Source organism: Phyllobates terribilis, unplaced genomic scaffold (genome assembly GCF_046119375.1).
Source record: "Phyllobates terribilis strain yellow unplaced genomic scaffold, ASM4611937v1 Scaffold_13__5_contigs__length_258822181, whole genome shotgun sequence".
NCBI classification, from domain to species: Eukaryota; Metazoa; Chordata; class Amphibia; order Anura; family Dendrobatidae; genus Phyllobates; species Phyllobates terribilis.
The window spans coordinates 44,142,559-44,214,647 of NW_027362773.1; positions in this window are offsets into that span (position 1 = coordinate 44,142,559).

Consider the following 72,089-nt stretch of genomic DNA (forward strand, 5'->3'; position numbering starts at 1 on the left):
TCACATTAGTAGACCAGTCCAATAAAGGATTGTGCAGTTTTAACCAAGGCAATCCTAGAACAACTGGAGAGGGTAAATTATCCAAAACAACCAAGTCCAAAATTTCTTGATGAACTCCATTGATAGTGAGGAGAAATGCAGCAGTCTTGTGAGTAATACATTTCAAAGGAGTGTTATCAATTGCTACCACAGAAATAAGTGATGACAAAGGTTTGGATTTCAATTTAAGGTTTTCCAAAAACCCTTTATCAATCACATTAAGTGTTGAACCACAATCCACAAATACCTGAAATTCAATCAAATCTCCCTGCAGAGTAGTACTCCCAGAAAGAAATACTCCTGCAGAGCGTAAACAAGCTATACAGGCGTAACTGACCTTTCTTTTTTCTTTACTTAAACGACGTTCACAATACTTAATCAAATGGTCAGCTTTACCACAATAAAGACACAATCCCTCGGCGAACCTCCGGTCTCTTTCCTGAGAGCAGAGTGACATCGTCCCAACCTCCATCGGTTCCCCGTCGTCAGAGCAGATTTTCTGGGGACTAGGAACTGACATTACTGGAGTCTTTACCTCATTGAGCCTGCACCTCAGTCTCCTGTCTATGTGAACAGCTAACTGCGTAGCTTCCTGCAGAGTCTCAGGTGCAGGGAATGCAATTAGCAAATCCTTAACCCTTTCACTCAGACCAGCAAGAAATAAACATCTCAGCGCAGGATCATTCCACTTAACTTCTGAAACCCATCTCCTGAAGTGTGTGCAATAATTTTCAACCTCATCTGACCCCTGATTCAAACGTCTAAGTTCTGATTCAGCAGATAAGATTCGATCATGATCATCATATAATAGCCCCATAGCAGAAAAAAATTCTTCAACAGACCTTAAACACGGATCATTAGGCTGGAGAGAAAAGGCCCACCCCTGTGGTTCATTGTGCAAAAGTGACATAATAAACCAATGCGCTGTGATTCATTCCCAGAGGATCTTGGTCTCAAATGAAAATATAACGAACAAGTATTTTTAAAGGAAAAAAACATCTTGCTGTTTACCATAAAAAACATCAGGCAGTCCTACCTTGGGTTCGACAAAATGCGCTCCAGAACAGCTACTCACGTGTTGCTGAAGTTCGGCCACCTCCAGAGACAATCCCTGCAGGCGTTGAGCCAAATCTTGGACGGAAACCATACTGATCCCCGAATTTCTTTCCTTTTAGTTTTTTTTGGGCTGGACTTACTGTTATGATCTGTAACATGTACTAAGGAAAGATAGGGGAAAGCTGTCACTACAGTAAGACTAAGCTGAATCCCTATGATGTAGCGGGCTGCCTGTTCCTAGTGAAAAGACCCGCCTTAGTCCTCGGCTAGTCTGAACGAAGACCTATAGAATTAAGAGAGGGGTCCCTAAAAGAACTAAGGACTGGGACAAAAATGGGACACCTCCTAAACAGAAGTTGTTGCAGAACACAAAAAGACAAACTGACAAAATGTACTAGAGGTCCCAGAGGACCAAGCGAATTTGACAGAGAAAGGCACCGAAGCACCAGGCTAGAGAAACAGTCAAACACTGAAGTCCAGCACAGCCAGAAGGGCGGAGCTGGAATATAAAGGCAGATGGTCAAGTGACCGGAAAACACAAGATAGAAAAAACAAACAGGAGGGTTCTAACACTCGGTCCCGCAGTTGTGGTCACGTAAAAGATTGTTTCATCCTATGCATGACAAAGCTAAGATGTTGAACTCCACCATCTCCAATCTGTAGGCCATGGAAATGCTGCTTTTCCGCCTGGTAGATACAGACGATTTCCGAAAACTGATGGCCGTCGCAGTCCCCCAGTACCAGTTGCCAAGTCGCCATTACTTCTCTAAGAAAGCTGTGCCTGCTCTACACCAGCATGTTGCAGACAACATTACCCGTTCCTTGTCTAAATCTACGTGTGCCAGGGTGCATTTCACCCCAGACACATGGACGAGTAATCATGGCCAAGGGCGTTACATCTCACTGACTGGGCACTGGGTGACTCTGGTGGCTGTGGGGGCAGACGGGGAAGAAGCTGCTCCACAGATCTTGTAATCCCCAAGGCTCGCAGAAGAAACCTCTGTATTTCACACTTCCTCCCCTGCTACTGCGTCCTCCACCTCCTGTAGGGCCTCCACCTGCGCACTCAACCTCTGCCTTAATGAGACACGCGTTCCAAAGGTGCAGAGCGAATACACACCACCTCTGTACTGCGCAGTCAGGGCTCACCGTAATCACGCAATCTTTAAATTAATATGCCTTGGAGATCACAGTCATACAGGTGAAGAGTTGTGGGCAGCACTCCAGGCTCAGTTTGAGCAATGCCTGTCTGCGCTGAACCTAGAACCAAGGCCATGTGTGATAATAGTGCAAACCTGTTAGCGGCCCTAGGCCGAGGCAAGCTCGCACATGTGCCTTGCATGGCTCACGTCCTCAATCTGGTGGTACAGCAATTTCTCCGCCACTGTCCCGGCCGGCATGAGCTGCTTCACAAAGTACGGAAGCTGTGTACTTACTTCTGCTGTTCGCACCCCTCATGTCATACAGAGGTCTTTGTCAGTGCCAGTTAACATGTTGATCTGCGATGTGCCGACATGGTGGAATTCCACTCTGCACATGTTGCAGCAACTGTGCCACCAGCAACGAGCTCTGACGCAGTATGTCATGACGCATAGCTTGGGGCAACGCAGTACGGACTTGGGGCATACCACGTTTGCGGAGTGGGAACAGATTAAGGACCTCTGCACCCTTCTGCATGGTTTTGAAATGACTACTAAACTGGTTAGCGCTGACGATGCCATCATCAGCATCAATATTCCGGTCATATACATGTTGAAGCAAACTTTGAATAACCTGCGGCAGGAGGTGGTGGCCCCAAAAGAAGAGGAGGATGGGGAAGGGATACCAATGTCTCAAATTTCCAGACTGTTGTCACACAGGTGGATGCCAAGTGACGGTGGATAACAGAGAGCGAGGGGGTTTGGTGATACCAGGCAAACTATTATTGAAGGTGCAAGAGCTGAGGAACTAATGGAGGAGGAAGAGGTGATGGGCGAGAAGCTGTCAGAGGATGAAGAGGATAATCATCCCCTCTCGTTTGAACGTGGTTGGCAGGAGGGGACGTAGGAAACAAGTATCAGTGTTAGGCAGCCCACAATACAGCCTGGCTTTGGACCTCTTGGAAGAGTCCGACCTATTAGTGCCTTCTTGATGCCCTGTCTGCAACATGATCCCCATATAGTTAGGATTCAAAATAATGCTGGGTTGCCACTCTGTTAGATCTACGTTATAAGAGTCAATTTTGCCAGATGCTTCCCGCCCTGGAAAGGGACCCCCTTATGTTGGAGTATCGAAACAAGCTTTTAACCCCTTTACCACCGAGGGTGGTTTGCACGTTAATGACCAGGCCAATTTTTACAAATCTGACCACTGTCACTTTATGAGGTCATACCCCTGGAATGCTTCAACAGATCCCGCTGATTCTGAGACTGTTTTTTCATGACATATTGTACTTCATGATAGTGGTAAAATTTCTTCAATAACACTTGCATTTATTTGTGAAAAAATTGGAAATTTGGCAAAAAAAAATTTAAATTTTGCAGTTTTCAAAATTTGAATTTTTATGCCCTTAAATCAGAGAGATATATCTCACAAAATAGTTAATAAATAACATTTCCCACATGTCTACTTTACATCAGGACAATTTTGGAACCAAAATTTTTTTTTATTAGGGAGCTATATGGGTTAAAAGTGGACCAGCGATTACTCATTTTTACAACAAAATTTACAAAACCATTTTTTAGGGACCACATCACATTTGAAGTGACTTTGAGGGGCCTTTATGACAGAAAATATCCAAAAGTGACACCATTCTAAAAACTGCACCCCTCAAGGTGCTCAAAACCACATTCAAGAAGTTTATTAAACCTTTAGGTGCTTCACAGGATATTTTGGAATTGTGAAGAAAAAAATTAACATTTAACTTTTTTCACAAAAATGTAACTTTAGACCCCAATATTTTTATTTTTGCAGGGGTAACAGAAAAAATGAACCTCAAAATTTGTTGTTCAATTTCCCCTGAGCATGCACATACCCCATATGTGGGGAAAAAACATTGTTTGGGCGCACGGCAGGGCTCAGAAGGGAAGGAGCGCCATTTGACTTTTTGAATTAAAAATTTGCTTGAATAATTAGCAGATGCCATGTTGCGTTTGGAGAGTTCCTGATCTGCCTAAACAGTGGCAACCCCCCACAAGTGACACCATTTTGGAAATTAGAACCCTCAGGGAACAAGGAACTTATCTAGATGCGTGGCGAGCACTTTGAACCCCCAGTTGCATCACAGAAGTTTATAACATGGAGCCGTGAAAATAAAATTTTCATGTTTTTCCCACAAAAATGTTTTTCAGCCCCCCAGTTTTGCATTTTCATAAAGGTAACAGGAGAAATTGCACCATGGAACTTGTTGTGCAATCTCTCTTGAGTAAGCCGATACCCCATATGTGGGGAAAAAACACTGTTCGGGCGCATGGCAGGGTTCAGAAGGGAAGGAGCGCCATTTGACTATTTGAATGAAATATTTGCTTGAATAATTAGCGGACACCATGTTGCGTTTGGAGAGTCCCTGATGTGCCTAAACAGTGGAAACCCCCCACAAGTGACACCATTTTGGGAACCAGATCAATCAGCAAACTTATCTAGATGTGTGGTGAGCACCTTGAACACCCAGGTGCTTCACAGAAGTTTATAACATGGAGCCGTGAAAATAAAATTTTCATATTTTTCCCACAAAAATGTTTTTCAGCCCCCAGTTTTGCATTTTCATAAGGGTAACAGGAGAAATTGCACCATGCAACTTGTTGTGCAATTTCTCTTGAGTAAGCCGAAACCCCATATGTGGGGAAAATACACTGTTTGGACGCACGTCAGGGTTCAGAAGGCATGGGGCACTGTTTGACTTTTTGAATGCAAAATTGGCTGGAATCAAGAGCGGACGCCATGTACGTTTTGAACCCAGAGGTACGACAGAATTTGATAACATTAGGTCATCATATTGAATAAGTTGTCATTAGTCTTGAGCGCAAGTGCTCGCTACTTGAGTTTGCATCGGGTACTCGGGTATGAACCAAGTATCACGGGTGCTCGAGTGACGTGTTCGAGTCCCCGCCCCGCATGTTTCACGGTTGCTAGACACCCAAAAAAAAACATGCGAGGATCGCTCGTGCATGGCAGGCCATCCCAGCAACGTTTTTTTGGCCGCGAAGCATATGGGGCAGAGACTCGAGCATGTCACTCGAACACCCACAATACTACGTGCATACCTGAGCACCCGATGTAAACTCAAGTAGCGAGCATTTGCGCTTAACACTGGTCGCCATATCGTCATCATTTTTTTTTCTTTACTTTTGAAAAAATCCCAACCATAACCCCAACCCTAACCATAGCCCAACCCTAACCCCAACCCTAACCATAGCCGAACCCTAACCCTAGCACAACCCTAACCCCAACCCTAATACAACCCTAACCCCAGCACAACCCTAACCCTAATCCTAACCCTAGAGTTTATTTTTTACGCCGTTCCTCGTGTGGTGTAAGTGATTAGACGACTTTATTCTTCGGTTCGGTGTGATTACAGCAATACCAGATTCATATCGGGTTTTTATGATTGACAGCTGTCACACACTAAAAGCCGCTTTTTTTTGCAAAGACTAGTTTTTTCATCGCCATATTCTGAGAGCTATAATTTTTCCATATTTTGGCCGACAGAGTCATGTGACTGCTTGTTTTTTGCGGGGCAAGTTGACTTTTTTATTGGTACCATTTTTGGGCATGTTACATTTTTTGATCGCTTTCTATTCCGATTTTTGGGAGGCAGAATAAACAAAAACCAACAATTGTTTTTTTGGGGGTTTTTTTTTATGCCGTTCCGCGTGTGGTAAAATTGATAAAGCAGCTTTATTCTTTGGGTCAGTACGTTTACAGCGGTACCGCATTTATATATTTTTTTATGTTTTGGCACTTTTACATAATATAAATTATTTTCTAGAAAAAATAATTTTTTTGCATCGCTTTATTCTGAGAGCTATAACTTTTTTATTTTTCGGATGATGGAGCTGTATGGCGGCTTGGCATTTTTTTGCAAGACAAGATTATTTTTTCAGTTGTACCATTTTTATTTACATTCGTCTTTTTGATGGCATGTTACTCCATTTTTTGTTTGGCGGTATGATGATAAAGCATTGTTTTTTGCTTTGTTTTTTATTTTTATTTTTTACCGTGTTTACTAAAGGGGTTAACTAATGGGACAGTTTTATAGGTCAGGTTATTCCGGACGCGGCGATACCAAATATGTGTACTTTTATTGGTTTATTTTTTATTTTCAGAATAAATAAATATTATGGGTACAATATATTTTTATTTTTTGGGGATTATTTTTTTTCATTTTCTTTTACATTTTTACAATTTTTTCTCACTTTCCTACACTTTTTTTACTTTTACATTATGTCCCACTATGGAACTTTCACTTTTTGCAGCCTTATCGGCTGCATAGCATAGAGAGCAGCAGCTCCCTATGCCATGCAGCCTATAAGCGCTGCACACAGGGGAGACATTAATTTGGTCATGCACTGTGCATGATCAAAGTAATTTCCTGCCTCCTAGTGACCCGGATGTTGTCATGACGACATCAGGTCAACATGACAACATCTGGAAGCCGCCGCAGACATCGCTGGAGGCCGGGATAGGAGGTGAATATCACGCTTACCTCCCCCCTTGCCCCCACAATGCTGCGATTGGCTTTGATCGCAGCATTGAGGGGGTTAATGTGCTGGGAGAGGTGCGGGACCACTCCCTGCACATAGCACCGGGTGTCAGCTGTGACAATCAGCTGACACCCGGCGGCTATCGCCCCGCACCGCTTGTGTGCGGGCACGATCGACGCATGCATAATAGTAGGTAGCTGGTCCCAGGGCACACCTACGTACTATTACTGACCAGGTTGGAAAGGAGTTAAGCAACCTTAATAGAAGTTTTCCCCAAGATAACAGTGAGACACACAGTGTGCCTCGCAGCTGTAGTCATTCAACCTCTGGCACGTCAGTGTTGTGATCTGCTACAAGAACTAAGGAAAGACAGGAGATCTGTCCCTACAATAGAACTAAGCTAGATCCCTACGATGTAACGGGGAACCTGATCCTGCGATCAGACCCACTAAAGTCCTCAGCTAGTCTGAACGAAGACCTATAGATGTGAGGGAGGGATCCCTACAAGAACTAGGGACTGGGAGAAAGATGGACACCTCCTAGCAGAAATTGTAGCAGTAAAAGACAAACAAACACCATAGAACATAGAGGTCAAAAGACCTAGCTAAACTGACTGAGAAAGGTAACAAAGCACCTGGCTAGCTTAAGAGTAGAAATTACAATGAAGTCCAGCAAGGCCAGAAGGGCGGAGCAGGATTAAATAGGCAAAAACTGTCATGTGACCAGCATAATAGAAAAAACCTAACAGGAGAGTTCTAACAGTCAGTTCGTCAATGCCAAAACATTAGCAGCAGCAGAGTAAGTGGCAGAAGCAATTTCTGGGAATTCTTTCACATATTTTTTGCACCAGCTCGTGCGCCAGCACAACAGAGCACAAGTCTGACACTTGGTGAATGACTGGAGAGGATGGTGGAGGAGTATCTAGAGTTTAATATGAATACCATCAGGGAGAATTTTGACCCTTTTACATTTTGGTCTTCAAAAATGGATGAATGGCCTGAGCTCGCCTCTCATGCCTTGGAGGTTTTATCATGCCCGGCAGCCAGCGTTCTCTTTGAATGTGTCTTCAGCGCTGCTGGTAGTGTCTTGACGGATAAGCGCACCCGGTTGTCCCCTGAAAGTGTAGACCACCTAACTTTCATCAAGATGAACAAGTCATGGATCTCCAAGGACTTATGCACCCCAATTGCAGACTGTACAGAGTAGGCGATGTTGTTGTTTTGAGTGTGCTGCATTGATCTCTTGAAATTGCAGTCTGTGATATGGCTTCTGTGTCTGCTCTTGCTGCTGCTGCTGCCGGTTTTAGGCCCTAATTTTGGGAAATGTGGAGAATTCTGATTGTGTCTCCATCCATTGGGATGGCTGTAGTGAGATAGGTTTGAGTCGGCGTTAAATTACTTATACTCTAGTGAAATTGATGCCACTTCGGTGGTGTTAGGCCCTCATTTAGGGCAATGTGAGCACTCCTGGTTAGGTCTCCATCTCCTGGGTTGGCTGTACTGGAAGAGATGTGGGTCTTATTTACACTATTTCTACTGTAGTGAAATTGATTAGACATTGCTGGTGTCTGCCACTAATTTTTGGAAATGTGGGGAATCCTGAATGGGTCTCCATCTATTGGGTTGACTGTAGTGGAAGAGGTTTTGGTCTCCATGCATTTCTATAGTTATAATTACTGTAGTGAAATTGAGCATTTGGTGCAGATATTGTTCTCCCCAAACGGGTACGCAAACATGATAAACTCTAAATTGATTTTCAATAAACAACCATCAGCCGCCCCATCAAAAAGCTATGCTGCTTCTTCCTCCTCCTCTGTTACTGTGCCAAGTCGTGTCACGCAGGTGTCTGACAGAACCAGCTATATACCCACTGCAGTTAGGCTGAGTGACAGCCCGTCAGCTGTAAGTGTAGCGGAAATACCTGCTGTGTTTGTGTCTTTCAGCACACCACACGTTTCTCAATCCACCTTAACATCTCCAGTTGCACCTCACTCACTGTCTATCGGTTTGTCCGTTTCACGGTACTCAGCCCTCTCTCAGCACTGCAGCCAGCCCTCACTCCCGCTGTTGTGGTCACGTAAAAGATTGCTTCATCCTACACATGACAAAGCTACGAGGTTGAACTCCACCATCTCCAATCTGTTGGCCATGGAAATGGTGGTCTTAGGCCCTATTTTTGTAAATGTAAACACTTCCAAATGAGTCTGTATCTCCTGGGTTGGCTGTAGTGGGACAGGTATGGGTCTGCGTTAAACTACTTGTGGTCTGATGACATTGATGCCTCTTCGGTGGTGTTAGGCCCTCATTTAGGGCAATGTGAACACTCCTGGTTAGGTCTCCATCTCCTGGGTTGGCTGTAATGGAAGAGGTGTGGGTCTTATTTACACTATTTCTACAGTAGTGAAATTGATGCCAATTTGCTGACATCTGCTGCAAATTTTTTTAAATGTGGAGAATCCTAATTGGGTCTCCATCTATTGGGTTGGCTGTAGTGGAACCTTCCTGTTCTGCAGTCTAAGTTGTGTAAGGTTGCGTACCAGTCCTTGCTGCACTCCTGATACAGACTCTGCCTGCTTGCAATCCTGATACACACTCTGCCTGCTGCACTCTGATACAGACTCTGCCTGCTGGACTCCTGATACAGACTCTGCCTGCTGCACTCCTGATACAGACTCTGCCTGCTGCACTCCTGATACAGACTCTGCCTTCTGCACTCTGATACAGACTCTGCCTGCTGCACTCCTGATACAGACTCTGCCTGCTGAATTCCTGATGCAGACTCTGCCTACTGCACTCCTGTTACAGACTCTGCCTTCTGCACTCTGATACAGACTCTGCCTGCTGCACTCTGATACAGACTTTGCCTGCTGTGCCATCTAGTTTGTCCTACTGGGTCCAGCTGCTGAGCGTCCGTTGGTCTGTCCTGGAGTGGCACCTGGCGTTCATCGGGAGCCAAGTCTAACCTCACCATCAGAGGCTCAAGTGAACAGTCCGGTGCTCGCTTAGTCACGCCCCTCCAGGCTCTTCGGGGTCCATGGCACAGTGGTTCCACAAACCACGTCTGTGAAAGTGCGCCCTCGCAGGCAAGGTCCTCTCTCCTGTTGTACCAGTCGGTGACCCCTTTTGACATGTAAAGCGCAACTGAATAAATGTCGCTGTCACAGTAATAATAATTATAGTTCTTGTACTCTGGGTCAATTGATGGCACTTCCCTGGTGTCTACACCTAATTTGATGTGCTTTGTCAGATTTTGGTCCCATTTCTAGGTGTTGTCTATGCATTTTTTTGGTTTCCTATGGGATTTGGAAATGTTCGACAGACATTCGGCAAATAAATTCTGCGAATATCAATTTGTTCGGCAAACTTTTCCGAACCAAACATTGAAATGTTCGCTCATTCCTATTGCCAATATCCCTTTGCTAAATCCAGGATGGTTATTTACCCTGCTGTTCCAAGTCTCTCGATCAGCTCATAGACACGCGGCATCAGATATGTGCTGAACTTGGAGACTTTGTTCAGCTTCCGATAATCAATACCGAATCTCCATTCTCCATTGGGTTTTGGAACAAGGACAATTGGGTTAGACCACCCGCTCTTAGATTCCTCAATGACCCCGAGATTCAGCATACTGTACGCTTTACTTCCTTGGAGATCTGTTCTCGGCGGGCTTCTGGAATTTGGTAGAGCTTTGAATTCACCCGCACATGGGGTTCCGTCAGAACCTCATGTTCTATGACACCTGTACACCCCGGCAAATCTGAGAACAGGTCCCAGTTCTGTTGCAGCAATTCCCAACATTGCTTTTTTTGGGCCTTCGACAGTGTTTCAGCTACTCTGACATATTCAATGTCCCCTTCTGTCTTAACCAGCTAACATTGAGTTTCAATGGGTTCCCTCTCTTGCTCTGCCTTGATGGGTAGCGGCACGAGAGGATTTCGGAAGGTAGAGGTGGGAATGGTTAACTGGCAGGTGGGACAGGACTTGCAATACCTTAGGATTTCACGGTGACATCTGGGCCAATAGAACCTCTGCATGACCCGTTCTTAAGTTTTATCCAACCCTAGATGGCCACCAAGACATGTGAATGGTCCATGTTGAGCACCCTCCATCTATATGGTTCAGGTACCAGCAACTGTTCCACTATCTCCTCCCTCACCTTAATAACCCGGTAGAATAAGTTCCTACTCAATATGAAATAGGGAAAGCTGGTGTCAGCCCCCGACTCCTGTGCTATGCCATGTATAATGGTTACCTTATTGAATGCTTCTTTTAGAGTTAGGTCGGATGAAAGGACTGGCATACAGGGAAACCGTATCTACTTCGGCTGTCATTTCTCCACCACCAGGTTCCGGCCATTGTCACACACGACCATGCCTGGCTGTATGTTCAGTGGTGAGAGTCACAGATCTGCCTGCTGTGTTACAGCTTTCAACAACTCTGCAGCAGTGTGCGATTTGTCACCAAAGCATTAAGCATATTATCTTCAGCACAGCCTGTTGCCGCTTGGCCAAGGCAGTGCTGCAGTGCTTTCAGTTGTGACTGATGTGGTCATTTCCGAGATGGAGGCCGAACAGGAGGAGGATGAGGTGCAGGAGCTGAATAATTTGATTACATTGAGGTTACATTGGCGAGTCTGGTTTTTATACTAAATAAAGTTCCTACTGTGTTTTTATCTATTTATTTTTTACGTCTCTTCAAATGTGTATTGGAGTGCGTCTTAATTTTTGGCAGCCCTTGAAATTGTTGCATATGCAATAACAGTATAGGAGACACACTCCTTAATAATGGGAATGACAATTCAAATATATTCTAGATCCTAGATTATTAATTGTCTTATCTGAAATTCTTTTACGGGTGAGGTATCGCAGTATGGACAGCATATGTCACCGATCCAGACAGGTATTATTGCCTTATACTGCATGCTGCTGGTGCTGCCCAAAAAAAATGAAAATGTATTCTATTCCCTATCAATAATGCTGTCAGATGCATTTACAATAGGGACAGGTGCTGCTAGGTGGCATCATCAGCTCCTGATGAGTGTTCATTCTGGTCATATCTTCCACAGTCCATAACTTTTTTTTTAGTATTTCTTTGGCCTTATATACAAGTCATTACCCTGGAAAGAATGTTTCTTAACTTTTTTTTCCATTTTAGCTTGTTTTTTTGAATGTTTTTTTTTGTCAGTCCCTAAAAGTGGTGTAATACTCTGACAACATTGTTCACAGATTATCAGATATGCTATTTGTCAGTGACCAACTGTGAATAGGTTTGAACCCACAACTGCAATACTTTAAATGGAGTGGAATATTTGGCACACTCCACACAATTTCTGTATTATTGCAGCAGTCATATGAGATCACATCTGATGGCCATGATTTCAGGCAGACACATAATAGTATGGTATTTGCCAGTGACCAAGTGTCAATTGGTTCAACAAAACACAGCTGGCTGACTTTAAATTCAGTGGAATACTTGGCAAGCTCCACAAAATTTCTGCATTATTACTGAAGTCATATGGAATCACGTCTGATGGCCATGGTTCCAGGCAGTCACCTAATAGTATGGTATTTGCCAGCGACTGTCAATTGGTTCAACAAAACATAGCTGGCTGTTAGAGATGAGCGGTGTTCGACTCGAACTGTTCGCCAATCTCAAATTCGAGCTGTTTTGGGCGGTGTTCGAGCTGTTCGACGAACACGAACGATTTGAAAAAAATTCGGCTGTTCGAGGTTACGTTCGATAACTGTTCGTGCACCAAAATCATATCTGGATTTTTTCTCAGTAATGCTGAAAATTAATGTTAATACGCAGTTTGAGTGTACAGCGTGGCGGGGGGAGGGGCAGGGGATGGATCTCTGCATAAATAATGAAGATCTCCATTTTTTTTTCTCTTTCCCGCATTTACAGTGGGGAGGTGCAATCTGTCAGCCTATCAGCAGCGCACACACTGCTTTTTTCACACAAGCAAGGGCATGTGTCATTGGCAGTGTATGTCACATGTCCTTGCCCTATAAGACCCAGCCATTTTCCACGTAGCCACCATTTTCTCACTGCTGCAGCTGCGTGTTAGACGGCACCACTGTTGCTGTGTGCGCTATACTTTGAGTGTTAATTTCAAGCCAATTTTCGCACAAATCTACAGATAGCTTGAGAGTAGGGAATAGTTGTGATTGCAGTCCTTTAGAGGACTAGGTTACATCATTTACTACGACTTTTATCAGGCAGGTCTGTGCTCTTAAATAGATAGGTTGGGAGTAAAGACTAATTGTAATTGCAGTCCTTTTGAGGGCTAGGTTACATCAGTTCCTATCACTTTTTGCCAGACAGGTCTGTGCCAGTGCTGTGCAATTTTTTTTCACAGCATTTGGCTAAATCTAGCAAAGCAAATCCTTTTTGGCCTCTTGCAGTGTGTGTTAGTCAGTGGAGTAGCCTATCTGTGTTGCAAGCTACACCACTTGTGTATAGAATACAATTTTTTTTACTGCACCTAGTGAAGTAAAACCTTTTGGGCATAGCGTCATTCTATTAGTCCATCTATACTAACCTCCACCAGGTTGCAAATTCAAAATAATTTTTATCTGCATCTAGCTCTGAAAAAATATTTGGGCTTGTAGCAGTGTGTGGGACTTGTTCTATTAGTCCATCTATGCTAACCTCCACCAGGTTGCAATTTCAAAAATTATTTTTTTCTGCATCTAGCTCTGAAAAAATATTTGGGCTTGTAGCAGTGTGTGGGACTTGTTCTATTAGTCCATCTATACTAACCTCCAGCAGGTTGCAAATTCAAAATAATTTTTATCTGCATCTACCTCTGAAAAAATATTTGGGCTTGTAGCAGTGTGTGGGACTTGTTCTATTAGTCCATCTATACTAACCTCCACCAGGTTGCAAATTCAAAATCATTTTTATCTGCATCTAGCTCTGAAAAAATATTTGGGCTTGTAGCAGTGAGTGGTACTCATTGTATTAGGCCATCTATATCAAGCTCCACCAGCTTTGAAATTAATAATAATTTTTATCTGCATCTTCCTGTAAACTAATTTTGGGCATATTAGCAGTGTGTGGTACTCATTCTATTAGGCCATCTATACTAAGCTCTACCAGCTTTCAAATTACTAATCATTTTTAGCTGCCTCTTGCCTGGAAAATAATTTTGGGTATAGTAGTAGTGTGTGGTACTCATTGTATTAGGCCATCTATACCAAGCTCCACTAGCTTTGAAATTAATAATAAATTTTAGCTGCATATTGCCTGGAAAATAATTTTGGGCATATTAGCAGTGTGTGGTACTCATTGTATTAGGCCATCTATACTAAGCTCCACAAGCTTTCAAATTACTAATAATTTTTATCTGCATATTGCCTGGAAAATAATTTTGGGCATAGTAGTAGTGTGTGGTACTCATTGTATTAGGCCATTTATACCAAACTCCACCAGCTTTGAAATTAATAATAATTTTTATCTGCATCTTGCCTGGAAAATAATTTTGGGCATATTAGCAGTGTGTGGTACTCATTTTATTAGGCCATCTATACTAAGCTCCACCAGCTTTCAATTTACTTATAATTTTTAGCTGCATCTTGCCTGGAAAATAATTTTGGGCATAGTAGTAGTGTGTGGTACTCATTGTATTAGGCCATCTATACCAAGCTCCACCAGCTTTGAAATTAATAATAATTTTTAGCTGCATCTTGCCTGTAAAATAATTTTTGGCATATTAGCAGTGTGTGGTACTCAGTGTTTTAGGCCATCTATACCAAGCTCCACCAGCTTTGAAATTAATAATAATTTTTAGCTGCATCTTGCCTGGAAAATAATTTTGGGCATAGTAGTAGTGTGTGGTACTCATTGTATTAGGCCATCTATACCAAGCTCCATCAGCTTTAAAATTAATAATAATTTATAGCTGCATCTAGCCCGGAAAATAATTTTGGGCTTAGTAGCAGTGTGTGGTGCACATTGTATTAGGCCATCTATACCAAGCTCCACCAGCTTTGAAATTAATAATAATTTTTAGCTGCATATTGCCTGTAAACTAATTTTGGGCATATTAGCAGTGTGTGGTACTCATTCTATTAGGCCATCTATACTAAGCTCCACCAGCTTTCAAATTACTAATAATTTTTAGCTGCATCTTGCCTGGAAAATAATTTTGGGCATAGTAGTAGTGTGTGGTACTCAATGTATTAGGCCATTTATACCAAGCTCCACCAGCTTTGAAATTAATAATAATTTTTAGCTGCATATTGCCTGGAAAATAATTTTGGGCATATTAGCAATGTGTGGTACTCATTCTATTAGGCAATCTATACTAAGCTCCACCAGCTTTCAAATTACTAATAATTTTTAGCTGCATCTTGCCTGGAAAATAATTTTGGGCATAGTAGTAGTGTGTGGTACTCATTGTATTAGGCCATCCATACCAAGCTCCACCAGCTTTGAAATTAATAATAACTTTTAGCTGCATCTTGCCTGTAAAATAATTTTGGGCATATTAGCAGTGTGTGGTACTCATTGTATTAGTCCATCTATACCAAGCTGCACCAGCTTTGAAATTAATAATAATTTTTAGCTGCATCTTGCCTGTAAACTAATTTTGGGCATATTAGCAGTGTGTGGTACTCATTCTATTAGGCCATCTATACTAAGCTCCACCAGCTTTCAAATTACTAATAATTTTTAGCTGCATCTTGCCTGGAAAATAATTTTGGGCATAGTAGTAGTGTGTGGTACTCATTGTATTAGGTCATCTATACCAAGCTCCACCAGCTTTGAAATTAATAACAATTTATAGCTGCATCTAGCCCGGAAAATAATTTTTCTTCCCAATAGTGGTAGCAATAGAAATATGGGGCGCGCTCCTGGCTAACAAAAATATACGCTTCATAACAAAAAACACCAGCCTAGCGCACTGTATTAATAAGATGGCATCATCGTCTCTCCCAGTGCTAGGCCTACTACGCCGGCTAGCATTCCTGTGCCTAAAACACAATGTATGGGTTCGCGCTAGCCATAATGCTGAGGGGTCTAAAGCTGCTGCTAACACTTTATCACAATTCAATTGGTAGATTTTCACAGAGCTCCTCCCCAACGCCCGCCCATCGGGCAACAGTTGCCCACCCTCCCTATGGGATCTAGTGGCGAATAGTTGATGCCATTAATCAGAGCGTCAGTTGCCCCGTCGCCGTGTCAAGCATACGGTAAGGCATGGGAAGAGTGGACACGACTAGTAGCAGGCAGACGGGTTGACCAATGTGAACAAGCCAGATTACAAGTCACCATAGAATTTCTCCACCAGCTAATGATGAGGGGCATATCAGGGGCATCAGCGCAGTGGTGGCTGACTGGAGTAGCATTTCACTTCCAACTACTGAATTGGGGAGATGTGACAAAGAGATTCATCATCAGACAATCCATAAAAGGGTGGAAAAGGGGTCATCCAAGTCAGGAGTGTAGACGTCCCGTCCCGTGTCACTAAAACTGATTTCTCACATCATATCCCTAACACCATTAACATGCCACTCACAATTTGAAGCAACACTACTGTCTACTGCATTTGCGATCGCCTTCTTCGGGGTGCTATGCATAAGCGAATTAGTCCCTCAATCCAAAATTACCACCAGTAGAGGCTTATTACACCAGGACGTAGTCATAGCCAATAATGCAATACGTCTACGCATATGCCAATCGAAAACAGTTCCAGCGGGCAGGGGCACTTGGGTACTTCTATAACCCACAAACGGTACACTGAGTTGGGTAACAATAGTAAAAACATATATAACCATCAGATCACAAAGTAATTTCTTCCTATCACACATTGATGGAACGCCATTATCAAGATACCAGTTCCAAGCTATATTTAATAAATGCATAACATCGGCATGGAACCACCCCAAAGATTATGGGACACACTCATTCTGCATAGGCGCGGCCATGGAAGCAGCAAGAGCAGGACTGTCAGAAACGGAAGTTCAGAGGATAGGGAGATGGCGATCCACGTGTTTGGCGAGATACACAAGACCGGACTTGTTATCCTAACGTGGTTTGTTTCTTTTACAGGTGACGCTAAGCCAACATTGTGGGTGATAGGCCACTCGCATATATATTGGGCAGAAAAAAGGGTGAAAGTTCGCCCAGGCGGGAGGAAGTTAGAGTTTGATAACACATATTTCAACTGTAGAGGTATTAGAGGCCTGCTATGGCCACAGGTACTAATGGAGGTAATCAAGGTAGGGAGAGAGGCAAGAGGTCCGGTCATCTTAGTTATACAGGCCGGGGGAAATGACCTAGATCATCACAAGAGTGCATAACTAATGGCAATAATGAAACTAGACACTGAGCGCTTCAGAGAATTTTTCACAAAACTAACTATAGTATGGTCAGAGATTGTGCCAATAGCGGTATGGCAAGGTGCGTGAGACATCACGGCCATCGAACGGACAAGGCGGGTAATAAATATTCGGATGGCAAAATTTAGAAGAGACAGAGGCGGTGTAGTGATACAACACCGACAACTGGAAGGAGATAAAGCAGGCCTCATACTGCCCGACGGTGTTCACTTAATGGATATTGGACTGGACATATTCCTGTCAGGACTCCAGGACGGAGTGGAACAAGCGTTAAGAGTGATGGGTGGGGGTCAGAGTCCTGCATACGAGTACGCAGGATCCTCCGTGGCCTGGAAATAGAAAGGACATGTTGGAGAGTTACACTTGTTGGCCAACTTGCCAGTGTGGAGACCCAGGGCATGCTGCAACAAGCTGAATTATTTTAGAAATTAAATGCCTTTCTAATGGAATGAGTATAAAGAGTTAATAAAGCTGTGACCGATCCTCACCCATCCAGTTGTAAGAATTACATTATTGTATTGTCAAGGAAAGGGGGGCGGTAGGGGGGCTGAGCGTCTGGGTTTGGTTGGGGGTCCCCACAGTCTGCCTAGGCTAGATGCATTTAAAAATTCTTATTAGATACACAGGCGGTGCAGCTTGCTTCGCAGATGGGCTACTACGCCCAAAGTATTGCCTAGGCTAGATGCAGTTAAAAATTCTATGCTGACTAGCAGACACTGAAGCTTTGGAGCAGACCTCTGAGTAAACAGCTCTTCAGACACAACCATCTGTGTTACCCCAAGCCATAGTGTATGTAGTTTCTTACAGTTAAAAGGGGGGGAGGGGCGACCCAACCCACCTGGAATTGACGATGCCAACGTCACGTAAAACACAGCAAGGGGACTCCAAAAAGAGTCTTAATTTTTTCCAAAAATTGTGGCACAGACACCACTTAAGTGGCATCAATTGCCCCAGAGTTGCTTAAAATGGTTGGTGAGGTGATTTTACCAAATCCTCAAGCTTTTAGTCTCCCCAGGATGACACAGGGGTAGAAAAGTCCTTGCGGATCCATGATTTGTTCATCTTTATGAACGTGAGTCTGTCTACATTCTCAGTGGACAGCCGCGTGCGCTTATCTGTCAGCACACCACCAGCAGCGCTGAACACACGTTCAGAGAGAACGCTGGCTGCGGGGCATGACAAGATCTCCAAGGCGTGAGTGGCGAGCTCCGGCCATTTTTCCAGATTGGAAGCCCAAAATGAGCAAGGGTCCAGTGACACAGTCATAGCTTCGATGTTCACTTGGAGATACTCCTGTACCATCCTCTCTAGGCGTTGACTATGTGTCAGACTTCTTGTCTCCTGTGGCCTTGCAAAGGATGGTCTAAAAAAGTGGTGAAACGATTCCACAAAATTGCTGTTACCAGCAGATACTGTTAAAGTTACGGTTTGAGTGATGAAGACTCGACAGTCCCACGGTTTGCAAGTTAGAACTGTGAGATTCACTACGTGCACCACTGGTGTTTTGTGGAAAAGCAAATGTAAGATTCTGCAACAGCCTCTGCTGATACTCCTGCATGCGTGAATCCCTTTCTATGGCAGGAATTATTTCAGCAAATTTACTTTTGTACCGGGGATCTAAGAGTGTGGCAACCCAGTAGTCGGGATTACTTCGAATTCTGACAATCCGAGGGTCATGTTGCAGGTAGTGCAGCAAGAAGGCACTCATGTGTCTTGCGCATCCAGGAGGACCAAGTCCTTGTTGTGTTGGTAGCGAGGTAAGAATCATGCTTCCTTCCTCTGCCCTCTCCCCACAACCTCGCACAACAGAAATGTGATCAAGGTCTCCCTCATGTGATGAGTCTTACATGCCCATCGCCAGTTCCTCCTCCACTTCTTCCTCGGCTTCTGCACCTTCCTCAACAGTTTGGCTGCTACCATGCGCCCTGGTTAATCCCTCTCTCCCACCCTCCCATGCCTGCCGCCTTGGTGCTGCCGACCGTCTGGACCTTGGAGATGTTATCCCTTCCGCATACAACTCCTCCTCTACTTCCTCCACCTCCTCTTGTCCCACCACCTGACTCTGAATAGTCATGCTGATAATGGCATCGTCGTCAGCACTAAACATCTTCGTCGCCATTTCAAAACTGTGCAGAAGGGTGTGTGGCGCCCCTGAGGGTTCAGTCGCCACAGAGGTACTGCATCTCACCCAGAGGTCTGGTATCTCACCCTCAGGTAAGCAAGGAGTATGGCTTGGGACCCTAACACCTGCATCCAACACATACCCGCAGTGGGGGTAGGGCGAGATTGCTCCTAAGGGAGAGCACAGTCCCAGGTCCCTAGCTGGTGGGAGGGTCCTATGTAGTGGGTGTGGGTGGAGAAAGCAGCTTAGGGGAACACATGACAGGGAGAGTATAAATAGGAAGCCATCTTCGAAAGAGCAAGCCAGTCAGAGGAGGAGAAGTGACAGGAGCAGAGGCTCTACATGAGCTCTGCTCCGGAGGCGGGCCTAGCCTGGAAGGCCCAGGACTGAAGGAGAGAAGGGAGGAGTGGGAGCAGGAAGGCTCCAGGAACCAAAGGGACCCTAGGGGTACGGGCCGTGCAGAAAGCCACCCGTACGCCCGCTGCTACCAGGAGGTAGAGGGGTCAGGCCAGATAATGGGAACCGGTCCCTCAACTAGCGGAGAAACAGCAAGGCTCAACTAGAAACCGGAGGCTGCAGAATTTCATGTACTGCAGGCCAAAGTCCACAACAGTCTCACTAAGAAGTTAGCCACATTGGACCCAGGGGACAGAAAACACGTCGCCCGCCAAGGCCCGAGGATACCGGATAGAAGTGTCACTGGGTGTGAGGTGCAGGGAGAAGGCCAGAGAAAGGACACACAGAAGGGGGTCCTGCTAAGTACTCCGGAGCTATCTGGGGGTGGACTGAGCCCCTCACTGAGTATGCACAGCACGACGGGGAGATTGCTCTGGTACCTGTAATCTGGACTGCAACAACTGTGAGTAAAGATCTTGGGACTGTATCACACGGACTCTGTGTTCAATACTGACTCCCTGCACTACAACCACCATCATCCACCCACACTGCCTTGAAGCTACACTCTTCCTGTGGGGAGTAATAATACCATTGCTGCAAAACCACCAGCTTCAGAGGACTGTTCCGCAGCGGCGGCCCCTTTGGCCGCACTCCACAGGTGGCGTAGTCTGACATTATAAAACCCATATATACAAATTACCCTTGGATTGACCGCCCTGGGTCACGGACCGGGTCGCCGCCACAGTGACTACAACCCCCAGCGTCTACCGGCCCAGCTCCGGGTACCCCACGGCCCAGGGGGTGCGTCAACTTCATAGGTCCCTGATCTGAGACCACTCCTGCAGCGTGATTTGCCCCACCTCTGGATCTCGTTGGCCCAGGCTATAAGTCAGAACGTATTGCACCAGGGCTTGTCGGTGCTGCCACAGTCGCTGCAACATGTGCAGAGTTGAATTCCACCGTGTCGGCACATCGCATTTCAGCCAGTGAACTGGCAGGCCCAACGACTTCTGTAGAGATGTAAGTCGTTGAGCTGCGGGATGCGAACAGTGGAAGTGAGCACACAGCGACCATGCCCTCTGCAGAAGGCCATCTAGTCCGGGATAGTGGGCTAAAAATTGCTGGACAACGAGGTTCAACACGTGAGCCATACCAGGCACGTGTGTGACATTGCCCCTGTGAAGGGCCGCACCCAGGTTTGCAGCATTGTCGCACACGGCCTTCCCTGGTTGCAGGTCCAGTGGAGACAACCATTCATGAAACTGGGTCTCCAGAGCTGACCACAACTTCTCAGCTGTGTGACTCACATTTCCCAGACATTTCAAAGTAAACACCGCCTGATGCCATTGAGCCCTGCTGCCAGCATAGTAAGGAGGTGTGCAGGATTCCTTCTGCGCAGTTAGAAAGCGGGTGGCATTACCAGACAGGCTTTGGGTGCAGGTGGAGGACCGAGAGGAGGTAGAGGAGGCAGAAGCAGTGGAGGAACTTCTAGATAAAGAGGATTGACGTACAACTTGTGGGGACGGCAAGACTTGGACAGCAGCCCCTTGTCCTGCTGTCACCATAGTTACCCAGTGCCCAGTCAGCGACATGTAACGCCCCTGTCCATGCCTACTCGCCCAAGTGTCTGTGGTGAAATGCACCCTGTCACACACAGAGTTTCTCAAAGAAGCGGTGATGTTGTGTGCGACATGCAGGTGGAGCGCAGGCACACCTTTCTTTGAGAAGTAGTGCCGACTGGGCATCTGGTACTGGGGCACTGCGATGGACATAAGGTCTCGAAAATCCTCTGTGTCCACCAGGCGGAAAGGCAGCATTTCTGTAGCCAACAGCTTGCAGATGGTGAAATTCAACCTCTTAGCTTTGTCATGGCTAGGAGGAAATGGTCTTTTACTTGTCTACATCTGAGGGACCGAGGGCTGGCTGTTGTGCTTAGACGGGGTTGAGTAGGGTGTCCCCGGCAAACTTGCCGGTCTGTGAGGAAGATGCAGGCGGAAAAGTTAGGTTGCCTTGATCCAAAGGTGGTGCTCTCGATGTCGGAGAGCGCTCAACACCAGCTGGTGTTTAGACTTCCAAATGAAATGATGACCTGCCAATCACACTGGCTGTTGCGGGTAAAGAGGTGGCAGGTCTGCGTCCAAAAACATCTGTGACTGCTGTCCCCCCAGTCACAGAGGATGAAGAGGCCGCGGATGCACAAGATGGGGCAGACGGTGGTTGGCCCGGCCCGCTAGGCCGCATTGTAGCACAGTGAGCTTCCCACTGCAACTTATGCTTCATATCCATGTGACGGTTCATGCATGAAGTACTCAAACTATGGATTTTTTGGCCTCTACTTAGCCTTTGGTGACAAATATTACAGATAACACGAGTTGGGTCATCCTTATCGATCTGAAAAAATGCCCAGGCTATGCAAGGCTTAGAGCCCATGCGACCTGAAGAGCCACTACGACTTGTGGTCAGAGGCAGAGTTGTGGTTGAGGATGCAGTTGTTGACGTGCTTCCATTACTCCGTCTCTGTCCAGGAAGGCGCAACCTAACCTTGTCATCAATAGCATCTGTGATGCCCAGCTGCGCTTGGTATCACAGAACCTAGAAGAGTGCATTGATGGAATCCTCCACAAGAGGCCCCCTTAAACATTCACACATCTCCACCTTCCACCTCAGACCAGCAGAGGGAGCCCGTTAGGGATATAAATAGGGAAGGTGGAGCTAGGCAGTTCAGTTCCTCTGAAGAGTTCCTGCAGTAGAGAAGCCTAAGAGAGGTCAGTCTGCAGTGGAGCTCAGTCTAGTCTAGAGAACTCAGTTAATAGTTCAGCAGTGGAGCACGAGGCTCCTGTTAGCTAGATTCAGGGAGCCCAGTTAGAGCTTAAGGTGTGCCGGCGCCATAAGATTGGTGAAGCGGGGCAAGCTGCCGTTAGTGTATAGCCTAGTGAGGGCCCGAGTAGGCTGAAGGCGAGTGGAGAGTTAGTACATAAGGGGCAGAGGAGCTTAAGCAGCTCACCCCGAAGCATTTACCGGACACCGGATCCGAGCTTACCGGGATCTCTATGACCTAGTAAGGCATAACTGGAATCCCTGGAGAACTACAAGTCCCTGGATCGCTAAGGTGCTGATACGTAACAGAGCCAGAAGACGCTTAGGCCCCGCATACTGGGAGCGTGAACTCCAAGACAAGGCCCTACCACAAGGTCAGCCAGCGCAGGACAGAGACAAAGTTAGGCATAGCTCCAGGCAGGTCAGAAACGTACTACGCAGAGGCAAGAAACAGGAGGCCCTACACCCGCTCATTGGGGAGGATCCTGATATGCACCCTTCACCCTACAGTGCTCCGGGATGTGGCTGAATTTCCACCAGTAAAAGGTACTGAAGTGACTACCGTGTCCGTTCCCATTCTTGCTCTGACCCAGCTGGGTCTCGCCTGTCCTGCATTCCCCCTGCATATGCTTTTCTGAGGCCTAGCTCCACCTGTGGGGAGCTATACCATCGAGCTGCCTTATCACCGGCCTCAGTGGACTGCTGCAGCGCTGGTGCTTCTCACCAGATACCACAGGTGGCATCACGAACTCTTATAAAATTAACAATTATCCACCCTTTTAAAGAGTGACCCCAGGGTACGGGCCCGGGAGCCGACCACCGCGACATCCCAAAAGCCAGGCAAAGGCCCGGGTACCGAGTCATCCCCATCCCCTGGGCTAGTCACATCCTCCTCCACCTCTTCTGCTGACCTCATCGACTGGCTGACTGTGGGTTGACAGTAAGTGGGATCTCCAACCTCGTCATCATCACCCTGTGTGTTCTCACACCCGTCGTCCTCAGAGCCAACCTCTTCCTGCCCTGACCGAAAAGTCAAGTTGTTGCTCCAATCAGGTATTTGAGTCTCATCATCGTCTTCATCATTGTCTCCACCAACAAGAGTTACAGTTTGGGAACGAGGGTCTACATTATGCTCAGAACCTTCTTCATCTGGTCCTGGATCCAACTCATAAAGATTCTGGGCATCAGTGCAGATCATTTCCTCGTCTGGATTAACAGAAGCTCTGGAGCAGACCTCCGTTTCCCAGGCTATAGTATGAGTAAACAGCTGTGCAGACTCAACCATCTGTGTTACCCCATACTCAGACGGGCAGCTGGAGACTTGGGAGATGTGAGGAAGCAAGTGCGATTGGGGTGACACCTCTGAGGACTGGAGTATTTGTGATGTTGAAATTGAGGTGGAGGAGAGCCCACTTGAAGGAGCACTTGATATCCGTTGAAGCACCTGCTGTTTTTGTGCCTCATCTGGAATTTGTAGCAATGGGCGTGTCCGTAAGAAAGGGATCGCATCACATTGTCCATGAAAAGAAGTAGACATCTTAGTTTGGCTGGAAGATGGTCTTTCTTCTGTAGATGTTACTCCCCCCCACCGCGGGGGGGCTCGACCCACCAGCGGACAGGCACCAGTATTGGGAGAGGGGGGCTGTCCGTCAGGGTCCACCGCGGCTCTGGAACAAACCCGGCGACACGGAGGTTTCACGGGCAGGAACGGACTGGCCGTGTCGGCTTCGCACTCCAGCGTAGTCCCTCTGCCCGCTCGCGCCCGTAACCTCAAAGGGATGCGCAAGCGGCTTTTCTTCCCAGGGCTGTTCCCCGCCCAGCAGGAACGTGGGCGAGCTCAGGTCGGCCTTCCACTGTACTCCCTTGCCTCCCTCGCCTTCTTTCCGTCTTCCGTTCTCCATCTAACCCCTCGGCTCTGTGGTGTCCGCTCTCCCTCCAGCTCTCTCCTTCTCACAGGTGGACTACCGCGTGTATTCACACTGTGGCGAATCTTTTGGGCCCAGGCATAAGAAGTTGTCGAGGTAATGGATAATATGTGCCCCCTTAGAAACGTCCATTACACCCCATTCGAGGAAGCAACTAAACGCCTCAAATAGTGAGCAGGATCTGGAGCACCCCATGGGCAAACAGCGATCTATATAGTATGCTCCTTCCCAGAAGCAGCCCAATAGGTGGACACTATTCGGAGGCACAGGTAGTAAGTAACCGGAATGCCGCATCAATGTCTGTTTGGGCCATTAGGGTGACCCTTCCCAACTTCTTGATCTGCCTGGTTGCCTTGTCAAAGGATGTACAGTATATACTACTGTACTTGGTTCCGCGTCGATGTTGTCATTTACGGACCTGCCCCTTGGATATGACAAATGGTGGATTAGTCCGAATGTATTGGGTTCCGTTTTTGGCACAACTCACAACGGGGATACCACTACGTCTTGTAAGGAAAGTGTTCTGAATGGAACCGCCATTCTACCTAAAGATATTTCTTTTTTTAATTTTCTTGTCACGACGTCTGGGTGTTGGTAGGCTGATTTTAGATTTTTACTCCAGCCTTTCTTGATTTCAGAAGGGCATGACATGCCTATATCTGTGTCTCCCCCTCCTTTTACTCCTCCACCTCTTTTCTTTTCGCATGACTATATGTACTTGTCACTTTTCCATGTGTTAGTTGTGTCTTCTGAGCAGTTTGTCAACTTTTAGACACCTTTGAAGTGTTTTCTATGTGTTTTCTATGTGTTTCTATGTGTTTTTGTTTGCCTGCCATTGGTTTTAACGGTGTTCGACGGTGTTCGACGAACAGTTCGACGAATAGTTCGGCGAACATACGGGTGTTCGACGAACCGAACCGAACTCGAACACGATGGGGGTGGCTCAACACTACTGGCTGTCTTTAAATTCAGTGGAATATTTGGCACGCTCCACAAAATTTCGGAATTATTATGGAAGTCATATGGGATCACGTCTGATGGGCACGGTTTCAGGTAGTCACCTAATAGTATGGTATTTGTCAGCAACAAAGTGACAATTGGTTCAACAAAACACAGCTGGCTGTCTTTATATTTAAATAAAAAAAATGTAGCTGTATTCTGCTAACAAGTAGAGTTGAGCCACCCCCGTAGTGTTCGAGTTCGGTTCGGTTCGTCGAACACCCGTATGTTCGCCGAACTGTTCGTCGAACTGTTCGTCGAGCACCTTCAAACACCGTTAAAACCAATGGCAGGCAAACAAAAACACATAGAAACACATAGAAAACACATTCAAAGGTGTCCATAACCTGACAAACTGCTCAGAAGACACAACTAACACATGGAAAAGTGACAAGTACATATAGTCATGCGAAAAGAAAAGAGGTGGAGGAGTAAAAGGAGGGGGAGACACAGATATAGGCATGTCATGCCCTTCTAAAACCAAAAAAGTGCGAAGCTGACACGGCCAGTCCGTTCCTGCCTATGCGACCTCCGTGTCGCCGGGTTTGTGCCAGAGCTGCAGTGGACCCTGACGGCCCGCCCCCCCCTCTCCCAATACTGGTGACTGTCCGCTGGTGGGTCGAGCGAGCCCCCCTGCGGTGGAGGCAGGTCTAAACTTTTTAATTTAAATTGTCTCTGTAATTTGAATGAGTACACTTTAAATCCTTTTACAAGGATCTATTGGAGGGCAATTCTGATGCCAGCAGCTGCGGGAATTTCAGCTCCAGTAGCATCCACTAAAGCTGCTGCACTTAAAAAGCTTTTATAAGGATCGAGCTTGGCGGTCCACCGCAAGGCGTCCTACCGCCAGTCCCAGCCCCTGTGCCTTGGGGTGCCTCCCCGATGCTCTTCACTGAGTGTCCCGGGGGCTCGAAGCATTTCCTTTGAAAAAATTAAGTGTCCAAACTACAGGTGGTGTAGCTTGCTTAACAGGTGGGATAATCCGCTGACTAGCAGACACTGCAACTAGGTCCAAAGTATTTCCTGGGCTAGATGGAGTTAAAAATTTGTAATTAGATCTACAGGCGGTGGCTACTCCACTGACTAGCAGACACGGCTACTAGGCCCAAAATATTACCTAGGCTAGATGCAGTTAAAAATTTGTAATTAGATACTCTCGTTGGATGCTGAGAAAGCATTCCATAGAGTCTCCTTGCATGCCATATATTATTCTCTTAAAAAGCTTGGGGTAGGGGTCTAGGGGACCCTTTTATAGCCAAAATCATGGCCCTGTATCGCAATCCGTCAGCTAGGCTGAAGATAAATGGAACATTTTCATCACCTTTCATAATCACCAATGGGACAAGGCAGGGATGTCCTCTGTCCCCTCTCTTATACATCCTAGTGATGGAGCACCTGCTCTCACCAATTCGCAATAACACAATACTAGGTGGATTGAGGTGGGAGGCACCGAGTATAAGTGCTCTGCATTTGCTGATGATGTCCTAGTATATATCACTCAAGCACATATATCCATCCCTGCTGTTATGGCTGAAATAGATCACTTTGTTACATGGTCAAATTTTAAAATCAATGCAGCGAAGTCTGAGGCCCTCGATGTCTCCCTCCCCAAATCCATACAGGATTCCATCCAGTCCAACTTTCCCTTTGCCTGGCCCTCAGAGGGTATCAAATACTTAGGAATTCGTATTCATAGAGACCTCTCCCGTCTATTTTATCTTAATTTTGGGCCCTTTATTGAACAACTCCATAAAGATCTTACTTCTTGGACGGTGAAGGATTTTTCCTGGTTCGGCAGAATAAGTATAATAAAAATGAACGTCCTACCTAAACTCTTATACCTCTTCCAAACCATTCCCGTGGTAATTCCCTCAAATTTTTGGAAAAGACTACGCAGTAGCTTTTAGTCTCCCTAGGATGACACAGGTGGGGCAGAAGGTGGTTGTCCCGGCCCGCTAGGCCGCATTGTAGCACAGTGAGCTTCGCACTGCAACTTATGCTTCATATCCATGTGACGGTTCATGCATGAAGTACTCAAACTATGGATTTTTTGGCCTCTACTTAGCTTTTGGTGACAAATGTTACAGATAACACGAGTTGGGTCATCCTTAGCGATCTGAAAAAATGCACAGGCTATGCAAGGTTTAGAGTCCATGCCACTCTGCTACTAGCAATACTATCAAATGATTGGCTGGGTTAGATGCAGAGCGTCTGGGTTTGGTTGGGGGTCCCCACAGTCTGACTAGGCTAGATGCAGTTAAAAATTCTCATTAGATACACAGGTGGTGCAGCTTGCTTCGCAGCTGGGCTAATACGCCCAAAGTATTGGTAGACTCTATACTAAATAAGGAAGGATTCATTGACTGTGGTGGCCCCTCCGTGGGACGTGGCGATTGGTGGAGATTTGGTGGATGATTATAGGAGAAAGCTCCTTAATAGAGAAAGTTGGTGGATTTATACTTTAAATACACGTGTACCAGCGGGTTTAAACATCAGACATGATTTGATGTTTCATTATGAGTGATCATTTATAGATTATTATTATATATATGTTCCTTTTTTCTTCTTTTCTTTTTCTTTTTGATTATTTACATTTATATGCATTGTTTCTATGCTATATGATTTTAACATGGTATGTGTGTTTAAATTTCTGATTAACTCAGCCTTGAACAGGTGCATAGCAGGACATGACATATAAATACCACTTCCATGCTGTTTTTTGCTATGCAATGATTAAGAACTCGTGTATATATATATTGTGCAGAAGGAAGGGTGAAAGTCTGCCCAGGCGGGAGGAAATTGGAGTTTCATAACACATATTTGAACTGGAGAGGTATTAGAGGCCTGCAATGGCCACAGGTACTAATGGAGGTAATCAAGGTAGGGAGAGAGGCAAGAGGTTCGGTCATCTTAGTTATACAGGCAGGAGGAAACGATATAACTTATCACAAGAGCGCATAACTAATGGCAATAATGAAACTAGACACTGAGCGCTTCAAAGAATTTTTCACAAAACTAACTATAGTATGGTCAGAGATTGTCCAGAGAACGGTATGGCAAGGTGCGTGAGACATCACGGCCATCGAACGGACAAGGCAGGTAATAAATATTCGGATGGCAAAATTTATATGAGACAGAGGCTGTGTAGTGATACGACATCGACAACTGGAAGGAGATAAAGCAGGCCTCATACGGCCCGACGGTGTTCACTTAATGGATATTGGACTGGACATATTACTGTCAGGACTCCAGGATGGAGTGGAACAAGCGTTAAGAGTGATGGATGGGGGTCGGAGTCCTGCATACGAGTACGCAGGATCCTCCATGGCCTGGAAATAGAAAGGACATGTTGGAGAGTTACACTTGTTGGCCAACTTGCCGTTGTGGAGACTGGAGACACAGGGCATGCTGCAACAAGCTGAATTATTTTAGAAATAAAATGCATTTCTAATGGAATGAGTATAAACAGTTAATAAAGCTGTGACCGATCCTCACCCATCCAGTTGTAAGAGTTACATGATTGTATTGTCAATGAAAGGGGGGCGTTAGGGGGCTGAGCGTCTGGGTTTGGTTAGGGGTCCCCACAGTCTGCCTAGGCTAGATGCATTTAAAAATCATTATTAGATACTTCGCAGCTGGGTTACTACGCTGACTAGCAGACACTGAAGCTTTGGAGCAGACCTCTGAGTAAACAGCTCTTCAGACTCAACCATCTGTGTTACCCCAAGCCATAGTGTATGTATTTTCTTACAGTTAAAAGGGGGGGGAGACCCAACCCACCTCTAATTGACGATGGCAACGTCACGTAAAACAAAGCAAGGGGACTCCAAAAAGAGTCTCCATTTTTTCCAAAAATTTGTGGCACAGACACCACTTAAGTGGCATCAATTGCCCCAGAGTTGCTTAAAACGGTTGGTTAGAATGAGTACCACACACTGCTACTATGCCCAAATTTTTTTTCCAGACAAGATGCAGCTAAAAATTATTAATAATTTTCAAGCTGGTGGAGCTTAGTATAGATGGCATAATAGAATGAGTACCGCACACTGCTACAAGCCCAAAATTATTTTACGAGCTAGATGCAGCTAAAAATTATTTGTAATTTGCAAGCTGGTGGAGCTTAGTATAGATGGCCTAATAGACTGAGTACCACACACTGCTACTATGCCCAAAATTATTTTCCAGACAAGATGCAGCTAAAAATTATTTGTAATTTGCAAGCTGGTGGAGCTTAGTGTAGCATCGGCGTCTCTGCCCCGTTCTAGGCAGAGACGCCGTCCCTCTCACCTCCCCGCTCCTGGCGCGGCGTCCTCCAGCACTTCTCTCCCCGCTGCTTCCGGCACGCGCTCCTTCCCCGGCAGTGTGCTTAGGGCGCACGCGCGCGTGCTCCCCCTCTCTTAAAGGGACCGCGCGCGCCGTCCTAAGGAGTCCCCGGCCAATTGCCGGAGGACCTCCCATATAAAAGGCACCTCCTCCAAAATGGAGGTGCCCGAGCAATGTTGTAGCACTGTTCACTACTCTGCTTCAGCCCTCAGGTCCCGTTGCCAGTTACCTGCCAGATACCTGCCAGATTCCTGCCAGTCTGCTGTCTAATTCCTGCCTGATATCCTGCTACCTGCCTGCTAGCCTGAGGTCCGACGGTCTGCCTTCCAACTTCTGTCAGTCTGTCTAAGGACCAGCCTGCCCGCTCACCTGGGAGCGCACATCTTCTACCTGCCTGCTTGCCTGAGGTCCGACGGTCTGCCTTCCAACTCCTGTCAGTGTGTCTAAGGACCAGCTTGCCCGCTCACCTGGGAGCGCTCATCTGGTGCCTGTCTGCTAGCCTACCAGGAGGCTCTGCCGTCACGTGCTGTGACCACCCGCCTGTCCAGAGACTCCAGCCTGCTCACCTGGGAGCGCTCATCTGCTACCTGTCTGTTGGTCTTCCTGGAGGCTCCGCCGTCACATGCTGTGACCACCCGATTATCCAGAGACTCTCGCCTGCTCACCTGGGAGCTCACGTCTATCATCTGCCGCCACAGGTCGTACCAATCCTTTACCCAGAGACTGCCCCGGTCACTTGCCGTGACCTCCTGCCCGTTCATCCAGAGACTGCCCCGGTCACTTGCCGTGACCTCCTGCCCGTTCATCCAGAGACTGCCCCGGTCACTTGCCGTGACCTCCTGTCCGTTCATTCAGAGACTGTCCCAGTCACCTGCTGTGACTGCCTGCCCGTCTACCCTGGTCGCCACCCACTCCCTTACAAGGACCGCCCCCTTGTATAGTAGCTCAGAGGTTCCGCCTCCCAGACCCGTTACACTTAGTATAGATGGCCTAATAGAATGAGTCCCACACACTGCTAATATGCCCAAAATTATTTTACAGGCAAGATGCAGCTAAAAATTATTTGTAATTTGCAAGCTGGTGGAGCTTAGTATAGATGGCCTAATAGAACGAGTACCACACACTGCTACTATGACCAAAATTATTTTCCAGACAAGATGCAGCTAAAAATTATTTGTAATTTGCAAGCTGGTGGAGCTTAATATAGATGGACTAATAGAATAAGTCCCACACACTGCTACAAGCCCAAAATTATTTTCCGAGCTAGATGCAGATAAAAATTATTAGTAATTTGCAACTGGTGGAGCTTAGTATAGATGGCCTAATAGAATGATGCTATGCCCAAAACGTTTTACTTGGCTAGATGCAGTAAAAAAAATTGTATTCTATACACAGGTGGTGTAGCTTACAACACAGATACGCTACTCCACTGACTAAAAAAACACTGCAAGAGGCCAAAAAGGATTTGCTTAGCTAGATTTAGCCAAATGCTGTGAAAAACACTTGCACAGCACTGCCACAGACCTGCCTGGCAAAAAGTCCTAGGAAATGCTGTAACCTAGTCCTCAAAAGGACTGCAATTACAACTAGTCCCTACTCCTAAGCTGTCTATTTAAGAGCACAGACCTGCCTGCTAAAAGTCGTAGGAAATGCTGTAACCTAGTCCTCAAAAGGACTGCAATCACAACTATTCCCTACTCCCAAGATATCGGTATATTTCAGAGAAAATTGGCTTAACACTGAAAGTATAGCGCAAACAGCAACAGCGGTGCCGTCTAACACGCAGCTGCAGCAGTGAGAAAATGGTGGCGATGGGGAAAATGGCTGGGTATTATAGGGCAAGGACATGTGACATACACAGCCAATGACACATGCCCTTGCTTGTGTGAAAAAAAAGCAGTTCGCTCCGTGTGTGCGCTGCTGATAGGCTGACAGATTGCACCTCCCCACTGTAAATGCGGGAAAGAGAAAAAAAATGGAGATCTTCATTATTTATGCAGAGATCCATCCCCTGCCCCTCCCCCCGCCCCGCTGTACACTCAAACTGCGTATTAACATTGATTATCAGCATTACTGTGAAAAAATCCAGTTGTGATTTTGGTGCACGAACAGTTATCGAACATAACCTCGAACAGCCGGATTTTTTTCAAATCGTTCATATTCGCCGAACGGCTCGAACACCGCTCTAAACAGCTCGAATTTGAGATTGGCGAACAGTTCGAGTCGAACACCGCTCATCTCTACTAACAAGCAAATGGAGCAGTAAAATGTTGTTCTCTGGATTGCTTTTTAAGCAATTAATCAGGATTAAGATAAAAAGAAAATTAGCCCTGGCCCCTGAAATCTCGGGCTATGTCTATGGATATCTGTAACAGCAGGAGCAGACAGAACGTGCAATGGACCCTTTTGTGCTGTATGCACTGCCGCAAACCCTGCCTGCCTGCCTCCTGCTATCACCTTCACCACTGATTATATGCAGCTGGATTAGTCCTCAGAAGGACTGATAGTTCAGATGGATATATATCTTGCTGTAGAATACCTATATCTAACTATTACACCGCCAATTCTGTCCCTAGCTCAGCAGCAGCTCTCCCTACTCTGCCTGATTCCGGGGTAGACTGTGACCAGCATAGCGGCACAAGGTCTTATATAAACCTGAAGACGCTAACGGCATTACAGTGAGTGGCAGACAATCCCTGCATGTTCATTGGCTCTCTAAAGAGCGATAAACATGCAGGGCGGGGACGCCGAGCAACCCAGAAATACTCACCGAGTGCAGAGCATGTCAAGCACAGTGATGCTCGGGCGAGTACTGAGTAGTGGCGAGCAGGCTTGCTCATCACTACCCAAGTGATAAACTTGGTAGAGTAAAAAATAACTGGTAGCAAAAAACAACTGGTAAAACTATCAGAAATAATAATGTATAAGGGAGGGCAATAGTACAGATGAATATGAGAAACTTTGTAATACTGTACAGTCATGGCCAAAAGTTTTGAGAATGACACCAAAATGATATTTTCACATGATCTGCTGGCCTCTGGTTTTTATTAGTGTTTGTCTGATGTTTATATCACATACAGAAATATAATTGCAATCATATTATGAGTACCAATAGGTTATATTGACAGTTAGAATGAGTTAATGCAGCAAGTCAATATTTGCAGTGTTGCCCCTTCTTCTTCAAGACCTCTGTAATTCTCCCTGGCATGCTCTCAATCAACTTTTGGACCAAATCCTGACTGATAGCAGTCCATTCTTGCATAATCAATGCTTGCATTTTGCCAGAATTTGTTGGTTTTTGTTTGTCCACCCGTCTCTTGATGATTGACCACAAGTTCTCAATGGGATTAAGATCTGGGGAGTTTCCAGGCCATGGACCCAAAATCTCTATGTTTTGTTCCATGAGCCATTTAGTTATCACCTTTGCTTTATGGCAAGGTGCTCCATCATGCTGGAAAAGGCATTGTTGGGCGCCAAACTGCTCTTGGACGTTTGGGAGAAGTTGCTCTTGGAGGACATTCCGGTACCATTCTTTATTCATGGCTGTGTTTTTAGGCAAGACTGTGAGTGAGCCGATTCCCTTGGCTGAGAAGCAACCCCACACATGAATGGTTTCAGGATGCTTTACAGTTGACATGAGACAAGACTGGTGGTAGCGCTCACCTCCTCTTCTCCGAATAAGCTGTTTTCCAGATGTCCTAAACAATCGAAAAGGGGATTCATCAGATAAAATGACTTTGCCCCAGTCCTCAGCAGTCCACTCCCTGTACCTTTTGCAGAATATCAGTCGGTCCCTGATGTTTTTTCTGGAGAGAAGTGGCTTCTTTGCTGCCCTCCTTGAAACCAGCCCTTGCTCAAAGAGTCTCCGCCTCATAGTGCGTGCAGAAGCACTCACACCAGCCTGCTGCCATTCCTGAGCAAGCTCGGCACTGCTGGTAGTCCCATCCCGCAGCTGAAACAGTTTTAAGATACGGTCCTGGCGCTTGCTGGTCTTTCTTGGGCGCCCTGGAGCCTTTTTAACAACAATGGAAGCTCTCTCCTTGAAGTTCTTGATAGATAGATAGATTGTTGACTGAGGTGCAATCTTTGTAGCTGCGATACTCTTCCCTGTTAGGCCATTTTTGTGCAGTGCAATGATGGCTGCACGTGTTTCTTTAGAGATAACCATGGTTAACTGAAGAGAAACAATGCCAAGAACCAGCCTCCTTTTAAAGTGTCCAGTTATGTCATTCTTACTTAATCATGACTGATTGATCGCCAGCCCTGTCCTCATCAACACCCACACCTGTGTTAATGGATCAATCACTAAAACGATGTTAGCTGCTCCTTTTAAGGCAGGACTGCAATGATGTTGAAATGTGTTTTGGGGGTTAAAGTTCATTTTCTGGGCAAATATTGACTTTGCAAGTACAGTAATTGCTGTTAAGCTGATCACTCTTTGACATTCAGGAGTATATGCAAATTGCCATTACAAAAAATGAAGCAGTAAACTTTGGAAAAATTACTATTTGTCTCATTCTCAATACTTTTTGCCATGACTGTATATATCTTATAAGATAAATATGCAACTTTCTCCACTTATGAGCTACTAACTCCCCTAGCCCCTGAATTCATATCTATACTGAAAACAAATCTAAAATGAATTTCAGCCAAAACAAGCCAGACTGCAGCCCACTAAAGTATCAAATTACAGCGACCTAATCAAGTTTATGAAGCGGAGAGGTAAGAGAAACATGCATAGAAACAGATCTTGCGGCACCTTTTTAGTAAGTGTTTTCACTGTCCTCAGAGTTGGATTCACAGCTATACTGCTCAGTACTGCTAATGTCCTCCATACTGCTGCTGCTTCTGTGTTCTACCTGCAGGCAGATGAGCAGTATTCCCTCGTCTCTGTAGTCTATAGCAGACCTTAAAGTGCAAGCCTTTACATTAGTTCATAGGTTGTTTTTTTCTACTTTTCTAACAGTATTTTTATCAAAATGGCTTCTTAGAAAAAAATAAAATGTATGTATTCCTCTTGGCTAGACATATTCTGAGATGAGTTGCACAAGATGCTTTGAAAACACTCATGATTTTGCAATACTTGGTGGGATGATGTATATTATATGTATATTATATATGTGTCTATATGTGGTCACCTAATGGATGTGATGTGCATCCTGTTGAGGGTTTTATTAGCATGGAAGCAAATTACTTAACCACCAAGGTCACATGTATAAATTCACTATAATGTGACAATAAGATATTTGCCCCCAGAAGACGGCACTGCACCGAAACGCGCATAGGGGTGACGATATTTGGACTGATCAGCAATATATATGTGAGTTACATCTTATTGTCATTTACTTTCAAATGCTCAAAGTATTTGTTTGTATATGCACTGTGCACCTTGGCATCTGAACGCAACTTTTGATACTTTATATGTGAGCGGCTGGGATGGGACATGTGGCCCATATGCTCATATTTGTACCCCAGTTGCTAAATGGACTTATTTATACATGCACTGTGCACTTTAGCATCTGAATGAAATATGTTGATGGCTGGGATAGAACATGTGGTCTACATGCCCATACTTACATCTGCTTTAAGTATTTAATTTCAATCGTGTCATTATATGATTGCTCTTGTCCTTATATCTTCAGTTTTTCTCACCATCTATGTACTTGTGCAAACTTTTTAATATAGATGTTTTCTTATGTGTATTCAATAAAAGTATGGAGTTTTTGCTTAATAATGTTCTTTTACGTCATTTTTTTGTATGAATTGGGTTTTATTAGCATGTAGAAATAATAATATTCAATTTGCATAGTGAAAAAATTTGCAGAAAGGTGAGGGTGGCACACTTGGAAAAGTGTAATCAGTGAACGCATTATCAAAATGAGCAATCAAAGTGCCACAATTTCAGTTCAGCAGCCATGTACTAAGAGTAATAAATATGCTATGTGTTCACTGCAATCTGTACAAATGGACTGACCTGAAAACCTCTCAAATTCAGATCTCACGGTCACTTCTACAAATGAAACATCTAAATTAAATTGCACCTTCGAATGATTATCAATATATTTTACATTACTAGATAATTGCTTCTATATCATATATATGGCCTCAAAATGACCTACAATGTTCAGTAATTTTCTAAGCTGAATCATTTACGGACATAAAAGTAGACACAGCTAGAAAATTATTAAATGGATAATGACGATACAGTATGTTCATACTGCTGGTATTAACTTGTAATTATAGATCTAGTTCTTCACAGAATACTTCTGTAATTTTTACCATGATGTTAAAATGGATATGAACTGCATAGTGGCTTTATGGCACTAAGAGGGCACTTCTAGAAAATGTATAGTGTTAAGGAGGCACTGCATGGCACTGCATGGCAAAAATATGGGTACAGTGGGAAATTCACATGGTGGTATAAGTAATATTCCTATTTTATTAATAGCTCTGTGTATCACTGTTATTCTGGGAATTGTGCAATGTTGTTGGGAATATTGCATTGCACTATATCTGGGCACTAAGGCATAGCTATGTCTTCAAAAGGAAAAATTTGGAAATGCTTCTTAAAAATTGTGTTTGCATTAGAAACCATAAGAAACAATTAGTGATGAGTGAGCACTAAAATGCTCGGGTACTCGTTGCTAGGGTCGAGCACATTGGAATACTCAAGTGCTCGACCCGAACAACGAGCCCAATGTAAGTCTATGGGAAACTCGAGCATTTTTCAGGCGGCTCCCCCCGGCGGTCTGTAGAGGGCCTAAAAATTGCCCAAATCGATGGGAACAGTGCTTAAATGACATGGGGACAGCATGGGGAAGACCCCTGGAAGCATTTCTGACTATCAGGTCACTGCTGTCAACAACGTTGTCAGAGTATTATGCCACTTTTACGGACTCACAATAGAACATACAAAAACAAAACCAAAATGGATTTTCCTGGGAAATATGTGAAGGAATATCCTTTCTGGGGTAATGACTTGTATATAAGGCAAAATAAATAACCAAAAACAAAAATACTCCTCCACACCTTGGGCTATGTTCACACGTAGTGTTTTTGATGCGTTTTTGCACTTTTGCATTGCTTTCAATCAAGACAAATGCATTCACTGGGAAATGTCATTTTAACATTTTACAACCTTATCTGGCCATGTGGTGCATGACACATCATCAGACACATGCATACAGTGTTGAAAAGACATGGGAACAGCATGGGGAAGACCTCTGGAAGCATCTCTGACTCCCAGGTCACTGCCTAAAAGTGTGCCCATCATAAGTGATCCTTGGCGCATGCGAAGATGCTTCCCACCATGCATCTGTCATTGCAGACTTGCAACAATCATCCTTGTCCCAGTGCAGCGTTCAGTTGTTCCTATCCCAGTCCTTGGAATGCAAGCACAAGCATGTAGCCAGCTACCCACCCACAGGCTGCAATACTAGACTGCCAAATTTTTGACAGCTGCTTGCACTTGAAATGTGGCCTTTTAGGCTTGTGGAGGCTGAAGCTGTCCACAATCTTATGGCGGCGGCGACCGGATATCCATACTCTGTCCCCATCCGCCACTATTTGTCCCAGTGTCGTCTCCACCTTCCACAAGCACGGGTCCCACAACATTACCCGTGCCCTCACCAGTGCACTTACTGGGAAGGACCGCCTAACCACAAACACGTGGACAGGTGAATGGGGCCAGGGACGGTATGGAGCCAGTCCACAGCTTTTTTTACTGAGTTGTATTTAACCACAGCCATATTTTTTAGCTTGGTGAAAGGACTTGGGAAACCATATCTACCCAGCTGTCATTTCTCCCAGGAAGTCCTCTAAAGCTGCTTTCACTTGAAATGTGGCCTTTTAGGCTCGTGGAGGCGGAAGCTTTTCATATCCTCATGCCGGCGGCGACCGGATATCCATACTCAGTCCCCAGCCGCCACTATTTGTCCCGGTATCGTCTCCGCCTTCCACAAGCACGGGTCCCATAACATTACCTGTGCCCTCCCCAGTGCACTTACTGGGAAGGACCGCCTAACCACAAACACGTGGACAGGTGAATGTGGCCAGGGACGATACGGAGCCAGTCCACAGGTTTGTTTGCTGAAAGTTGTATTTCACCACAGCCATATTCTTTAGCTCAGCGAAAGGACTGGCAAAGAGGGAAACCGTATCTACTCTGGGTGTCATTTCTCCCAGGAAGTCCTCTAATGCAGCTTGTTGCAGAAGCAATGGTAGCCCGTCCAACATCAACTCGCACTTGTCGGTGGTGCTTTGACACACAAACATCTTTTTTTGCGCATTTAATTTCATGACTACAGAGTTGGGCAATGGCCGTGTTCTGCAATGCAGTTTGAGAAATAACATGCATAAGCACGTCCAATCCACAATAAAAAAGCAGCCATAGAGTGTCCGGGAACCTTCCCCCACACTTTTCTCAGCCAGGGCTGCTTCTCGGCAGGGTTGGACAGTCCCACCAGAGAATCCTCTGGTGTGCCCTGGCTTCTACATCAGGAGAGATCATGATAGCGCTAACTTTGCAGTTGCTATTGAGCGGGGGAGATAGGTGAGCCCTCAGAATCAAATCCTCTGGTGGTCACAATGTTTTTCAATCTGAAACAGCTTCTCAGTGGGAGTTGTATTTCACCACAGCCATATTCTTTAGCTCAGTGAAAGGACTGGCATAAAGGGAAACCGTATCTACTCCGGCTGTCATTTCTCCAGCACCAGGTTCCGCCCATTGTCACACATGACCATGCCTGGCTGTATGTTCAGTGGTGAGACCCACAGATCAGGCTGCTGTGTTACAGCTTTCAACAACTCTGCAGTGCTGTCACCTAAACATTAAGCATGTTATCTTCAGCACAGTCTGTTGCTGCTTGGCCAAGTCAGTGCTGCAGTGCTTTCAGCTTGTGACTGATGTGGTCATTTCGGAGATGGATGAGGAGGTGCAGGAGCTGAACAATGTGATTACATTGAGATTACATGGGCGGCTCTGTTTTTTATACTAAAGAAAGATCCTACTGTTTTGTTGTTTTTTTACGTTATTTTTTAAGACAAATGCATTCACCGTGAAATGTCATTTTAACATTTTACAACCTTATCTGGCAATGTGGTGTGTGACACATCATCAGACACATCCTGTTTCATTTATGATGGGGGGACTCTGAAAGTCATAAAACTATTTTTATAGGGCCATCAGGCGGCCCTTACTATTCATAAAAGGCCAGCAGTTGGCCCTCGCTACTGTTAGAGAGCCATCAGCCGGTTATGTTTTGTTGTTCCCATTATTAACGAGTGGGTCTCCTATACTGTTATTGCATATGCAGTGACTGCAAGGGCTGCCAAAAATTCGGACGCAACCCAATACCCCTTTGAAAATGTTGGTATATGCAACAGTTGTGGACTTTTTTGTGTGAAAGAGGACTTTATGCTGATCTGACAGTAGATGGCGATGTTGTGTAATGTTGTGTAAAATTTCCTTGTTTGCTGTATTGTAAAAGAAAAAAAGTCTCTCTTGTACTTTCTGTTTTGTTCTTACTTACTGGTGCAGTACTGTGTGACTGTGCGTTTTTTCCTTTACCTCATGTTCTGAGAAGTAAAAGCTTGTTATCCCATGTAATCTGCTCTGTGAGGTTTCTACTGCAACTGTGGGTATCCAGAAGCTGTGCAACAGGTTATGGTCCCAGGCACCAAGGACCCCAGACACCCAGGACACCGGAACTCTCAGCAAGACCCTGGTGAATGCAGAAGAATTCTTCAGTACAATTCTCTCCAAACAAGTAAGACAAGTTAAAGATGACAAGTAGCACAGAGCTAAAACTCACAGTAGCTAAGCTGAATAATGATAATTATCAGTAATTGAAATTCAGAGTAGAAATATTATTGTCTAAAGATGATTTATGGGAAGTAATCACTACAGATAGACCTGATGAGGATAATCAGACATGGGATAAGAAAAATAGACAAGCAAGAGCTACCATCAGCCTATTAGTGGATGATGCTCAATTAATCCACATAAGGAATGAGGATACAGCAAAGGGAATGTGGGAAGCACTAAGAAAGCTACATGAAAGACCCAGCTTAAGTCACAAGTTATTTCTGCTAAGAAAGCTTTACAGTATGAGACTAAGTGCAGACAATGACATGCAGAAGCATATATTCTCTATTATGGAAGTGATATCACAGCTGAGATCAATTGGTGAAGATATTAAGGAAAGCCATGTAGCAGCATTATTATTGTGCAGTTTACCGGATTCATATATTGCTTTGATAAATGTACTAGAGACAAGACCTGAAACAGACATTACATTAGAATTTGTGAAGACCAGACTCATAGATGAATATCAAAGAAGGAAAGAACAAACAAATGATTCTTCTACTGAAAAAGATAATAGAAATGCTCTTAAAGCTACAGAATCAAAAAGGCCCTATAATAAATAGACAAGAGAATGTTTCTGATATAAGAAAAAAGGACATTTAAAGAAAGACTGTACTATATGGAAAGCAGAACAACATAAATTACATCATAAAGAGAATACACAGAAGGTGAAAAACAGAATTTCTGATTCATGTGAAAATAATTGGAATGGCACATTTAAAGTGACTGATAAGAAATCATCGTTGGGTTGGTTTATTGACTCAGGAGCAACAAGTCACATGACAAGTAATAATAATTTCTTTACTTAACTTAATTTAAATAAGAAGGAAGCCATTTATCTTGCAGATGGAAGCAAAATAGCTGCAGAAGGTGTTGGACAAGGAATGCTAAACTGTTCTAACAAGTTTGGGCATGATTCAAAAATACTTGTACAGAATGTGTTATATGTTCCAGAATTAGAAGGAGGATTGTTATCTGTAAAACGTCTAACAGCTAAAGGACTTACTGTAAACTTCAAACATGATGAGTGTACAATCCTAGCAGGAAACAAGGTAATAACCAATGTCAAGGCAGATGAACAATTATATCATCTAGACACATTAAAGGAACAGATGAAGTTGTGTACACATGATCACAAGAATTTTATTCACATGTGGCATAGACGTATAGGACACAGACATCCAGAAAGTATAATGGAGCTACAAAGGAAAGAATTAACAAAGGATCTATTGATATCTGATTGCTCAATTACCGTAAGATGTGAATGTTGTATAAAATCCAAAGCCACAAGGCTTTCTATTCATAAAGAAAGTGAAGCGAAAAGCACAAGACCACTTGATTTGGTCATATTGACGTATGTGGACCCATGAAAGTGACTACATCAGGAGGCAATAAATATATGGTGACTTTTATAGATGACTACTCAAGATACACAGTCACATACTTGATCAAGAACAAAAGCGAAGTTTTCAGTAAACTAGTAGACTATGTGACAAAGTCGAATAACAAGTTCCAGAGGAAGCCAATTGTCATTAGAAGTGATAATGGAGGTGAATTCACAGGACACCAAATAGAAAACTACTTAAGAAAAAATAGTATAGAGCATCGAAAGACTGTTCCATACACACCTGAACAAAATGGAGTAGCAGAAAGGAAAAACAGAACTCTGACTGAAATGATAAGGTGTATGCTGAAAGATTCCGAACTATCAGAGAAATATTGGGGTGAAGCAGCAATGACAGCTACATATCTATAGTACCAACTTTTTTCTAGAAAACTGAAAAAAAACATATGAACTGTGGCAAGGTATGAAACCAAGTGTAAATCATTTGAGAGTTTTTGGATGTAAAGTTTTTGTATTCATTCCAACTGAAAAACGTTCCAAACTTCAAAATAGGTCCATGGAAGGAATATTTGTTGGATATAGGGAAAATTGCAAAGGATATAGAATCATAGATCCCAAAACAGACAGAGTTATGGTGAGTAACAGTGTGACATTCATTGAGGATCTAAATGAAGACACTATGATTTCACTGGAAACAAAAAATGAGAAAAACAGCAATGATATAGCTGAAGGAATATCTGATGAAAAAGAAGTTGAAATGAATAAAAAACAGAATACTGAAAGTGAAGAGATACAACTATAAACAGACACATAACCAAGACGTTCAATAAGAGAAAACAAAGGAAAACCACCAATACGCCTTTCATACAAGGCAAGTACAAGTAAAATTTATCAGCTTACCTCTTGGGAAGATATATCTTGACTTCCTGAAGAAGAAACCAGTAAATGGATAGAGGCAACAGAAATAGAAATAAAATCCATGCATGACTCAAAAACATGGACACTAACAGAATTACCAGAAGGAAGAAAAGCTATAGGATGTAAATGGGTTTTTAAAGTAAAGTACCGAACAGATGGCACAGCTGAACGATACCGAGCTAGACTCGTAGCTAAACGTTATTCTCAAAAATATGGAGAAGACTATGATGAAACATTTGCTCCAGTTGTCAAGCATACTACAATAAGAACTTTGTTTGCAGTTGCAGCAATGAAACAAATGGAACTGAAACATCTGGATGTAAAGACAGCATTTTTGAATGGAAGTTTAACAGAAGATATTTACATGGAACAACCTACAGGATTCAAAGATGAAAGTAACCCAAACATGGTTTGCCAATTACAGAAAAGTATATACAGTTTAAAACAAGCTGTTAAAGCGTGGAATGATAAAATCATGGAGGTGCTCACAAACGAAAAATTTAAAAGAAGCAAAGCTGATCCTTGCCTGTGCACAAAAAGTCTAATGGACAGATGGATCTATGTACTCATATATGTTTATGACATTTTAGTTTGTTTTGAAAAAGAAAGGGATAAAGAGGACATACTAAAAATCCTGAATCAACATTTCGAGATCAAAGACTTGGGAAATGTGAAACAGTACTTAGGAACACAGATAGAAAGAGAAGAAGATAGAAGTCTCCTACTTAATCAAAATCACATGATTCAAGACATAACCGAAACATTTGGATTGAAGGATGCAAAACCAGCAAAGTCTCCAATGGAAGCTAATCATTTTAAAGAGCAGCAGTAGGATTTCTGAGTAGAAAAGTGTCCAAGCCAAATAAAGCGGATTGGAATGCTGTGAAGAGAGTAATAAGTTATTTGAAAGGAACAAGCAATGTTAAACTGAAACTGCCTACAAGTGATAAATGCATTTTAACTGGATACGTTGATGCAGATTGGGCTGGAGATCGAACTGACAGAAAATCTACCAGTGGCTATCTTTTCTTTCTCTCAGGTGGACCAATTAGTTGGACTAGTAAAAAACAATCAATAGTAACGCTGTCGTCAACAGAAGCAGAATATGTTGCAGCAGCACATGCGAGTCAAGAAGTTCTATGGTTAAGACAATTGCTAACAGACCTAGGACAACCACAGTTGGAACCAACAAAAATAAATGATGACAATCAGGGATGTCTTGTTCTTGCTCAGATGGAAAGAGTTAACCCAAGAACAAAGCACATTGATGTGAAGTATCATTTCTTGAGGGGCCATCAGGAACAAGGAATCCTGAAATTAGAATATTGTCCAACTGAAGATAGCAGCCATTTTCACAAAGGCATTGAATTCTGAAAAACATCAGAGACTAATGAAAAAATTAGGTTTGACTGAATAAGTTCTTACTGTTGAGAAAGGGTGTTGGTATATGCAACAGTTGTGGACTTCTTTGTGTGAAGGAGGACTTTATGCTGATCTGACAGTAGATGGCGATGTTGTATAAAGTTTCCTTGTTTACTGTATTGTAAAAGAAAAAAAGTCTCTCTTGTACTTTCTGTTTTGTTCTTACTTCCTGGTGCAGTACTGTGTGACTGTGCGTTTTTTTCTTTACCTCATGTTCTGAGACGTAAAAGCTTGTTATCCCATGTAATCTGCTCTGTGAAGTTTCTACCACAACTGTGGGTATCCAGAAGCTGTGCAACAGAAAAGACATAGAGGAGGGTCTCAGTAAAAAAAAATGTTCCCATTATAAAGAAGCGGGTCTCCTATAGTGGTAATGCCCATGCTGTGACTGCTAGGGCTGCCAAAATTTGGGAAAAACCCCACTAAGAATTTATAGACACATAGAGCAGGGCTAGAGTAACAACAAATTCCCATTAGAAAGGAGAAAGTCTGCTATACAGTTATAGGGTATGCAGTGAGTACAACGGCTGACCAAATTTAGGAAAAACCCCACTAAGTATTTAAAGACACATAGAGCAGGGCCACAGAAACAAGTACGACATGTTCCCATTAGAAAGGAGAGGGTCTGCTTTATAGTTATAGGGTATGCAGTGAGTCCATCGGCTGACCAAATTTAGGAAAAACTCCACTAACAATATAAAGACACATAGAGCAGGGCCACAGTAATGACAAATTCCCATTAGAAAGGAGAGAGTCTACTATACAGTTATAGGGAATGCAGTGAGTCCAATGGCTGACCAGATTTAGGAAAAACCCCACTAAGAATTTAAAGACACACATAGAAGGGCCACAGTAACAAGTACGATATGTTCCCATTAGAAAGGAGAGGGTCTTCTATACAGTTATAGGGTATGCAGTGAGTCCAACGGCGGACCAATTTTAGGAAAAACCCCACTAAGAATTTAAAGACACATAGAGCAGGGCCACAGTAACAAGTACGACATGTTCCCATTAGAAAGGAGAGTGTCTGCTATACAGTAATAGGGTAGGCAGTGAGTCCAACCGCTGACCAAATTTAGGAAAAAAAACCTAAGAATTTAAAGACACATAGAGCAGGGCCACAGTAACGACAAATTCCCATTGGAAAGGAGAGAGTCTGCTATACAGTTATAGGGTATGCTGTGAGTCCAACGGCTGACCAGATTTAGGAAAAACCCCACTAAGAAATTAAAGACACATAGAGTGGGGCCACAGTAACGACAAATTCCCATTAAAAAGGAGAAATTCTGATATACAGTTATAGGGTATGCAGTGAGTCCAACGGCTGACCAAATTTAGGAAAAACCCCACTAAGAATTTAAAGACACATAGAGCAGGGCCACAGTAATGACAAATTCCCATTAGAAAGGAGAGAGTCTGCTATACAGTTATAGGGTATGCAGTTGACGTGCCCCCAGGGCCGTGGGGTACTCGGCAGCCGGGCCTCTTATGGATGCCGGTGGGATATCACGGTGGCTGGCCCGGTCAGTGGCACAGGGCGGTCAGTGCAAAAAGGATATACTTTTATATGGGGTTTTTGGGAGTTTTCATGATGCCACCTGTGGATTGCGGCTAGAGGGAGCCGCCGCTGCGGAGCAGTCCTCTGGAGCTGGTGTTGCGGCAGCAGGGATGGTGTGGCTCTCCACAGGTAGAGCTAACTCCAGGGCAGTGTAGAATGTGTAAGGTGCGCTGGGCGTTGTAGTGCAGGGGGAAAGATGGCGCGGATAAAATAATGGACAGAGGCGGTGCGGTGCAGTCATCCGTGACTTTACTCACAGTTCTTTAGTTCCTCAGGGTGCACTGTCAGCTTACAGCCTCCCGCGTCGTGCTGCGTTCATCCGGCAGGGGTTCAGTTCTTCCTCCGGTGATTTGGGAATGCCTGACAGAACCCCACTTTCCTGTGTTCCTCTCTAGACCGACTTCACACTGGGTCTTTCTCCCTCCTGCTCTGCGCTGCCCACTCCCAATCCTGCTCGGGTGCTCTTAAGTCCCTCCTGTGCGTCGAATCCCGGACCTACTTGACCCTCCCTGGGATTAGAATGCGGCTTACGATGCCCCTGTCTTCTGACAGGTGCGGGGCGTACGGGTGCCTTCCTGCACTCGCCGTACCCCCTAGGATCCCTTCTTAGAACGGAGCCTTCTCCCTGCTCCCCTCCTGGGCTCAGCAGGAACATACATTGAGTCTTGCCCCTCCAGCCGGCCTGGAGCAGTGTACTGTTGGATGCAGGTGTTTGGGTTCCGGGCAGCATTCCCTCCTTACCTGACAGAAGAGAGACACCACAACTCTGGGTGAGGTGCAGTACCTCTGTGGCAACTGAACCCTCAGGGGTGCCACACAGTGAGTCCAACGTCAGACCAGTTTTAGGAAAAACCCCACTAAGAATTTAAAGACACACAGAGCAGGGCCACAGTAACAAGTATGACATGTTCCCATTAGAAAGGAGAGGGTCTGCTATACAGTTATAGGGTATGCAGTGAGTCCAATGGCTGACCAAATTTAGGAGAAACCCCACTAAGAATTTAAAGACACATAGAGCGGGGCCACAGTAACAAGTACGACATGTTCCCATTAGAAAGGAAAGGGTCTGCTATACAGTCATAGGGTATGCAGTGAGTCCAACGGCTGACCAAATTTAGGCTAAACCCCACTAACAATTTAAAGACACATGGAGCATGGACACAGTAACGACAAATTCCCATTAAAAAGGAGAAATTCTGCTATACAGTTATAGGGTATGCAGTGAGTCCAACGGCTGACAATATTTAGGAAAAGCCCCACTAAGAATCTAAGGACACACATAGCAGGGCCACAGTAACAAGTACGTGTGGCACCCCTGAGGGTTCAGTCGCCACAGAGGTACTGCACCTCACCCAGAGGTGTGGCATCTCCTACTCTCAGGTAAGGATGGAGTACTGCCTGGGACCCCAACATCCGCATTCAACACTACACTACTCCAGGCCGGCTGGAAGGGCATTATGCACTTCTTCTGCTGCCCTGTCCCTGGCTGGAGTGGGGGGAACCAAAGAAAGGGGGAACATTGTAGTGGGTGTGGGTGGAGGACACAGAACAGGGGAGCACTTAGAGAATAGATATATAAAGAGAAGCCATCTTAGTTAGTCAGTGCAGTAAGTGAGCAGCAAGAGGAGAGGAGGGGAGCAGAGTCTCTTCAGGAGCTCTGCTCCAGAGTGGGGCCTAGTGAGAGAGGCTCAGGAGAGGAGTAGGAGCAAGGGAGGAATACTCCAGGAACAGAAGGGATCCCAGGGGGTACGGTGAGTACAGGACGGCACTCGTACGCCCGAATCTGCCAAGCGTCAGAGGGATCAGGCCGCAGGAAGGGAACCGGTCCCTTGACCAGCCGTGTTACTCCAGGTCTCGGCTGGAAAAAACGGAGGCTTCTGCACTTCCATGGTGCAGTTGCCACAACCTCACCCTAGCTGCCATGAAGGGCACCAAGTAGGTCCGGGAACTCCAGGTTGCCCAGAGGGATCTCAGAGTACCCGATCGGGACTGTGTGTGGGGAGCGCAGGGCAGGAGGGAGAAGACCCAGCGCGTGAAGTCGGCTAAGGGAGTAACATAAAGAAAGGGGTTCCCGTTAAGTGCTTCTGATATACCTGAAGGAGTGCTGAACCCCTGCCTGGAAAACGCAGTGTGACGCGGGAGTCTGACACCTGGACAGTGTACCCGAGGAACTTAAAAAGAACTGTGAGTAAACTCGGATGACTGCACTCCACTGTCTCTGTCAGTTATTTCTACCACGCTACTGTGCCTGTACTACAATGCCCAGCATCACCATCTGCACCACACTGCCCCGGGGGCCCGCTCCACCTGTGGGGAGCAGAAACATCCCAGCTGCCATCCCATCACCCCCGGAGGTCTGCAGCAGCGCTGGTACTCATTACCGGGAACCAAAGGTGGCATCACGAGACAAAACTGTTAACAAGCCCTTTTTTAAAGAGTAACCCCAGGGTACGGGCCCGGGAGCCTACTGCCGTGGTGTCCCACAGAAGGTAAAGGCCCGGGTACCGAGTCTCCCCCATATTCCCCCCCTGGGCGAGTCATACGACATGTTCCCATTAGAAAGGAGAGGGTCTGCTATACAGTTATAGGGTATGCAGTGAGTTCAACCACTGACCAAATTTAGGAAAAACCCCACTAACAATTTAAAGACACATAGAGCAGGGACAAAGTAACGACAAATTCCCATTAGAAAGGAGAAAGTCTGCTATACAGTTATAGGGTATGCAGTGAGTCCAACGGCTGACCAAATTTAGGAAAAACCCCACTAAGAATTTAAAGACACATAGGGCAGGGCCACAGTAACAAGTACGACATGTTACCATTAGAAAGGAAAGGGTCTGCTATAAAGTTATAGGGTATGCAGTGAGTTCAACCGCTGACCAAATTTAGGATAAACCCACTAACAATTTAAAGACACATAGAGCAGGGCCACAGTAACGACAAATTCACATTAAAAAGGAGAGGGTCTGCTATAAAGTTATAGGGTATGCAGTGAGCCCAACGGCTGACAAAATTTAGGAAAAACCCCACTAACAATTTAAAGACACACAGCGGGGCCACAGTAACAAGTACGACATGTTCCCATTAGAAATGAGAGGGTCTGCTATACAGTTATAGGGTATGCAGTGATTCCATCGGCTTACCAAATTTAGGAAAAACCCCACTAAGAATTTAAAGACACATAGAGCAGGGCCACAGTAATGACAAATTCCCATTAGAAAGGAGAGAGTCTGCTGTACAGTTATAGGGTATGCAGTGAGTCCAACGGCGGACCAATTTGAGGAAAAACCCCACTAAGAATTTAAAGACACACATAGCAGGGCCACAGTAACAAGTACGACATGTTCCCATTAGAAAGGAGAAGGTCTGCTATGCAGTTATAGGGTATGTAGTGAGTCCAAAGGCTGATCAAATTTAGGAAAAACCCCACTAAGAATTTAAAGACACATAGAGCGGGGCCACAGTAACAAGTACGACATGTTCCCATTAGAAAGGAAAGGGTCTGCTATACAGTCATAGGGTATGCAGTGAGTCCAATTATGTGGGTGTTGCATCACGGACCACGGTCACCCTGGTGATATGGTTTTGGAGGATGAGGATGAGAAGAAGGAGTAGGACAAGAGCAAACAGCCAAAATCAGGAAGCATATACCCATGTGTGGGTGTGAAGAGGTGCATGGGAATACACCTCCCAAAAAAAGACACTGGATTTGAGTTTGTTATGCTGCTATTATGGTGTTGAGAAGTCTGGCCCAATCCAGCCCTTGTTCATTTTTATAAGAGTCAGCCTGTCAGCATTTTCAATTGACAGGCGGATGCGCTTATCAGTTATAATTCCACCAGCGGCACTAAAAATCCGTTCTGATAAAACGCTAGCGGCAGGGCAGCCCAGGACCTGCAAGGCGTAGAGAGCCAGTTCATTCCACATATCCAACTTGGATACACAATAATTATAAGGCACAGAGGAATCATGGAGGACGTTGGCACGGTCAGCAAGGTACTCTCTCAGCATCTTCCCAAACTTTGCACTCCTTGTGAGAGTACCCGCACCTCAGGGCCTGTACGATGGGAGGGTCTGAGAAAACTGTGTCAGGACTTTGACAGTGTTCCCCTGCCTCTGCTGGATTGCATTTGTGTCTCTCTCGCCTATAATTCTTGGTTTTCCAACCAACTGGGACCTCTGCCACCAGCGTTTTCAGATGAGAATTCTTTTAATAGTTCTGTAACAAGGGCCTTCTGGTACTGCCCCATTTTTTAGACCTGTCCGCCTCAGGAATAAGAGATATAAAGTTTTAGCATGGGTCTAAAAGTGTCACCAACCAATAATGACTGTCACCCAAAATTTTGAGAACGCGAGGGTCATGAGAAAGGCAGCGTAACATAAACTCAGCCATGCGTGCCAGACTGCTAACAGGCAAGACTTCCGTGTCCTCACCAAGAGGATGACTGACCATGCTCTCCTCCTCCTCCTCTCTGTCCTCTGGCCATCCACGCTGAATAGACGGTATGACCATTGTGCAGGTAGTACCATCTATAGCGCATGAAACTAGCTCCTGTTCTTCCTCCTCCTCCTCCTCTTCCTCATTGTCGCCCAATTCACATTGGGATGAGATGAGGCTGGGCTGTGTGTAGTCACCCTGTGTGGTTCCTTGCTCCATCTCATCGTGCACTGCCTGCAATGCATCCTCTTTGATTGTGAGCAGAGAGTGTTTCAAAAGACAATGAAGGGGGATGGTGATGCTAATTATGGCGTCATCGCCGCTCACCATCTTGGTGGAGCCCTCAAAGTATTGGAGGATGGTATATTTGTATAACACTCCTGAGATCTTATGTGTGGAGTCTGAACTAAATACCAACGGTCTTGTGGATGCTGGTACTCAACAACTGCCCTCTTCTGCTCACAAATCCTTCCCAACATCTGCAGTGTCGAGTTCCAACGTGTGGGGACATCACATACCAGTCTGTGAGCTGGAAGCTGCAAGCGCTGCTGTAACACGGCAAGGGCGGTGGAGGCTGTAGGTGACTTTCTAAAATGGGCACACAGGTGGCGTACTTTAAAAAGCAGATCCGGCAGCTCTGGGTAGGATTTGAGAAACAGCTGAACCACGAGGTTAAGCACATGGGCCAGGCATGGTACATGTGTGATCTCGCCTCGCGTCAGAGCCGCCACCAGGTTCCGGCCATTGTCACACATGACCATGCCTGGCTGTAGGTTCAGATCTTCCTGCTCTTTTAGAGCTGTCCACAACTCTTCAACATTGTGCGGTTTGTCACCTAAGCATATTAGCTTCAGCACAGCCTGTTGCTGCTTGGCCGAGGTAGTACTGCAGTGCTTCCAGCTTGTGACTGATGTGGTCATTTTGGAGATGGAGGCTAAAGAGGAGGAGGAGGCTGAGTAGGATGGGGTGCAGGAGCTGTAGACTGTGGGGGCAACCCTAAATTGACCTAGGGCCCGCAATCCTTGGCGTCGGGAGGACATGTTCCGTCCCAAGGTCTGATCATGCACCACCTCGTCTTCCATTTCCTCACTCTGGTCCTCCTCCTGACTTATGGCCAATTGTGTCTCATCAATGTCCACCTCTTGTGATACTTTCCTACCGTCATCTTTGTGTGATCGTGGCTGCTCAAATATTTGGGCATCGCTACATGCAATCTCCTCTTGCCCCGCTTCAAGTGGAGTGGGCGAGAGGCCTGAATCTATAAATGGAAAAGTGAACAGCTCTTCGGAGTGTCCAAGTGTGGGATCAGTTGTCTCTGGGCACTCGGCATGGTGGGAGAAAGGAGGTTCAGGGTGAGGAATATGCGGTTCAGACTCACAGCTACTGAGACTTGACTGTGTGGAAGACAAGGTTGTGGTGGTGGTGGCTAAGTGACTGGAAGCATTATCTGCTATCCAACCAATAACCTTCTCACACTGCTCTGTGTTCAACAGTGGTGTTCTGCGGTCCCCTATTAAATGGGACAGGAAGGTCGAGCGAGAAGATGTGGGTGATTGTTGTGGCACAATTTCAGTTGCCCACGGCCTCAACCTCTGCATGCACCATCATCACCATCACGTCCAGTTCCCCATCCCTTGCCACGTGCCTTGACCATTTTAAATGGAGGACAATATGTTCCACTCTCACTACAAATGACTGAATGTGGATCGAACTTATATGTGATCCGTGTGAAGGACAAACAACAGTTTTAAATAGCTGGCCTGTAGGTAACTATTTTGAACAGCAAACTGGTGTCAATTGCTTCACTGACAAACTGAAAAAATTTTTAATGGAGGTCAGAAATGGCAGTAGTTTATGAAAACATATATGTGATCCGTGTGACTGAATGTGGAGTGAACTTATATGTGATCCGTGTGACGGACAAACCACAGTTTTAAATACCTGGCCTATAGGTAACTATTTTGAACAGCAGACTGGTGTCAATTGCTTCACTGACACACTGAAAAAAAATTTAATGGAGGTCAGAAATGGCAGTATTTTCTGAAAACGTATATGTGATCCATGTGACGGAGAAAACACAGTTTTAAATATCTGGCCTGTAGGTAACTATTTTGAACAGCAAACTGGTGTCAATTGCTTCACTGACACACTGAAACAATTTTTTAATGAAGGCCATAAATGGCAGTATTTTCTGAAAACGTATATGTAATCCGTGTGACGGAGAAAACACAGTTTTAAATATCTGGCCTGTAGGTTACTATTTTGAACAGCAAACAGCTGTCAAAAACTTTGCTGGCACATTGAAAAAAAATGTAATGGGGGCCAGAAATGGCAGCACTTTCTGAAAACGTAGTAAAAAATGGGAAAGGGAAAAGGGGGAAAAAGGTTGTGAATAAAAATTAACTTTTATTAATTAATTATAAAATATCTTAAAATGTGACAAAAACCATACATCCTGTGAAGATGTATATAGGGTCACTGCTAAGTATATAGGTTAAGTAGCTGTGACCCTGTAAATACTGGAATATATAGGACAGCACTAAAATTATGTAGTTCCACAACCAGGGTCCCTTAACCGCTTCCCGACCGCCCACTGTAGATAAACGTCCGTGCTGCCTGGGCTCTGTGCAGCGAAGACGTTTAAAAACGGTGGGTGGTCTCGCAGTGCTCAGGACCCCCTGGGTCCTGCAAGCGCTGTGAGAGCGGTGCAGAGCGTTAGCTCTGACAGGGAACATCATCGGGACCTGATTAGATCAGGTCCCAGTGATGTTAACCCTTTGCTGTCTTCTATATGCTGTGATCTATAGTGATTGCGGCATATAGGAGACAGCAGGAGGAGAGGGGGTCGTCCACTTACCTCTCTGACGACCCCTTGATTGCTTTCAGGACCTGGCGTTGCTATGGCAGCTGGAGGTCACATGACCGCCTCCAGCTCTGCCATATATGGTGTCCTTCCTCTCTGACTTCAGCCTGTATGTAGCTGATGCCAGACAGGAAACTGACTGAAAGAGTCAGTGAAGATCTCATGTAATGTAATATATGTCTATTACATTACATGAGATCAGGGATCAGAAAAATAAAAATTAATGTCCCATACAGGGACTAAGTAAAAATGTAAAAAAAGTAAAAAAAAATGTTTTGAAACTGTTAAAAAAAAAATACAAAATAAATAAAAATAAATAAATAAAATATTAAACCGATAAATCCATATAGTTATGCAAAAATAAAAAAAGTACACATATTTGGTATTGCCGCGTTCGAAACAACCCGAGCTATAAAACTGTCACACTAATTAACTCCTTATGTGTACACCGTAATAAAAATAAATAAAAAACGGAGCAAAAAACTATGCTTTTTCCTCATATCGCCAAACAAAAAGTGGAAAAGAATGCGATCAAAAAGCAAAATGGAAATAGAAATGGTACCGCTGAAAACGTCATCTTGTTCTGCAAAAATCAAGCCACTATACAGCTCCATCAGCCAAAAAATAAAAAAGTTATACCTCTCAGAATAAAGCAATGCAAAAAAAATATTTTTTCTTTAAAATTGTTTTATTGTGTAAAAGCGCCAAAACATAAAAAAATATACAGTAAGTGTAGTATCGCTGTAAATGTACTGACCCGAAGAATAACGCTGCCTGATCACTTTTACCACACGCAGAACGGCATAAAAAAAAACCTCAAAAAACAATTCCTGAATTGTTGGTTTTTGTTAATTTTACCTCCCAAAAAAACGGAATAGAAAGCGATCAAAAAATGTCACGTACCCACAAATGGTACCAATAAAAATGTCAACTCGTCCCGCAAAAAACAAGCCATCACATGACTCTGTCGGCCGAAATATGGAAAAATTATAGCTCTCAAAATATGGCGATGCAAAAACTAGATTTTGCAAAAAAAAAGCGTCTCTTAGTGTGTGACAGCTGTCAGTCATAAAATCCCGATATAAATCTGGTATCTCTGTAATCGCACTGACCCGAAGAATAAAGTAATCTAATCAGTTATATCACACTAGGAACGGCGTAAAAAAATAAATAAAACCAATTCTTCACCTGCTACTGATTTGTTTATTATGTCTCCCAAAGATCGCAGTATGGCTCGGCACACATTTATCCTGCGCTCTGCGCTGAGCACTTACGCCAGAGTTTCCATGTAAATCTCTGAAATATGTGATTCAGCCGGAACCCATGACGGAAGATTCCCTGTAATGAGGCAGATATAGGCCACTGTGGATGCCGTCTGGCCTGTGATCCCACGGTGTCATTTGTTTTAGGCGTGCATAAAAGTGCGGTTGGCCACAGTTTTGTGCACTTCTGAAAAAAAGGACACCGCTAAACAGAGGCCAGACGGAGTCCAGAGTAACTCTGCTGCCTCATTACAGTGAATGGATCCCGCAGGGGTTTCATCTGAATTACATCACTTGGAAATTTAGATGGAAACCCCGATGTAAGTGCTCAGCCTAGAGCGCCGGATAAATGTTACGTAAAATGTTCCCAATAAAAGCTTCAACTCAGTCCTCAAAAAAAGCTAGTCCCCACTCAGGTCCGTCATCTGTTAAAAATATAAGGGACTTCCAAGTTACTGGTAGCAGAAAGGCTCTGGAAAAGCGAAATGGCCCTTGCCCCCCAAAAGAAACTCAAAAAATTTTATGCTCCCAAATCCAAATGCCTATTCTACAATAATTTGTTCTCCAATTGTCAAATAGCACTCCGTCCCCCCCAGATCTCGCCGTATGGCTGAGCGGTACGATACAGCCACATATGGGGTATTGGCACTTTTAGAAGAAATTGTGTGACACATTTCGGCACCATTTTTACCCATTGCCCTGTGTGAAAATGTAAAATCTGAGGGTAAAACATTTTTTTGTGGTAAAAATATAATTATGCTTTTTTCACTGCCCAATGGTATAAATTTAAAAATTAAAAAATACTCACTACTTCCCTAGATGAATTCCTTGAGAGGTGTAGTTTACAAAATGGGGTCACTTTTGGGGGTTTCTGCTGTTTCTGCATGTCAGCGACTCTTCAAATGTGACATGGTGTCTGCTGCCTATCCCAGCCAACATAGCGCTCCTTTCTCTTCCGAACCCTGCCGTACACCAAAGCAGTGGTTTTCCCCCACATATGGGGTATCGGCGTGTTCAGGAGAAATTGCACAACAAATTTCATGGTGCAATTTATCCTATTACCCTTATGATAATGCAAAATTAAGGGATGAAAAACGTTTTTGCGGGAAAAATGTGAAAATTTTATTTTTACAGCTGATTATTATAAACTTCTGTGAAGCACGTTGGGGTTCAAGGTGCTCACCACACATCTAGATAAGTTCCCTAAGGGGTCTAGTTTCCAAAATGGTGTCACTTGTGGGGGGTTTCCACTGTTTAGGAACATCAGGGGCTCTCCAAACGCAACATGGCGTCTGCTAATTATTCAGACAAATTTTACATTCAGAAAGTCAAATGGCGCTCCTTCCCTTCCAAACCCTGCCGTGCGCCCAAACAGTGGTTTTCCCCCACATATGGGGTATCGGCGTGTTCAGGAGAAATTGCACAACAAATTTAATGGTGCAATTTATCCTATTACCATTATGATAATGGAAAATTAAGGGATGAAAAACGTTTTTGTGGGAAAAATGTGAAAATTTTATTTTTACAGCTCAATATTATAAACTTCTGTGAAGCACCTTGGGGTTCAAGGTGCTCACCACACATCTAGATATGTTCCCTAAGGGGTCTAGTTTCCAAAATGGTGTCACTTGTGGGTGGTTTCCACTGTTTAGTCACATCAGGAGCTCTCCAAACGCAACATGGTGTCTGCTAATTATTCAGACAAATTTTACATTCAAAAAGTCTAATGGCGCTCCTTCCTTTCCGAGCCCTGCCGTGCGCCCAAACAGTGGTTTTCCCTCACATATGGGGTATCAGCACGCTCAAGAGAAATTGCACAAAAAATTTTGGGGTCCATTTTTTCCTGTTACCCCTGTGAAAATAAAAAAAATTGGGTCTAAAGTAACATTTTTGTGAAAAGAGTTAAATGTTAATTTTTTTCTTCCACATTCCAAAAATTTCTGTCAAGCACCTGAAGGGTTAATAAAGTTCTTGAATGTGGTTTTGAGCACCTTGAGGGGTGCAGTTTTTAGAACGGTGTCACTTTTGGGTATTTTCTGTCATAAAGACCCCTCAAAGTGACTTCAAATATGATGTGGTCCCTAAAAAAATGTTTTTGTAAATTTTGTTGGAAAAATGAGAAATCGCTGGTCAACTTTTAACCCTTATAGCTCCCTAACCAAAAAAAATTTTGGTTCCAAAATTGTGCTGATGTAAAGTAGACATGTGGGAAATGTTATTTATTAAGTATTTTGTGTGACATATTTCTCTGATTTAAGGGCTTAAAAATTCAAAGTTTGAAAATTGCAAAATTTTCAAAATTTTCGCCAAATTTCCGATTTTTTCACAAATAAACGCATGTGATATCAAAGAAATTTTACCACTATCATGAAGTACAATATGTCACGAAAAAACAATCTCAGAATCAGGGGGATCCGTTGAAGCGTTCCAGAGTAATTGCTTCATAAAGTGACAGTGGTCAGAATTGAAAAAATTGGCCCGGTCACGAAGGCAAAAACAGGCTCTGGTGCGAAGTGGTTAAATTAAATGGTTGGGTAGTATATCTAAATAGGGTTCTAAATTGTGCCTATCCCAAGTATATATATACTCTAATTAGTGACATCCACCCTATTTATCGCAGGAAGCTATGTATCTTTAGCACCCGCTGCAATCCTTTTGAACAGGTAAGATTCCCCGTGGATCCCTAACATGTGGAGTCACTATTGATTGTGCCAATATGTTAGAGGTTAACATTTATAAAGATCGCCCCTGTGTTGCGTGCGATCATATACTGTATGTAAGTAGTGCGGAGAAAGGATCTTAATCGCCACCATGGTCAAACAGGTCAGGTTGGGCCGTAGGGTACTCGGTGCCGGGCCGGCCGTTGCTAGGGGAGATGTCACAGTGACGGTGACCCGGTCCGTGACCCAGGGCGGTCAATAAAAGGGGTTATTTACAGGGGATTTATAGTTTTTATATAAAGTTCATGACGCCACCTGTGGTATGCGGCTAAAGGGAGCTGCCGCTGCTGAGCAGGTCCTCTTGAGCTGTTGTTAATGCAGCAGAGTTGGTCCAGCTCTCCACAGGTAGAGCTTAGCTCCAGGGCAGTGTAGATGTTGTTTGAGGTAGATGTGACGGGTGCTGTGTAGCACAGGCAGTTGATGGCGCAGCAATTATTCACAGAGACAGTGGGGTGAAGTCTTCAGGGTTTTACTCACAGTTTGCCAAGATTCCAGGTTACAGTTTCCGGTGTATAACCTCCCACGTCGTCCTGTGTCTACTCAGGAAGGGGTTCAGCATACCCTCAGGTAATTCAAGAGCACTTAGCGGGACCCCGTTCTGTGTGCCTTTTCTGGTCGACTTCCTGCGCTGGCTCTCACCCTCCTGCCCTGCGCCTCACACCCAGTGTCCCAAGCCAATGACCGCGGACCTTGTCAGGCGACGTCTTCTCTGTCCCCTGGGTTCTCTTTGGCCTCCTTTTTGGTGATTAGATGTGGCTGTTGGCTGCAGCACCTGAAATGCTGCACCCTCCGGTTATCTAGTTGAGACTTGAAGAACTCTGCTAGTTTCGAGGCCGGTCCCCTCTCTGTGGCCTGATCCTTCCACTGCTGGTGGGTTCGGGCGCACGGGTGGCATCTGCACTGCCCGTGCCCCTAGGATCCTCTCTTCCTTTCCTGGAGCCTTCCTTCCTGCTTCTCTCCTCTCTTCAGTCTGTCCTGGGCCTCTCTCACAAAGCCCTCCTCCTGAGCAGGGCTCCTGCAGAGCTCCTGCTCCGTTCACTGTTCTCCCAGACTGATCTGAACTCCCAAGATGGCTTCCCTTTTTATATCCTCCTTCTAAAGTGCTCCCCTGAGCAGCTTCCTCCACCCACACCCACTACATGGTTCCCCCTCACTTGGTTCCCCCACTCCAGCCAGGGACAGGGCTCAGCAGCGCAGCAATGCATCTTGCCCCTCCTGCTAATCTGGAGTAGTGTAGTGTTGGATGCAGGTGTTTGGGTCCCGGGCAGTACTCCATCCTTACCTAAGAGTGAGATACCTCACCTCTGGGTGAGATCCAGTACCTCTGTGGCGACTGAACCCGCAGGGGCGCCACAAATGCATGATATTAGGGGACGGGAAGACAAATTTATGTTGGATATTTTTATTTTGAAACAAGTGGCCAGATTGTCAGCACTAAAGTTGATGATCAGGGCCTGCACTTTAGGTTTGAGGAGGGAATGAAAATTGTCAAAGAGTAATTTTGGATTTCTGAATAATGAGGGGATGAGGGCGGTGAGTAGGCTTGTTTGGAGATTTGAAGGGCAGAGTTACATGTTTTGAGCCTAAACTTATAATGGGTTAAGTCTTCAAATCATCAAGACTGATTAAGGGACATGAGCAAAATACCAATCCCTGAAAGAGCCACGAAGAAAAATGTTAATAAAAACTGTAATATTCAATAAAAAAAAAAAAAATAATGTTTAATTATTAAAAACATAATCTGCTGACATTTTGCACCATTTTAAGAAAATAAGGTAGCAGAATGCAAAGTGCAAGTGGAAAAGGGGATTCGAAATTTTTTTGTCAAAAAGATAACCTAGATTGTTTGTTCTAGAAAGCCAATATCATGAGCAAAAATTAATTAATTGAGCTTTGCGTGGCTGAAACTACATATGCTGCAACTACATGTGCTAGGAAAACCTGCTATGCCCATCAGGACTTCCTGGGTGCCGGCCAATTGGAAAGAAAGGCTGAATGTATGTTTACTTAGAATGACTAATGGGCTTTTGCGCTACTCTTCCCTTGTGACTAATAAAACCCAAAGCACAATAGAACCTTTATCTGTGGAAACTATGAAATGGATATGAATTGTGAGATTCTCCTTCTAACTGGTTGTCTACAAGACAGACACATGCCTTTATAATGTCGCATTAATAACTATAAATCACAAAGATGGCAATCTCCACTACAATCTGTTTAATGTCCTGCACTTCTATTTGTTTTGTATTTTTTGTGTGATTTTTTTTTTCATTTTGTGAACACATATCATATACGTGCAGGCAGAGGCAGTGTCCCCAGGGACATTGATTCACAGGGTCCACTGTTCAGCTCTATGCAATATTACCTGACCCTTCTTCACAAATTTACTTATGCTTCTATATTCTAATAAATTGAGTAGTTTGTTAAATGACCCTTGTCTGAATATGCTGCATTAAATGTAGACGGGTGGTGGAGCCATTGGTGCACATATGCCCACTGGGAGATTCACCTGTTCTCCCGTGGGCCATTCCAAGCCTGGCCAGACGTATTCTTGGAAGTTCCTTAGCCTCATTGCTCTGTAACAGGACCCTTCATCCACCATGTCCCATTTTATTGGTGTCACATGTCCACCAGGACATACTCCTGTGACGTCTTCTTCTGTCTCCAGGCACCGCTGTATTCAGTCTGCGGGAGGCGCTGATGATAGAAGAGACATTAGAACCAAAAGCTCTGGATGCCCCAGGCTCTGTCCAGCCATTTAGCTTAGGGTGGCTGTGACCTACAGTGCTGTCCAGTCTGACAGTGTGAGTGTGTGTAGTCCAGCTGTAGTTATCAGCTCCCTGCTCCAGCCAATTGGAGAGCACCACACTCTACTTAGGCTTCCAGCTTACTGCTGGAAGCTGCCAGATGTAGTCTTGTGTTTCTCTGGTTTAATCCTGTCTGTTCAGCTACTGTACAGTGTATTTTTTTCCTATTTTGACCTTGGCTTGTTGTACTGACATTTCTTATGTCTTATGACTTTGTATTTTTTCCGCCCTCTTGGTACTGACCTGTCTACCTGACCACTCCTGCCAGCCTGCACCATCCAACAGCAGTGTTTTCCATGGCCCCATGGGCCCCTGTTTAAGTCTAGATCCCTGTACAGGAGTTAAAGGGTAAAAGCCAGGATAAACCCTGGGATCTGATAAGTGGAGTGGCTTTCGCTAAGCCTGTCAGTGGTAGCCATTTTAGAGCTGCCAGACAACAACTGACAGAACCCCATTACATTTGGCATGTCTTTATGTGGCAAAGGAGCCACCAAATAAACCAGGACCCAGTTAAAGTACACCCCCTTTCACTAGGCCTTTCTGTACAGGTAAAAAGGGGAATTGTATGATAACATTACAAAGAAGTAAAAAAGTAAATAGCAGTAAAAAAGACAAAAATGAAAAAAAATGTGCAGAAAATAATGGATTGAACAGTTTTTTACTTTTGTTAAAGTAGTCCAATATAAAATAGTATTAGAAATAACATTTAGTTGAATGATTTCATTTAAAAAAAGAAACAATATTGCAATAATAGTAATAATATAAAACATAATACTAGAATAATTGTAAATAAATATAAACATGTTATTCTGTAGACTGTAGTCCCGCAAAGGCAGGGCTCTCTCCTTTCTTTATCAGTCTGTCATTGTTAGTTTGTTCGCCGTATTTTATATTTGTATTTTGTATGTAACCCCTTCCCATGTACAACACCATGAAATCAATGGTGCTCTAAAAAACAATAATAGTAAAAATTATAATAATTATAGTAGTTTTTACTATAATTACTAAATCATTCTTCTTATTACTGACTACAACTCTTATTATTATTATTATTACAAATAATAACTACTATTAACCCCTTTCAAACTGGACAATTTAACATTTTTGTTTTTTTGTTTTTTCCTCCTCTTCTTTCAAGAGCCTTAACTTTTTTTATTTTTCCATCAATATAGCTTTGTGAGCCTCTGTTTTTGCCAAACGAGTTGTACTTTTGAATGCAACCATCCATTTTATCATGTGATGTACTGCAAAGCCTGAAAAATATTCCAAGTGCAGCAAAATAGCAAAAAAAAGTGCAATTAAGCAATTGTTGTTGTTTTTTTAAATTGCAATGCTCAATATATGGTAAAAATGACCTGGAAATATGATTCTCCAAGTCAGTTCGATTATGGCAATACCAAATGGTTATCTTTTATTTAAATGGTGAACAAAAAAATACTGAAATTTGTAAAAAAAAAATCTATATATTTGCTTGTGACACTATTTTACAAGAGCTGTAACGTGTTCAATTTTTGAGGTAATAGAGCTGTGTGAGGACGCCCAGAGCTGACATTTTTATTGATGCCATTTTGGGGTAGATGCAATGTTTTGAATGTCTCTTACAACATTTATTTTCCCTGTTGTGGAGGCTGGAAACCTTCAATTCTGGCTTGTTGTTTTTTTTTCTCTCGTTATGCCATTTACCGATTGAGTTAATTCATTTTATAGTTTGATAGATCTGACTTTTACAGGCGTAGCAGCGATACCACATGTTTTTTTTTATTTTTCTTATTTCTTAAATTTTAATTTGCGAAAAGGTGGTTGATATGAACTTTTATATATTTTCTTTATTTTGTAGTCCCGTTAGGGGCCTTGAACCTGTAATAATTTGATCGCTTGTGTTATGTACAGCAATACTAAAGTATTTTGAATATAGGAAAAATCACGGTCTCTAACTTCATGACAAGCATGAGGATCTTTGGCAGACACTTGGTTGTCACTGCAACCCATTGGCGCATCGCTGGGGCGCTGATGGGCAGTTAGAACAGGGCACCCATTGGAATGCGAGCTGTAAATGCCGCTGTCACAGATTGACCGTGGCATTTAACAGTTTAACAGCCACCACTCGTGTGAATGATTGAATGATTGCTGGTTCAAGGCCCGTAAGTGGACTACAGAAAAAGGTATACAAATAACGAAAAGCTGACTGTCAATTCCAAACAGAAAATTGGCGTGTACAGATGCAAACTAAGAGTAGCCATCTCTGTACATAACAAACAATTGTAGCGCTATAGCATGTAAACATGAAATATATGAAATTTGAATAGCATTACTGCTCTAGACAATCAGAAAAAATGGAGATGCTTACCACATAATTTGGTCAATTCATGCATGCCAAGCAGCCAATGACAAGGCGATCTCTGGTTGCTGGGAACCTTTCTAATGTGAATCCTCTCCTAGGCTGAAGCCAGAATTTATTCTTCGGGTCTGTGCAATTACAGCGATACCAGATTTATATAGTTTAATTCTGTTTGGCTGCTTTCACACACTAAAAATGATTCCCTATAATGAGGCAGATGGAGACACTGTGGATCCCATCTGGCCTATGATCCAGCGGTGTCAGTCTTTTAGGTGTGCATAAAAGTGCGGTTGATTACAGTATTGTGCTGAACAGAGGCCAGATGGAGTCCAGAGTAACTCTGCTGCCTTATTAGGGAATGGATTCCTCTGGGTTTCATCCGAATCACGTATTTTGTAGATTTAGATGGAAACCCCGATATAAGTGCTCAGTTCAGCGTAGAGCACAGGATAAATGTGATCCAAAATATTCTGTACCCCAAAATGCCACCAATAAAAGCTTCTACTCAACCCACAAAAAACAAGCCCTCACTCAGGTTCGTCATCTGTTAACAGAAATATAGGGGGTGTCCACATTACTGGTAGCACAAAAGCTCTGGAAAAAGTGATGTGGCTCCCACCAAAAGAAACCCAGCAAAATCTGCACTAAATGCCCCTCCCTTCAGAGCCCCACAATGTGCCTAATCCACAGTTAGCATCCACATGTTTGGAATTACTCCAGTGATGAGAGCTCGCCTAATTTATGGGGTGCGTGTCTTCAGAAGCATGAGATAGACACAATGTACAGCACTACAATGGCATATTTGCATTTTCACTTAGCAGCATCCATTGCTAGCAAAATCATCTCTACACCTTTAGATGAATTCCCAGAGGGGTGTAATTTCCAAATTGGGGTCAATTGAGGGGGATTCTGCTGTTCTGGCACTTAGGGGCTCTGTATATGGAGTCCGCAAACTATTCTATGAAAATTTGTTCTCCAAGAGTCAAATAGCGCTCCTTCCCTCCCGAGTCTCGCCACGTGGCCAAACAGTACTGTACAACTACATATAGGGTATTGTCACATTCACAAAATATTGTGTAACACAAATTATGTGGTCATTTGTACCTATTTCCCATTGTGAAAATGTAAAATCTTGGGCTAAAACAACATTATAGTGGTAAAAAAAATAGTTTTCTTTACCGCTCAATGGTATAACATTTTGTGAAACACATGTGGTGACAATATTCTCACTGCACCCCGCTCCTTCGCTTCAGAGATTTGCACTGTGCCTAAAAAGTAATTTTTGACCACATATGAAGCACTAGCATACTCAGCAGATAATTGTGTAACAAATTTTGTCGTCCATTCTCTCCTATTAGCCCTTTTGAAAATTAAAAACTTGGAGCTAAAAAATCAAGTGTAAAAAATTTAATTTTTCATTTTCACAGCCCAATGTTTTACAATTCTGTGAAATATCTGTTGGTTTAAATGCTCACTACACCCCTAGGGGAATTCTTGAAGAGGTGTAATTTACAAAATGATGTCACTTGTGGGGGGTTTCCACTGTTTAGGCACATAAGGGGCTCTCCAAATGCAACATGGCATCCACTATCGATTCCAGACAATTTTGCACTCCAAAATTCAAATGGTGCTCCTTTTCTTCTGAGCCCTTCCGTGTGCCCAAACAATAGTTTTCCGCCACATATAGGGTATCACCATACTCCGAAGAAATTACGCAACAAATTGTATGGTGCAACCAAACGGGCGGGTAAATAGAAGGAACTCCAAAATCACATATAAATCCTACAAAATATGGAGTAATCAGCCATAATATTAAAAGGAAATTCTTTATTTCATTAAAAAGACATACACATGAAAATATTAAAAACAAAAATAAAAGGTAAGTATACAAGCAGAAAAGTGCACTCGCACCCTCGCAGCCAGAGGTAAAAAAAAAAAAGTAAAACTAAATAGCTACCTCATAACTCCCATAGATGCCTTTAACAAATCAGGGATATGTAAAATAATCCCCCTGCAAACTTATGCCTAACACTCAGGTGGATGACAGCCTGTTACAAAGATCAGTACATCATATAAACTCAAGGCATGTGCATGAAAATACAGACTGTGTAGATAGATCCAAAGAAGATGGATTATACGGTATTAGAATGATCCCAATAGTGGTAGTGCCATGTGTTACATCAAGTAATAACAAATAATCAAAACCATAATAGGTTATAGATAAGAAAGATTAAATGCACTATAGAACAATGAGATCAAATGACATAAGTGTATAATATTACATATTAGGTGGTCAAGAGATGCAGGATTAACATAGCATTAAAGTATAGAATACAAGGCACACCAAGATAGAGATGCACCAGGAACCACCCCTGACGCACATTTCGCGTCATGATGTGGGCAGCGGGAAGTGACGCCACACACTGAGCCGCGGTGCTTCCGGTTGTGGCCAAAACGATGGGAGCGCCATTACCATCCTGCTCTCTACTGGTAAGTGTTGATATAAAAGCCCAAACCACCACCCTACAGTCACCCCTCGAAAGCAGCTGATGCGAAACACGCATCAGGAGTGGTTCCTGGTGCTTCTCTATCTTGGTATGCCTTCCCTTGTGTAGTTTTTAGAATGGTGTCTAGTGATGAGCGAGTATTCTTCATCAACCCTTTCGGCGAACACGCTCAGGAGCTCGCCAAGTATTTTGGCGTGCTCGGCTTTTCATTCATTGTCGCCACGCCTGCAAGTGTCATTGCTGTTAGACAGCTGTGACAGATACAAAGATAGCCTGGCGAACAGGCTATCTCTGCATGTGTCACAGCTGTCTAACAGCCGTGACTCTTGCAGGCACGGCGACAATAAATGAAATGTCAAGCACGCCAAAATACTCGACGAGCACAAGAGCATGCTCACAAAAGGGTTACTTGATCATCACTAATGGTGTCACTTTTTGGATATTTTCTGTCATATAGGTTCCCCAAAGTCACTTCAAATGTGATGTGGTCCCTAAAAAAATAGTTTTGTAAATTTTGTTGGAAAAATGAGAAATTGCTGATCAACTTTTAACCCTTCTAACTTGCTAACAAAAAAACTTTAAAAAATTATGCAGATGTAAAGTAATGTAGAAGAATGATGAAAGGTCTCAGTAATTCCGTGCTCCTCTGTTAAATTAGATTATACAGGATCCAGTCCTTTTGTGGTAGATTTATTCCTTTGACAAGCTAAAAACAGACGCGTTTCGTGGACATCCCGTCCACTTCTTCAAGTGTATAGCTTAAGAGAGGTTAGCAGCAGGGAACATATATACCATGGTAAGTGCAAAAAAAACTGGCGCCAAAATGCCAGCAGCTTTTTTTTTTTTAAACAAAACTTTACATATTCCTTAAAACAGTGTGTCTGATAGTGTCATTAGAAGGACACTCATAAAAAAGTAATGAGAGTTGTATAAAATTGAAATAGACTTAAAACATCTTCCACATAAGTTATAAAGAATAAAATATATATATATATATATATATATATATATATATATATATATATATATATATATAAAGAGTAAAAAAATTTATAAAATAGTTTTTCGTAATATATATAGTAATTCGAACCCGTCATTCCTTGGAATTATATGCCATATCAAGACAACATCCATGGTTAGTGACTCTAGACCACGGAGGTATCTGATAGTTGGTTGACATTATTTAGTCATTTTTTTCATTTTTTTAGGAGGGATACAACTGTATGAACGTATTAACAAGGATTAGCATAATTAAAGTGTATGTTCATGGTGTAACCCTGACCAGTTTATGCATATGCTTCCTATCTTGTCCGTGTCCCTATTGTCAGGATGAAATATAAATATGCTTCATGTCACCAGTAAAGCCAAAACAGTGATTCAATTAAATTAACCGCATCAAGAGGAAAGGGTATGATAGTATTTTGTGCTCCTCCTAAGATCTAATTTCACATGGTTTACTATCCCTGATAGTAGGGATAATGAAAATGGGTACTCAATGATCCCGTAAGTCAGTTGGATATACGACGGAATCTCCTCTTGTGCAACGCATGTTGCAGTACAGTCTGAAATAGTTTTGCTCCATTGGGGGATGATAACCCGGCAAATGAAGAATTGAACTGACATGGGCTGCTCTCTTCTATGTTTTTGATGATTGCGGATCGCACTGGCGTTTTGCGGTCCTGAGTGGGAAGAAAGCCTATGACCACACCGGAGCATTGTGGCTAGGTGTGGGAGATCACTTATTGAATGGCATTGACGGATATCTTTTTGAGAGTGCTGGAAGGGAGCTAGCTAAAGAGGAATTGGAAGTGGGACCCATGGTGACAAGAGGCGCTGTGATGCAACACCTCAGGAGATGAAAGGGAATGTTGAGGCACCATAATATTGTTAATGTAACAAGTGTTGACAAGGCGCTGTACTGCAACATCTTAACAAGTAAGAGGGGATATTGAGCCTTTTTGGTGTTTAAAGAGAGGAACTTTGCTGTGACCAATATTTTAGGTGGTTTTTAGAGAAAGGTCTCTGTGATCTCATTTAACCCTCGTGGTTTCAGTGTATCGAATTTGTATATCCAGTAGATCTCTTTTCTGTTGAGAGTTTGAATTCTGTTAGGGGTGATATTCGAAATATGCTCTATAGGCATGATTTTCAAGCTGCTGAAATCTTTGTTATGTTGATGGGCCATATGCCGGGATAGCCCATGTTTAAGGAAACCCGTGACCACATTGTGTCTATGAGAGTTCATCCTTTTGTGAAAAGGTTGTTTGGTCCTACCTATATATTGTTTACCACAAGGGCACTCTATTAAAAATATAATAAAGTCTGTGTCGCAGGACCTATTATGATTTATTTTGAACCCTTCCCCAGTTGATGATGAGACGAAGGTGTCAGTCCCATGTATGATGTTTTTTTCTCTTTATTAGATTTCGTTTCATCTTTTTTCTCCATGTGGGAGGAATGGATTCTGCTGGGAGCTAGAATGTTTCTGAGGGTAGGTGCCCTTCTGTAGATAATGGAGGGTTTCTTAGTTAGGATTTCCCTGAGAATGGGATCATTTAGTAAGATGAACCAATTCTTTTGCAGAATTTCTCTAAACAGTTTATGTTGACAGTTATAGGTGGTGATAAACTTCACACTATGTTCAAAATCTGTATTTTTTACTTTTGAACCGGTGAGGAGGGAATCCTGGCTACAGGTGTCTCTTACTTTTTCAAAGGAACCCCTGACTAATTCCCTGGGGTACCCTTGTTCAAGAAATTTCTTTTTCAGAGTACTTGATTGGTCTTTGAAGTCTGATTCTGAGCTACAGTTCCTCCTAATTCTCTGGAATTGGTTATATGGTATATTGCGCAGCCATTTATTGTAGTGTCCACTGTTGTAGTGGACACTACAACTACGACACTACTACTGTTAGTGTCTACTTTTTTGAAGAAAGTTTTAGTGTGAATGTTTTGATGCTCTACAACCAGTGTGAGATCTAGAAAGTTAGATGTAAAGTAGACATATGGTAAATGTTATGTATTCACTATTTTGTGTGACATAACGCTCTGGTTTAAGGGCATAAGAATTAAAAGTTTGAAAATTACGACATTTTAAAAATTTTCGCCAAATTTCTGATATTTTCACAAATAAGCGCAAGTTATATCGAAGAAATGTTACCAATTTCATGAAGTACAATATGTTTTGAGAAAATAATCGACTTTCATCACAGAAAATTAATTGCGTATCTAACCCATGTAGACATAGGCATATTATAATGAGAGCAATATGGGCTACCTCCCAGGGCCTGTGGCTCTGGGGGAGACCCATGGCCAGATTGCCCTCAGTATAATGTTTTGAGTGCTGCCATTGGTGGCGCTAATTCCCGGGCAGAGAGCCTTCCTGAAGCTCTGCTGCCAGCAATACAGAATGGTAGCGCAGTTCCAGGGGAGCTGCCATCACCCGCATCAGCATGTATGAACCAGCCACAAGAAGAAACAAATCCCCAGGGACCGTAGCAGAGCGCCTGGGAAATGGGAGTGAGGTGAGCATGTGTTGCTGTTGTCTTTTTATATGTAAGTGTATGAAATGTGGGCCTGTATATAGGAGGCTATGTGAGGGCTCACAATGTATATAGGAGGCTATGGGGGGCTCATACTGTATATAAGAAGTTATGTGGGTGCTCATTAGTGTTGAGCGAGCACTAAAATGCTCGGGTGCTCGAAGCTCGGGCCGAGCTCGCCGTGATACTCGGGTGCTCGACCCGAGCAACGAGCCCAATGTTAGTCTATGGGAGACTCGAGCATTTTTGCGGTGGCACCCCCGGCAGTCTTTTAAAAGCCTAACAAGTGCCCAAAACGATAGTGACAGTGCTCAAATTACATGGAGACAGCATGGGGATCGCCCCAGGAAGCATTTCTGACCCCCAGGTCACTGCTGTCAACAACGTGGTCAGAGGTATTAAGCCACTTTTACAGGCCCACAATAAAACGAAAGTGAAACTTTTTTCCTGTGAAATATGTTAAGGAACATCCTTTCCAGGGAAAAGACTTGTGTATAAGTTAAAATAAATGACCAAAAACAAAAATACTCCTCCACACCTTCGGCTATGTTCACAAGTACATTTTTTATGCGTTTTTGCACTTTTGTATTGCTTTCAACTATGACAAATGCATTCACCGGGAAATGTCATTTTAACATTTTACAACCTTATCTGGCCATGTGCTGTGTGACACATGCATAAAGTGCTGAAAAGACATGGGAACAGAATGGGGAAGACCCCTGGAAGCATCTCTGACTCCCAGATCACTGTCTAAAAGTGTGCTCATCATAAGTGATCCTTGCCGCATCAGAAGATGCAGATTGCAACTATCCCCATGCAAGTTCTAGTCCCAGGGCAGTGTTCAATTGTACCTCCCCCATTCCTTGCAATACAAGCGCAAGTATGCAGCCTGCCACCTACCCACCCCCAGGCTGCAATACCATACTGCTTGCTTGCTTGAACTTGAAATTGGGCCTTTTAGGCATGTGGAGGCGGAATCTGGCCACCACGTCATGGCTGTGTTGGCGGCCTGGAATCCATACTCAGTCCCCAGCCGCCCGGCGGCCGGGTGTCCATACTCAGTCCCCAGCCGCCCCGCAGCCGAGTGTCCACACGGTCCCCAGCCGCCTGGGGGCAGTCGGGTGTCCATAAACGGTCCCCAGCCGCCCCCATTTCTCCTTGGAACATCCCCCCACACACTTTTCTTAGCCCGGCCTGCTTTAGACAGCATTGGACGAGCCCACCAGAGAACCAGACTCCTCCGGTGGGCCCTGACTTCTCCATCGGTGGAGTTGAGAGTGCCAAGGTGAGGAGCATGATGATGATGACAGAAGTTAGCATCTGCTATGTTTTCTTTTAATGCAAGTGTAAGTGTGCAGCCTGCCACCCACCCACCCCCAGACTGCAATTCATACTGCTAGCTTGCACTTGAAATGGGGCCTTTTAGCTTAGAGGAGGCCGAAGCTGGCCACTACCTCATGGCTGCTTCAGCAGCGAGGTATCCATACTCAGTCCCCAGCCGCCCCTATTTGTCCTGGTGTGCCTTATACATAAGATTAAGCGCGTATACCAAAACATTATCTGTGCCCTCCCCAGTGCATTTAGTGGGAAGGAGAGCCTATTCCGCTGTAGTGTGTGCATGCCAAACCCCTGTTCATGGTACATGCGAAGATGCCTCCCACCTTGCACCTGTCGTTGCAGACTTGCAACTATCCCCATTCAAGTCCTTGTCCCAGGGCAGTGTTCAATTGTACCTCTCCCATTCCTTGCAATGCAAGCGCAAGTATGCAGCCTGCCACCCACCCACCCCCAGGCTGCAATACCATACTGCTTGCTTGCTTGCACTTTAAATTGGGCCTTTTAGGCATGTGGAGGCGGAATCTGGCCACCACGCCATGGCTGTGTCGGCGGCCTGGTATCCATACTCAGTCCCCAGCCGCCTGGTGGCCGGGTGTCCCCGCTTGCTCCCCAGCCTCCAGGGGGTGGCCGGGTGTCCATACTCGGTCCCCAGCCACCCCTATTTGTACCGGTAACCTTTCCCACACTTTTCTTAGCCTGGCCTGCTTTAGGGCAGCATTGGCCGAGCCCACCGGACTATCAGACTCCTCCGGGGGGCCCTGGCTTCTCCATCAGGGGAGTTGAGAGTGCCAAGGTGAGGAGCATGATGAGGATGATAGAAGTTAGCATCTGCTTTGTTTTGTTGTAATGCAAGCGCATGTATGTAGTAGCGGCTAGGCCTGAGGAGGTCAGCATTTTGGCGCATATCCTACCTCCTCCGAGGATTGCTGGATGTTTTCCTGCTACTATCCAAGTTCTATGACTCCCGTTAAAACAAAGCTTCAGGTGATAAATGATGGATGAGGTAGTGGCAAAGGAGAAAGAGCAGGAGGAACAGGGACCATTCACATCAATATCAGGCCAGTCAACCAGATATGTCTTGTAGGATATGTTTCTGTAACAAAAGGAGCGGTTCGGCTACACAGTTATAGGGCATACAGTGAGTGCAATGCCTACCAAAAATTTCGAGGCACTCCAATGCCCCTTGGAAATGACATGGAGGTCAGAGGGCGTTAACTAAACCTTTTTTTCCATTTATAGCAACTGGGTCTCCTGTGCACTGTTGGCCTAAGCAGTGAATGGAATGCTTTCCAAAAATTATGAGGTACTGCAATGCCCCTTACAAGAGCCATGTGTGGCACCCCAGGGGTCTGGTCACCACAGTAATAGAGATTACGTCGGAGAGCAAGTGGGAGGTTTCCTTGTCAGGATCCCTTAAATATGCAACATCCTCCTGCCCCAGTCCTGGGAGGGGAGAATTCTGCCCTTATAAACTGGATCTGGGGTGGGGTTGAGTGAGTCAGAGAACAGAGAACAGTCAGAGTCAGAGTGAGAGCAAGGGAAAGTAACAGCAAGGAGCTCTGTAGGAGCTAGGAGCTAAAGACGAGGGGCTGGAAGCTGAGCAGAGCTCGCCCTGGCAGAAGACAATAGGAACTGGACACAGGAGTCCGAAGCTGTGAGGACTTATATATCCAGCAGCAGAAACCAGCCGGCAGGGGATTTCAGGTCCTCTGGCCATAGAAGCCCGGAGGCTCAGTCACAAGCAAGGGACCAGCACCGCCGTCGTGGAGCGGAGGCTAACAGAAGGCCCCAAGTCACCAGCCATACGGTGAGCACTACACGGTACACTCAGGGACGTGGGCTACTTCTACCCGCTTACAGCAAGGTAGCCAGGAAGAGTGCAGACAGACGGGGAGGCCTACAACTCCACCTGGCCAGGGGAACTCCTGCTTGCTCACAGACTGACCAGGCCTCTTATGCTAGCCAGTACTCCCGGGAGGGTCTACCTTATAATCATCAGTAAAGACCCTGAACTGCACTGCAAAGACTCTGAGTCATTCCTGCTGCGCTCGTGCACCATCACCCCCATCATCCACACTCACTGCCCTGAGGCTATACTCCTCCCGAGGGGAGTTATCCCATTTTATGCTGCGCACACAACACCAGCCTGAGCGGTCTGCCTCGCAGCGGTGGTACTCCCTGACCGCAATCCACGGGTGGCGCAGTCGGACAATTAACCTCAAAACCTAAGAAAGATTGCCACTGGTTTGACCAGCCTGAGCCACGGGACTGGGTCACCGCCACAGAGACTACAGACCCCAGAGACCCAGCACCGGGTATCCCACACACGTGTACACACGGCCCAGGGGGCGCGTCACATGCAGTACAGCATATTACAAACATAAGTCCCATTATTGGGGAGTGGGTGTCCCATAGTATTTGCTTATGCCTTGCAAGCAAAAGCTGCCAAAAATTAGGACGGAGCAACTTGCAATGCCCCTTACAAGAGCCATGCAGTACAGCATATTACAAACATAAGTCCCATTATTGGGGAGTGGGTCTCCCATAGTATTTTCTTATGCTTTCCCAGCAAAAGCTGCCAAAAATTAGGACGGAGCAACTTGCAATGCCCCTTACAAGAGCCATGCAGTACAGCATATTACAAACATAAGTCCCATTATTGGGGAGTGGGTCTCCCATAGTATTTGCTTATGCTTTCCCAGCAAAAGCTGCCAAAAATTAGGACGGAGCAACTTGCAATGCCCCTTACAAGAGCCATGCAGTACAGCATATTACAAACATAAGTCCCATTATTGGGGAGTGGGTCTCCCCTAGTATTTGCTTATGCTTTCCCAGCATAAGCTGCCAAAAATTAGGACGGAGCAACTTGCAATGCCCCTTACAAGAGCCATGTAGTACAGCATATTACAAACATAAGTCCCATTATTGGGGAGTGGGTCTCCCATAGTATTTGCTTATGCTTTCCCAGCAAAAGCTGCCAAAAATTAGGACGGAGCAACTTGCAATGCCCCTTACAAGAGCCATGCAGTACAGCATATTACAAACATAAGTCCCATTATTGGGGAGTGGGTGTCCCATGGTATTTGCTTATGCTTTCCCAGCAAAAGCTGCCAAAAATTAGGACGGAGGAACTTGCAATGCTGGCACCCTGGTGGTATAGTGGTGGTGGAGGCTGAGGATAAGGAGAAGAAGATTTAACAGCCGAAACGAGGAAGCGTATACCCATGTGTGGGTGTGAAGCGGTGCATGTGAATACACCTCCCGAAATAACACAGTGGATTTGACTTTATGTTACTCTGCTGTCATTTGGTGGTGATGAGAAGTCTGGCCCAATCCAGCCCTTGTTCATTTTGATAAGGGTCAGCTTGTTGGCATTGTCAGTTGACAGGCGAGTGCGCTTATCAGTTATAATTCCCCCAGCGGCACTAAAAACACGCTCCGATAACACGCTAGCGGCAGGG